The following is a 72,089-nucleotide window of genomic DNA, read 5'->3' as shown; positions in this document are numbered from 1 at the left end:
GGAGGAAGGAATTAAGGCTGGAGTCAGTGCATCAGGCCCAGAGAAAGGCTAGGGTCTGTAAAAAGCTGGCACCAGTAGCCCTGCTCCTGAGACCCTATACCACGTACTCCTGCCAAAGAGCAGGCCGTCTTAGAAAAGGAAGAAAATCCTGCCATCTGTAACAACATGGATGAATCTGGAAGGCATTATGCTAAGTGACATAAGCCAGAGACAGAAAGACAAACACTGTATTATCTCTATTATATGTGGAATCAGAAATAATCAAACTCATAGAAGCAGAGAGAGTAGAATGGAGGTTGCCAGAGGCTAGGAGAAGGTGGAAATGAGGGGGTGATGGTTACAAGGTGCAAAGTTTCAGTTATGCCATAGCTAATACTGTACCAGATACTTAAAATTTGCTAAGGAGATAGATCTTATATTAAATGTTCTTACCACAAAGTGATAATAACAATAACTGATAATAAGGGCAGACGAAAACTTTGGGAGGCAATGGATACAATTATGGCCCTGATGATGGTGATGGTTTCACATCTTCCTTTTAAATTTTTTTAAAATATTTTTTATTTTTGAGAGACAGAGTGCAAGAGGGGGAGGGGCAGAGAGAGAGGGAGACACGGAATCCAAAGCAGTCTCCAGGATCTGAGCTATCAGCACAGAGCCTGACTCGGGGCTTGAACCCACAAACTGTGAGATCATGACCTGAGCCGAAGTTGGGTGTTCAGCCGACTGAGCCACCCAGGTGCCCTTCACAGGTGTGCTTTCACATGTGTCCCCAAACAGTATAACTCATGGAGTCGTATATATAAAATATGCACAGCTTTGTACATGTCAATAAAATCTCCATAAACCAGTTTAAAAAATAAAAATGAAGTTGCCAGTAGATTTTAAAAAATCATAAGATTGGGCTGAGCTGTGTGCAGGCAGGGCTTCTCAAACTTGTGTCAACTATAGTAGAGTGTCCTTGCCAAAAATTCAGATTTCTAGACTCCAACCTAGACCCAATAAACCAGAATCGCCCAGAATGGGATCCAGGCATCTATCCTAACAAGCACCCCTGGAACACTTATTTCACACCAAAGGGTGAGAATCACTGACCAGGGCCAGCTGCTGGTGCACAGCCACCAACAAGCTCTCTGGGTTGCATCATCTACATTGAGCGTAGTGTCCCCGTCTATGCCATTGGACTGTTTAGCCCTGTGGTAATCTTGCACGGGCAAGGCACCCAGCAGGCACCAATTAAAGCATCTAGGTTGGTTGTCAGATGGTTCACTGCACACATCTCATATCTAACACACAAGAAAGGCTGACTGCTGGGCCAGCTGGTCAGGCCACTCCATCTGGGCCTTGTCCAGGAGGACTCTGGCTGGGGTCCTGGGAACAGCCCCAAGAGCCCACAGTCAGTGTCTTGCTCTCTTACAACCTCTACTAGGGGACATCCCTGCATTTCTGGTCTTCCCTCAAGCTTCACACCTTCCCGCTAAAGATTGTGAGCTCTATCAAAATGGACAAGGGACATTTTGAGACTCATTTTAAACAAGTTTCAAGTGGATGAAGATAGTCAAATGTGCAAAATTCCAGGTATAAGATAAATAAGTTCTGGGGATGTAATGTATAGCACGGTGACTATAGCTTATAGTGAAATATGGGTTTGTACATTTGAAAGTTGCTGAGAGAGTAGATCTTAAAAGTTCTCATCACAAGAACAATTATCTATAACTATGCATGATGATCACGCCAACTAGATTTACTATGGAGATCATTTTGTGATATATACAAATATCAAATCACTATGTTGTACACCTGAAACTAATACAATGCTATATGTCAATTATATCTTAATAAAGCCGGAAAAAAATTTCTCCCACCAGACAAAAAGGCTTATAAATTGCTTCAATATGGTAAGTAATTCTGCTGGTCCTTAATACCAATTACAGCAGGCAAATGGCAAACATTCCTCACTATTCAAGGTGCCTGCCCAACCCTTTCCATCCCTCCCTTAGGGAAAGGGGGAGAAATCCATTTGAAGCCAGGCTGTGGTCATCATGGGGATGGCTGTGTGTTGCTTTAGCAGCCTGCACTAAGTCCCCTCTCCTGGCAACCAAATAGGCCCTCTTTCAAAGCAGGTAGTTTGTAGTTTTCCTTTACATCTCTTTAGAAATTGTCAGAAATTAAAACTGACTTTGCAACTGGGGTGTGGGGGGGTGGAGCTGGAGTCTCTAATGGACCCAATCTCATCCCATGGGATGCTGTATTTACAAAGGAAAGTGTAGAGAAAGTAGGGAATGTCCTAGCACATTGCAGTCAAGGGACTTGACTGCAAGGGGGACTTGTTCTCCAGGGGACCCTCACGAAGCTCTGGATGCCTAGGTTCCTACCTTAGGACATCCTTCAGAGTTGACATCAATTCAGCAGGCCTCCCTAGAAGTAGATCTAAGCCTGTGCCCACTATCCACCCCCAACAGAGCCCTTCCCATAAGTCCATGCATTGCACTCATCAGCACCAAATCTTCCCCACAGGCCATGGAAGTGACCAACATAGACACTGACAAAAACGAGTACAGTGTGAGAGAAGAAAACCCATAGGCCCACCTCCCCAAAAGCTTTATTTTTCATTATTTTGTTTCATAGCACTTGCTTCTCACCAGGTGTTGTTTTTTGATGTTGTCGCTGTTGTTGTTTTTAATCTACGGTTTTTACTACCACTACCATGTAAGCTTTATGAGGGGAGGGACTATGATTGGCTTTGTTCATATTGTAAACACCACAAGACACAGAGGTGCTTAAAGTGTGGTCATTAAGTGAAAATACGAGTTCATTTAAACTAATCCAATCTTGATGGCCCCCCTACAAAGTGACATCAGGTGAAATTCAGTTGACACAAAGTACTTAATAAAGACTTGTGTGATAAGAAGTTTGTTGAAATTATTATTCTTTAAAAAGTCAAAATACCCATACATCCATTCATTTGTTTGTTCCAATAAATGAGATAAGTGACAGTCTAAAAAGTAAATGTAACAAGAAGCATGTGGTGGGCAAGTGGCCATGCTCAGAGGGAGGAAACACCAGGTTAGTGGAGATGTGTTGAATGTGGAGGGATCTTGAAGGAAGGTTATCTCCTAGGTCATTAATTGAGAAGAAGACATCTTCTCTTCTGAGAAGACCTCCCTGACTTTGTGGGTTGGGCTGAGCGCCCACACAGCCTTAAAGATGATGTCAGTCTTGGCACTTGCCATGAGTTATTTTAATACCTGTGTACTTGCCCATGAACCCATGAAAGACCACATTTTATTCATCTCTGAATCCTTGGGCTCTAACACTCAGGAGGTTCTCATTAAATGTTGGCTGAACAAATGAATTGGCAGGCTAGGCTAGGTGGGAGGAATGGAGGGGGCAAAAGCTCACGAGAAGGAGTGGTATAAGCAGACAAGGAGTGTGTGTCTCCCTGGGCAATTCCAGGTCAGAATGACAAGATGTATCTTAAGTCAGTGGTCTAGGCAAAGAGTTGTGTTAAGAAACCATCCCTCGAGCCTGAAGGTAACTTTGTTGCTGCACCTAGGACATTAAGTCATAAAGGCATTGCTGCTTTCTTACTAGTGTTATGAAAAATGGGTCCCAATTTCTTTTTTTTTATTATTTATTTTTAAGTAATCTCTATATCCAACATGGGGCTTAAACTCATGACCCCAAAATCAAGAGTCACATGCTCCATGGAATGAACCAGCCAGGTGCCCCAAGGGTCCCAATTCCTACAAGCTTCTTACTGGGGTTTTCCCTATACACTGAGAAACAAATGGGTTCTAGTGACAGGGAGGGAAAGCAGGACTGTACTTCGGATAATGAGATTCTGGGGTGCACGCATAAACTCTGGCCAAGTAAGAAATGCTACCAAAATGTCAGGTCAGGGATGGGATGGGCATGGCACCAGCCCTTTCTCCTTTCTCTTCCTCACAGGATTTCCAGAAGAAATGGACTCTTGCACTTTCTAACAATAATCTAAACCAGAGGCATCTGCTTTTATCTTTCTCAGCTGAAAGGCCTTTTAAGCTCCCCACTGTTTGTTTTGGTTTATTACTGAAAGGCTAAAACCATAAAAAAAATCATTGTTGTGGGTATTTTCCAGTTGAGATGAAATATTTAACAAGGGTAAGGTGGGGAGGAGGAAGTTTGCAGAAAATACCATTTTTTAAAGGTCAAAAAATGCATAAACCCATTACTTTAATATTTTTTGTTCCCATGAGAGACAGTGTTCAGAACCCTACCCCCCACTTTCCCTCAGATTTCAGTGCACAAATTCACACTCACGTCAGGTCCATCCCCAAAGCATAGCTATGATCCTCTTACAGCTCTGTTTAGAATTTCCATGGCTCCACACAGCCCAGAAATGAGACCCAGTCTCTGAGCCAGCACTAAAATCCCACCACAATCCGGCATGACCTAATTGTGCACACTCACTGAGGACAGGGTCCTTGAACCCTTTCTATGCTTCACCTGTGAAAAAGATGTATCCTTGCACATATTTTCAATGTGATTTTACCTGCCTGCATCACAGAAGCATGCCAGTCTGTTTGAAATAATCTCCCTGCCTCTCCCTTCTCATCCATGGTGACACATCAAAATCCTACCCACGCCTTCCATACTTAGTGCAATTTCACCTTCTCCAAAATGTCTCCCCAGTGCCCCCAAGTCAGAGCCCTCCTAGTGACACACAGCCATGCTGGACATCTTTTCAGGTCCCTTTCGGGCTGTGAGTTTCATGAGAGCTGAGGATTCAGTCTATAACATGTGTCTCCCCACCAAACACAATGCTTCCCCATAGCGTGTACTCTGTATGTATTTTTTTAATGACTGAATTCATGAAGACTGAACAAACTCTTTCCTCTCTGCAGCATTTGCTCTGCTATCTAGGTAAAAATTAAATCTTTAGAACATGCCAAAGCACTCTACATAATGGATGCATCTTCTGATTGGATTATAATTAAAATAAGACTTTTTTTTTTTTTTGGTAATAACATAGTTACCTTGATTGGCAGAAGGGAGATGGCAGATGTAATGGATAATTGACGAACAGTTTGAATGTTGCCACACCGTACACCCTATTATGTTTCCTGTTTCAAAAGAGAGCTTTAGAGGAACATCCCAAGAACCTAATGTTGAATTATCATTCCCAGGTGTAGCCAAATTATGCAACATGAGAAAGTCAAAACTTTCAAAGAGCTTTCAAAGACAGAGGAAGAGGGCACAGAGCAAGAATGCTATGGGGAAGAAAGAACAGGGCAGTTCCCTAGGACACCACAGAATGTCATGCAGGTGGGCTCTAAGCAGCCCAGGAGGCAGGGGCTCTGCACACATTCTAGACCTGGCTGGTCCAGTACAGAGGCCACCGGCCACATGTGGTTATGGAGCACCTGAAACGTGTGTTGCATGAGTTAAGATGTGTTATCATTGCAATAGAAATCCACAGCAGATTTTGAAGATTTAGTGTGGAAAGAAGAATGTAAACTATCTCATTAATGATTTTTTACATTGATTGCAGGCTGCAGTGATAAACTATTAGACATGTTGGGTTAAATAAAATATATATTAATTTCAACTGCTTCTTCTTACTTTTTTAATATGGCTGTTAGAAAATTTAAGATTCCATATGGGGATAGCATTTGTGGCTTACATTATACTTCTACTGGACAGCACAGTTCTAGACTAAGTTTCCTAGAGAGAGTAGGATGTCAGTCTTCTCACTCCCCAGAAGGAAAAAGAGCATCATACATACTCAAAAGCAAAAAAAAAAAAAAAAAAAAAAAAGCAGATGCCAGAGCCAGGCAGCTTTGTGATGGCATGAGAGTCATTTTCTGGCCAGATGTCCATATTCATTTTTCCAGAGCTCTGAGGCCTGGGACTGCTGTCCGAGTCTAAAGAGTAATAAATAAACAGTGTGACTATTACCACAGCCTCAGGATCGCTGACCATCTTAAGCCCCAAGCAGGAAAAGTGTTAAGAAGTATTTATCATATTTTGATGTGTGAACAGGAAAAAAAAAAAAGGAAGTTCTTTAAGCAGGAGCTGTCATGATTTAACTTGTATTTTTCTATCATTGCAGGGCTCATTCATATTAATGGTTTATTTGACCTGGTGTCTCTAAATGGACTAGTAAGTATGGCTTAACTGATTCATTACCAGCTTTGGGTACCATTTGCAGTGATGATTAGGCCTAATTTCTTACCCAAACAAACAAACAAAGTTTAAGATTAACATATAACCAAAGGAATCCCTGAAGACAAAAACTTTGACCATCACTTTGCTTCCTCATCCTAAGTAAACAGATTCTGCATACCAACCTAAGTGAGCCACGTACACTCCTGGGTAGAAAAACGGTAGAGTTGGGAGGTGGAGGAGGATAGCCTGAAGGTGAATATGCCTTGTATCAACAGAAATTTCTTTGCTGTAATTAACTTAGCCCTCACTTACATTACACTTACCCAAAATCTCAGGTGGTGTATTTGTTATCTATGGCTGTGTAACAAATTACCCCATAACTCAGCAGCCTGAAACAACACACATCTATTATCTCACAGTATCTGTGGGTCAGGAGTCCACATGTGGCTTAGCCACATCTTCCGTCTCACAGCTCTGTAGTCAAGGTCAACAGAGCAGTCATATAAAGTTTCAACCAGGGCAGGATCTGTTCCCAAGCTCACTCACATGGTAAATACTTTGCTGTATGTACCTATGTACATATGATAATGAGACAATTCTAACAAATATTGCTAGTACCTTTTCTAGTAACTGGACAAATGACTCACCCTGAATTTACATCTGCTCACCACTCCCCTTCCCTCGCTCCCTGCTCCCTCCTTCTCCCCACACAGGCCTTCAATCAAGGATAAATTTATTTTTATTTTATAAAAGACTGAGTCAGAAGCTTATGTAGAACCGGCCTCCGTGTATCACATGTGAGTTCTACAAAAAAAGAAAAAAAAATGCTTGTAATGCAATTCTTTGTGAGTTTTCACTTGAAATTGTACTAACAGATTAAAGACTAAAGAGGGAGCAGTCCCTTGCACAGAAGAATGTCAATGGCCTCTGGACACTAAGTCATCAATCTCTCCACAAACAGGTGTCCACCCTTTTGCCAACCAATTCATTCCACCCAAGAGATCGCCGGAAGAACAACTGGACTAAATGTGAAGCTGCAGCTTTTGAAATAACAAGGAAAGGCAAAGCCTCTTAGGACAAGATGTGTTTTATTTCTCCCATACTTTTCTGTTTGTTGAAGCTCATCAAATCCCTCCACCAGTCAAAGGACCACGGAGGTGGAGCTGGGGATTTGCGGCAGCATCATTCAGGACAGACATCCTGCAGATGAGTAATGTGGCAAGTACAGCAGAAGGAAGTCTGGGCCCCAGGATGAGCCACATATGGAAGTTTCTTCCCTAACCCACTGCCCCCACTCTGGCCCTTTTGCCCATCATGAGGGAACTTCCACCAACATTTTCACTCCCCTGCCAATGGCTGTAACATCACATTTTAGTTTTACTGAAAAACTCATTTCTGTTTTATTTATAAAACCTACTAATTATTTCTTTGACTAATTAGGTAATAGATCTGATGGTCACATATAACCTTTTACTGATGACTCAGTCACCAGTGACCTCAGGACCACTGAGTGTGTGTGTCTACTTGTTCCTGGTCAAAATGGCCTCAAATTTTTGTGCCTGTTTGCTCATGTACTACTTCCTATAGATTTGTGCCCTTCTCTCAGAACTGGGTTTTGGCAGTCATTTCCACATATGGTTAATCCACCTGACTAGAATTCTCTCCTGTATGCAACACACAGATATATATACTCTCACACACTTCTCATGAATGTAGTGTTTCCCATAAGATGTGGGCTTAGAGTGAAATACACAACAACAACAACAAAAGATAACTATGCAAAATGAGTTTAAAGGTTCTGATTAAAGATCTCACAGTCTCTCTCCTATGATTTTCCCATCTTTACCTTTATTATTAATTTGCATGGATTCTTACTTATAGTTAAATAGCTTTGCTCCTAATAGCAAAAATAGGTGAACTCCTATTAGGAGTTTTCCTAATAGGAAAAATGCTGAACTCTGGATGCGTGATTAAAGTTCAATTTATCCCTTAATTTTATGTGTATCTAATAGAGGTTGGTGTGTGTAGGTGTGCTGCTTTGTGTTTCCTCTGCACATCTCCCACTCCATCATCTGGGATAGGAACACTGAAGACATTACTGACTCATCACCCTCCCTTACTCCTCACATCTGATCAGTCACCAAGACCTTATGATTTCACTTAGACAATATTTCAGCTCCATCTCTCCTGGCATATTCTCTTGGCTACTGCTACATGTATTAGTTTGCTGGGCTGCTGTGATGTTTAATTTTATGTGTCAACTTGACAGTGTCATGGGGTGCCCAGATATTTGGTCGAGGACTATTCTGGGTGCGTCACTGAGCATGTTTTTGGAGGAGGCTAACATTTGAATTGGTAAACCAAGTAAAGTGGATTGTCTTCCCCAGTATGAGTGGCCCTAACCCAATCAGTTCAAGGCCTAAATAGAACAGAAAGGGCGACCTTTTCCCAAATACAATGGAAATCCTCCAGCCTAACTGATTGAGGTGAGACATCAGTTTTTCCCTGCCTTTGAACTTGAAATGAAACACCAGCTCTTCTTGGTTCTCAAGCCTACTGGCCTTGGACTAGAACTTCTACCATCTGCTCTCCTGGTTCTTAAGCCCTTGGATTTAAACTGGAATTACACTATTGGCTCTGCTGGGTTAAGAATGTCTTGGCCTCCATAATTATATGAATCAATTCCTTAAATAAGTTTAGTGAGTAGATAGATATAAACAAACAGACAGACAGACATATCCTGTCGGTTCTGTTTCAATGGAGAACTCTGACTAATATAGCTGCCATGACAAAATACCACAGAATAGGTGGCTTAAACAACAGAAGTTTATTTTCTCACAATTTTGGAGGCTGGAAGTCCAAGATCAAGGTATCAGCAGGTTTGGTTTCTCTTGATGGCCACCTTCTCATTGTGTCCTCTGGGCATGCCCATGCTTGGTGCATCTCTTGGGTCCTAACCTCTTCTTCTTATAAAGACATCAGGCAGATTGAATTGGAACCTATCCTAACAGCCTCATTTAACTTAAGTACTTATTTAAAGACCATATCTCCAAATACACATTCTGAGGTACTTGGAGTAGGGCCTCAACATAAGAAATTTGAAGAGACACAACTAAGTCCATAACGATATGGTTGTTGTCTTAGCTTACGGAAATAGTCTTCTATCATTTTTCCTTCTTCCACTGTTGCCACCTTCCATTCCATCTATTATTAGTTATACTTCTAAAATCCAAATCTGATCAGGCATTGTCTGTTTCATTTGGTCTCATACATCCTTAATGCTTCATTGCTTTTAGGACACAGTTGAAAGTCTCTAGCCAGAAACTACCACCATATTCTGGGTCTTGTCCCTAACTACTCTTTTGTAGCTTCATCTCTCAACATTCTTGCTCACTTGCCCAATATCCTATTTGTAGTCACTCAAAACAACTCTCTGAAGAGAACATTTTTTTTTCAACTATATCCTGTGAGATTTGCAGCCTCCCTGAATACATAGCTTCTGGCCATTGCTGCATAATCATCAGTGGATGTGAATCTTTTTTTCCAGACAGATTAACACTCCAATATTGCTTTTTGTCCAAATAATGAACTGTACTAATTAGTTAACCCGTTAAATATTTGTTGGGGACCTACTTTCAGTCTAGCCCTTTCCTAGGGACTAAACTTCTCTGTCTTGAGAGGTGGGAAGTATACATGATCTAAAAGAAATAATAATACAATTCATACTCTCTTGGCCTTCTCCCAAAGATGGCCAACAGAGATAACTCATTCAAATCTACTGATAAGGATTTGGTACAATCAAAGGTTTAAAATAAATTGAAAAATACTGTCTCATGGAATAGCAACTTTTCTTCCAGCATAACACACACAACCAACCAGTAATAGCCAGCTCTTGTAGTCCAAGTCTTGCCACCTAGAAGTAACATCTAGAAATAACATGACTGTGACAGTGTAAAGACTCAGACTGTTTATCAGGACAGTGATTTCAAAAGCTTAGTGTAGGTGGATTTATTGGACCAATAAGCCACCACTGCCATATTCTATAATAAAGTAATATAGATCCCAAAGAAACCTGGGGAGCTACATTTTGTGCATATGGTTATGTGAGTAGGGGTGATGTACTTGGGGGATACCCACTACCTGAAATCTACACACTGAAACTTCTAGTACAACTTCAACACCTTAAGTTAAATTAAGGCAGCAAAATGCCATAGTTAATTTCTCCTCCCCCATCAAAACAAGCCACAATATCACTATTGTTAATTGTCTGAACAAGCTGCTTACATGGAGAAATAATACCATCAGAAAAGAGATCCACAGTGCTTCCTTGGATTTCCTATTTTAATTTTTTTTTTAAGATGTTAAGGTCAGTTGAGTAACATCTCACCAAAAGGAAGCAGCCTTTTTTTGAGTGTTAACTAATTGACCAACCTAAACAGAGCAATTGCAAGTTAGGGGTTCTATGGGGAGAAGATATATGCAAGGAGATGTGAAGAAGTGCTATTAATTGGTTAAATATTGCCATTATAAGGTGCAAGGGAGAACTGATGAAGTCATGGTAGAAAAAAAAATCTTACTAATAATTTCCAAGCTGTCAGCACAGAGACCATAACTACCATATACAGAGAAAGTATGCACACATGATATATTAATTTCTGGGTGAACGACCAGACCACATAGCTCTGGGTGTTCTAAAATGTGAAGGCAATTGTCCTAGTATCGTTGAAGTGATAACTCATGTAATGTTGCCCTGTTAGGATGACGTTAATAGGGGCTGAAGTGGGAATAACATCTCCAGAGAGTCCCGCATGGTCCAAATGATGGTGGCGCCTGTGAATTTTTCTGGTCCATGGCTCAGCTACAGGGCCATGGTATTGAACCTTCTGTTTTGAATGCATCCAACCTTGAATATGAAATGATGGATCTCCTTAGATTTTAAGCCCCCGACACTTTATTCCATTAATAAATATTCATTTTCCTTTTCTCCCTCCAGTAGCATTTTCTCATCAATCATGGCTGAAGCCACAGCTGTGAAAGCCCTTTATCCGTTACTGTTCATCTCTACATGATTCTGTGCATCTTTCCAAAATTATGAAATTATCGAAAATTGGGTGCGAACCTTTTGTTTGGCGTGGTTTTTTAATCGCCGTTGAGTCTGTGTTTATTCCCAGAATGAAACCACTTTGTTATTTTTTTCTTCATTTTCTTCCAGTACATGTATAAATCACTCCATTGGATTCTACTGTCTTGTAAAAATAAAAACGATCCCCAAATGTTCAAGAATTACTCAGGGACTATTCAGTGTTCAATATGTCAAAGCAGCCAAGACAGACAGTCAGGAAGAAGATTAGAATCAATGAAGAAAAATCCATCCCGGGCACAAGTCGTCCTGCTGCCAGCACTGTGGGGGAAAGGCCTGCTCATTCGGCGCTCTCATTACTGGGAGAAAAAGTCTTCAAGCATGAAACCGGGGAGGAGGCCACCAGCCCTGCTGCCTGAGTTCTTCGGACACATCCATGGTTTATTTTGTCAAAATGGATATTCCTATGGAGTGGCTGTCTCCTGCGCAGTTTTAAAGATCTCCTTTACCTCTCTGCTGCCTCCAGATAGGGAACAGTCACGTGGGCGCCAGCAGGGGCTCTGCCATAACCCAAAAAGCTGGGATACTGAGATCTCCACTTATTCCCTGCTGGTCACAGACATCAGAGGCTCTCTGCCTGGGGCAGACTTTCTGCTCACTTCTGCTGCCCTTCTCATCCTTCCATCCAGTGTTGGATATCATCTGGTCTCCTCCCACCCCATTCAAGCTCATTCCACAACTGGGGGCCTTTAAAAGGTTAACATCTGCCTGGATTTTAAGGATGAAAGCTGGCCCAGGTGTTGATAGAGTTGATAATCATAGATTAAAGCTGAAAAAAATGGGATCGATGAGCACATCGCAACCCGGTATTTCATGAGCACCTTCTGTGGGCACGGCCCTGTGCCAGGCTGCACATTTGCAAAAGCAGCTTCTGGAAACCATAGGGTTACTAGAAGGGTGAAGGCAGGAAAGAAGAGAAGCAAAGCAATTGGGGCAGATTTGCTAAAGAAAGGAAACACTTGGAGAAATCTAGGAATATGCTAGAAAAGATGTCTGCTCCTAATGCATGTTAGACTCCCACAACTGCAAAAGGAATCTCAGCCTTAAATACTGACATTTCCTCATCTGGAGGGGAAGTAAACTCATTTCTTCTGGATGAAAGACAGGAACTGCTTGAACCCCACTCCCAATCAAAAACCCTAAATTCTGAGGCACCTGGGTGGCTCAGTGGTTAAGCGTTCAACCTCTGCTCAGGTCATGATCTCATGGTCCTGAATTCAAGCCCCACATCGAGCTCCACACCAATAGTACAGAAACTGCTTGGGATTCTCTCTTTCTCCCCCTTTCTCTCTGTTCCTACCCCCCCTCTTGGCATGAGCGCGCTCTGTCTCTCTCTCTCAAAATAATACATTAAAAAAAAAAACCTCTTTAGACCTGAGTGACAAGGGAGATGTATCATGTCAGCTTCCTCATTAACAAATTGGAAATGCAAGATGTAAGAGCAAGGAAGATAAAAAAACAAGCCCAAAGTTAGGCACCCAAGTGGTCATGTGACCAAGGCTAGAAGCCACATCTCTGGGTTTTCATTCCTAGACTCTTTCCCCACATATCTTAAGTGGGGATGATATGGGCAATGGGTTTCTCCTTCCTACTGAAGCTAAATGTTGAATACAGCTTCCATAAGCCTGAGAAATAGAGCCAGGATGGCTGCAGGACTTAGCCCGGAGAGCCCGTGGCATGTTATGGAAATACAAAGCTTTTAACTGAGACTGCCACAATTTTGTCTCAGGTGACACGAATACCTATTATGGCTTTGAGTACATGCCTTGCAGCTTTACCCTGATTTCTGCATTTGTAAAATAAGACAGAGAACCTACTGCTCTTACAAAGATGTTGGATGACCAAATTAATGATTAATTATGAGTACACAGAATTTCATGGAGATTACTCTTCAGTTAACATTATTACTCTCAAAAAACCTGTTGTTATAATTATGTGTCCAACAAGTAGGACTAAATATTGAAAGGTTTTTTTTAACTTAAAAGATGACAAATATAATCTGAAGAAAACAAATGTAGTAAAAGCTCATAAAGCATTGTGCAGTTATGCTTTACATGCACAAATCTCCAATACCAGATGCCCAGTGAGACAGCTGCTGACAGGCTTTCAGTTCTCCACAGCACGGCCAACAAATACAGACTGCTGGCACCCTCCCCAACCAGCTATGAAGACACCAGAAGAGAAAAAAAGAAGCTTGTGTATTTAAGGGGGGAGGGGGAGTACTCAAAAATTAAAGTGTGTGTGAAGTTTCTGGGGAGACAGAAGATTGGTAGTTGAGTTTGGGCAGTGGCCTAACAAGGGGCAAGCCAGGACTCACTTAGGAAATATCTGATTTACCACTCTGAGTCCCAGTATGGCCCCAGCATATCATTTTTGGGCTTGTTTTAACACAAGGCTTAATACAAGAGTGCAGTTGTTTCTATCTCCCCAGTTAGCGTACCAGAGCCGGCGCGGGGTGGGGAATGCCCTACAGTAGGGAGCATGGGGAAATTTTCTGGGAAAGAGTACAAGGGATGATTAAACATAAATATCGACACCAGAGCCTCCACATCTTCCTAAACTCACGAAGAGGAAAAATCTAGGACCTAAGGTTTGCTCCTCCATACTAGTCAAGACAGCTGGTGGTCCCGAGGGTATTAAAGACAAGCTCATAGAGAAAAGTGAAGTATCTGAAGACAATATACACCATAAAAAAAAAGACAACAAATGGACCAACCAATAGCAAAAGATAGAATACACACCAAAAGGAAAACAGTTCTTAAATCTACTTGGACTTTATTTTCTTATAACAATGAGCTGATTTTTTTTTTTTGAAGCTTTACTAAATGATCTATTCATTCTTCCACTGGTTTGTGATGATATGTCTGTCATATACCAAGTTCAGACATATACGTGGATTAAAAAAAAGTTGTGAATGGCAATAGTATTAAGTTAACAGAGAAAATGTAGTAGAACATATATTTACGTAAGATTGGACAGGTATTTACCTTATAGTGAGAAAGGCTTTGTTAAACAAAACTCAAAATACATAAACCATGAGGGGAAAGCTAAACAGAAAAAGATTCCTGTACCTCAAATGTTACTCTGTGCAGAGCCAATAATAAGAAAAGCCTGGAAGAAGATATTAATAAGGAATTACTGTTTAGATGTATGAAGAATTTCTATAAATCATCTAGAAAAGATAATAAACCCAATACAATATAGACAAAGGATAAGAATAGGCAACTCAGAGGGGATCCAAAGACTAATAACAGATGCTCATACCCAGTAGTTATCACTGAGTATCACTTTGCAAAACAAAACCTGATAAGTAGGAAAAACCAAATGTTGCAAATAGAAATATCCATGCACTGCTGGTGGCTTTCTGGAGAGCATCCGGACAAAACTTAGTGAAATTAAACATACACATAAACCATGGCCCCCAATCATGCCATCCTTGAGTGGACATCCCAGAGTAACCCTCTCACAGACATTTATGAGGATGGCCACATTATTTGTGACAGCAGGAAGTTGGAGGCAACCTAGATGCCCATGACCAGAGCATAGATACATGAAACGTGGTATAAGCCCACGGTGAAATACTCTGTCTGCAACAGCCAGAAATCGTCAACTAGTTTTGCATAGAATAACATGGGAGTAATAAGTAAAAAGAGAGGGATTTAATCAATGTTATTTATATGAATTAAATATACATAATAAAAGATTTTTTTAAGCTACACAGCTTATATAAATTAATGTGGAAGTTGAATTGGGAGGACATACACTAAATACACTGGAGAGAGTGTATTTAGGGAGGAGGAAGGGGAACTGGAGTTAGAAAGGAAAACAATTAAAATTAAATGCAACAGAAGAGGCAACTTTCCTGAATAACAGTACTACACTATTCACCTGTGCACATATTGCCTCATTGGTCCAGTAAAAACATGCAGAGTACCTTCCTGTGCCTTGTAAGAACGCTAGGATCCCATAGGTGGATGGCAGAAAGTTTCCTGCCCACAAGGTACTTCACATTTGTGAACTGAGGAACAGAAGCACCAGTTGTTTGTAAATGTACTCTGGGCTTCTATGATTCTAAGAGAAATGAAGACGATGGTGATTACAACCAGGACGACATATCAGAAGTGACATATCCTAAGATTAATCACTCCCAAACCTCACCAGCATATATACTTAAATGAATTTAGGCAAACTGGATTTTGAAGCTTGGTAGATGTCCTCTGCAAACAGACTCATGGGAACATGGAAATTCCCTGCAGGAGGACCTCTAGTTATCTGGTGCCCAGCAGCATTTCTCAAGCCCTGCTCTGTCCCCCACATGCACACGGCACTCAGACAGCAGCAGATGTAGAAGACATAAAATACCACATGATCAGTTAATTCTTCCCAGTGTTATCCCTCATTAGATTTCTCCCCTGGAGCCAAAATACAGCCCAGGCCACTAGTGCTGGGCTGGGTTCTGTTTCCTAGGAGTAGATCCGTCTCTAACCCAGGTGGCCAAAGGCAAAAGATGAATTCCTTCTAAAAAGGAAAAGGGCTAGTCGGTGTAAAAGGAGTGCTCCAATCAACCCCTTGCCACTTGGGGTCCTACCTTCAAAGCTAGTCAGGAGTAATGAGTTTTGATGACATCTTATCATGCAATCTGCATTTTCAGGACAAAGCGACAGCTTTGCAATGTCAGAAAGTGGCCCGGCCTGGAGTGTGTGTGCGTGCTGGTACTAGAGGTGGTGGGGGGTGGGGAATAGAGAGGAAGTTAGAATATCCTTGGGAGACAGCACCTAACCTCAAGTTTGGGGCTGAGATATCTCAGCCTTAAAGATCCTTCTCAGAACTTGAATTTGTCAGGAAGGGGGCTAATTTCCTTAAAGACTATGCCATTTGCTATTTTCACCTTTCATAGACATGAAATATCCTGGGTCCTTCATTTGTCCCACGCTCCTTCCTTCCTCCTTCTCACACATTTTCTGCTGCTTCTAGATAGGGGATACAATAAAAAACAAAAACAAAAACAGACCAATGGATACTGGTTGAGGCTGCAGGTGGGCAAGGATTTCCAGAAGAAAACATGGACATTTTCTCCGGGTCAGTACCCAGGCACTTAAAACCTTCAAAGATTCTGAAACATCACAATACCTTCCAGTGTTGGCAAGGGTATGAGGAAGAGAGCCCTGTCACAGCAAATGGCAATGCATTTCAAGCATTTTATATATGTCCACAACCTCTGGATCAGTAATTGCTCTTATGGGAAATTATAGACAGGGAATTATCAGAAATATGGGCAAAGACTGACATTTAGGAATACTTAATGCAACATTTTGTACATGACCCACATGCCATCTGAAGCCTCCCTGTCTTCTGAAAATTAAATAAAATCATCCCAAGACTCTATCTCGTAGCCTGTGGAAATTCCAGCGTCTTCCTCAAGATTTCTGATGATTCTCTGTGCATAATCTTCAAGTTCATGTAATGAGTGAACCCTAAATCTTCCCAGCATTAATCTAAATTCACAGCTTTATATGAACTGAGATCAGGGAATACATTCCCTTTCCTTGACATTCTCTCCAAAACAAACAGGTGGAATTTATATACGCTCAGTCTTCAGAGACGAATCAGGAAAATGGAGGGAACATATACCACAGGAATATAAAGATGTTAAGTTTTAAAACTAAAAAAAAAAAGAATGTTTTTTAATTCTCAAAAACTTTCTTCAGCGTTCCAATTCCCCTGTAACGTCACTCAACTTGCTGTCCTTTTTTTTGTTTGTTTGTTTTAATCTCTTTTCTCTCTCTCTGTCTCTCTCACTTCTCTGTTTACTCCAACCCCATATTTTACCTAACACCATAAACAGAGCAATGTAGCGCTCTCCTCTTTGCTATCTACAGATAGATCATGCCCTCATGGCCACACCAAAAAGCCTAAAGAGATATTTTTCTAAAGATGGTTAAGAATGATTTCCTTCCTAACAAGGATATGCAGAGACTCTTTGTCAGCTGATGTTATCATGCTTCATGTGATGTCTGGAACTGTGGCAATCATTTTGTAACCATGGGGAAAAAATGCAAGAGCCAAGAATGGAAGAGTACAAAGGGCCTGGGAGCTAAAAAATGTAACCCTAGAAGGAATTACTACCACAATTCTTTTCATAAGAAATAATAAGCATTTCTGTGTTTTATCACTATTTAAAACATTTTTAGACAAATGCATCAACTCAACTCTGACACGATGATCCCATAGGTTAAGGACTCAGTCCCACAAGACTGACTCCCCCCTTCAGACACCTGTTCAAGCCCTGGTTATCCTCTTGCTTCTGGCCACCTGGCTGTGGTCAGAAGTTACAGTGACCCCTCTTTAGGTTTGACTGATTTGCTAGAGTGGCTCATGGAAATGACAAAAACATTTCAACCTGGAAGCTCTCCAAATTTCTATTGGGATTTTATGGAGGATTCCTCATGTAGGTATGATTAATTATTAACTCTATTTCCAGCCCCTCTCCCTTCTCTGGACAAAGGCAGGGAGGGCTGAAAAGTCCAAGCTTTTAATCATGGCTTGGTTTTTTCTGGTGAGCAGCCCCCATCCAGGAGCCCACTAAGAGTCACCTCATTAGAACAAAAGACACTGCTATCATGCCAGAAATCCCAAGGAATTTAGAAACTCTGTGTCAGGATCCAAGATCAAAGACCAAATATTAACATAAGAGATGTCCCTAGCGCTGTTATTACTTAAGAAGTTACCAGGGTTGGGGGAGCTCTGTCCCAGGAACTGGAGCAGAGACCAATACATGTATTTTTTATTATCTCACAAGCATACCTTTACTTGCAGCCAAAGGCTTCTTAATAGATGCATTATACATCACACTCTTAATATTGATAAGCCTCAGGGTTCCCATCTTTACTAAGGGACTAACAATAGTAATTTATTATATTCAGTTCTTATAGAGATATATTGATCTGATGCCTCCATATAGTAAATAACCTCTACATGTTATACTTGTTATTCTTCCATTAATTAATTCATTCCCTGAATATTCTGTCCTAGATAGCATAATGACTACTAGAGGTTCTGAAATGAAAAAGGAAGATGCTTAAGATTTTTATCATTTAGCACCTTTAATAATCTGGCTTTCCCAGCTTCTGTTTTTGACAAATCCCACCAAAAAAACCTTTGCTATGAATCCACTATATTTACATGTTATTCACCTACGATACTAGACTCTTTCTTCATTCTTGTATGTTTGCTGCACTTTCTGCCCTGCTCCTTCCTCCCACTCTGCAGGACCGAAGGAACTTAACCTTCGTTTCCTTACACACCTGCAGAATATACTGTTTATTTTGGTTTCCTCTGTGATCCATAAAATGTGTATATGCTTCCATCAGCACATTTTATGAATACAGATGGGAATTTGATGGTATTAAGGCAAGGGTCCAAAAAAGAAAAAAAAAAATGAATCCTACTAATCAGGGTTTCTGTCCAATGGTAACCCAGGCAGAGAGAGTCTGAAGGAACTGTAGCCGTATGGGTAACAAAGTACTATTCTGCTGTTAGCTCAGAGAGTGTCCCAGGGCTGAATTCAGAGTTCGCTGTCCAGCGCTGAGCTCTCCTCAAAAGTGGGTTAGAGACGTGGGTTTGGTTCAAGCCTCCTAGTTCCACCCTCCCACTTTTGTGAAGTCTAAACTTGGGCCTCCTAGCATCATCTTAGCAGCCATGTAAAGACCAGACTAAGGAGAAAAAGGGATGGTTGGGCACCAAAGAAGTTGCCACTTCAGTTTGCAACTTCTATCGAATATGGCAGAATATAGTGACAGCGATACAAGCTAGATCTTTCTTAAGGACAGGATCTATCCTGGTCTGGCAGCAGGATTAGGTGCCTGGAACAATGATCAGGCATTTTAGCAACTTTTCCTTTCTCGGGATATTTCTGATGAAGGGAAAGGAGACTAAAGCTTCCTTTCCCAGTAGTATGTGTATGACTGCCTTTATATATTTATGTGTTTGCTGCTTGTAGTAAACTATGTTCCTATTCAACAATATTTACTGCCTTCCCTACACCTTCCTGCTTTACTGCCTGTGGCTCTCTTGGCCAGTGAAGTGTGTGCTTCTAACCAGATGACAATACTCGTGGTTGGAAGCTTCAAGAGTAGCACTTGCTTCACCAAACTCTATTTTCCCACTATCAAGGTAACCAGCAATGATCTAGAAAGTAGCTGCTCCATCATCCTGGGCCCTGGGGTGAGGAAGGGAAGGACACAGAGCAGAGCCTCAGCCACCCATCAGCAGGTAAGTGGTGTGAGTGAGCAGTACAACAGCTGTTCTCAAAGTGACTAAGAAGTTCCAGATGTCTATTACAGCAGCACAACCTGGCCAGTGCTGGTGGCCCCGGGAGTCCCTCCAGGATTGAAAATATCACCTTGTCATCAGCCTAAAACAAAGCCCAGAACATATGCATGCTCAATGGACTTGCTGAACAAGCTGATGAATGTTTTTAATCAAAACTATCATTTTCTTCAGTGAGCGGCAATATAGCACAGCAAAGGAGATTAGACTTCAGAGTCTCAGAGACTCACTTTAAATCCCATTTTTGCCACATACCCGTTGTGAACCGTTAGGCAGCCCAACTTTCTAAGTCTTAATCTCCTCTTTTAAGAAGAAGTTTGTTTGAAATGCCTTCCTTCAAGGGCTTCCTGTGAGTGTTAAATGAGATAACATCTATAAAGAACCTGGTATGTTGTCAGGACATCATAGATGCTTAATACCTTAAGTTTATTGTAAAAGTTATTGGCCAATTGGCCATTTTGGTTTTGTTGTTTTTATTCAAAAATGGTACACTCAGTAGCAGTGGAGGTAACAATACATTACAGATACCTCTGCAAGATAATCAATAGTACTGAATAATTGACTGGTTGGGCAGGAATGAGAAAAAATAAGGAAGAGGAAAAATAGAGGTTAATTACCAGATTTGTGAAGGAGATGGGTGGGCACTGCTATCTGATCTAGATAGAGCAGACAGAACAGGTCCTATGTGACTGGGCTTGGTTGGCAGGAGAGGTGTATGGGTTGTAAATTCAATTTTAGGTTTCCTGGGTTCCAGAGGGCTATGAGTCATCCACATAGAGTTGTTAAGTTGATAACTAAATCCACAGGTCTGAAATGTAGGAAACATATAGGACTACACATATGTTTGTTAATTAAATGAATAGTTACATGCAGGCCAAGAGAGGTAAGTTACCACTAAATAACTTCTGCGGTAAGCATAATTCATATTTCATGTGTACATTTTTGCATAACCAATTGTCCATGGATAAAGGGATTAGCCTACTTTGCACCTGATTTGCATATGTCCTATTCTGAGAGGAAGAATTTTTTATTATTGTGAAATTTCAGGTTTACATTGAAGGAGACCCATGGCCATTTAACCAAATACAAAGATAGTTACTAAAGATAAACTATTTGGGGAAGTATGAAAGAACTAGCCTCATGAAGCAAAATTTTCAGGTGCTAATCCTTTGGTAGTGATGTTTGTGAGTTTTCAGAAGCATCTTAATCAGTACTAGTTATTAACCACAGATGGAGATGGTAGTTAGAAGATAAAGTGACTTTCCCCAAATCATTAATTCAACAACTATCTTGTTTTATTTTTTTTTGTCAACTCTAAGAAAGGCACTGCCCTGGTCATATTGTGAGACGATAAATTAAAACCAGAGGTAGTTCTTCACTTTCATGGCTTCAAATGGGCTGATGATAAAGAGGATTACTACTACTGGGTGGTCCAGGTTAGGCTCCATGGTTGGGGGAGTGGGGAACAGTCACTTCCAACTGAGCAGGCCAGGTGGGTCCATGTGGAGCCTGTGATTTTTGAGCTGCTTCTTAAAACTTAAACATCTGTATATGCGGGGAAAACGGTTTGAAGAAGGCATTGTAAAGGGGAGAATGACAGGAGCAAAGGTATGGAGGTGGGGAAGAGTCAGGTACTTATGCAGAAGAGTAAAAAACTCAATTTGATTATGATTCAATATTAAGTAGTGAGCAAGGGGACAGAAAATGTAGATGAGGGCCAGATGGTAAGGAATTCTGACTACTAGGCTAAGGAATGTGATCTTTATTCGATATTAGATCCTAGGACTCCATTGTAAGAACTTGAGCAGAAGAGAGACTGACTCTTAGAAGGAACTTCCAAAGAATGATATCCGGGGACTTTCCTGGGGATAATTTTTCTCATCGTAAAGTCAGAGAAATAGTATTTACTGCACAAGGATGGTTTTAAATGAGATAACCTATATAATGTGTTGGTTGGTAATAGGTTCCCTTCCTATCCTCTTTCCTGAAAGTGACCTGATAATATCCACCTGCTCCTCATTAAGACCCCAAGGGCAGCAACTGCAACAACACAGAGATATTAACAAGGCCAGGTGCTATAAAGGCAGCTGGAGACCCACAAGCAGGGATTTAGCAGATAAAGTAAAGGCAAGCAATAAAAGGAGAAAAGGGGGAAGAAATGTTTGCCACAGGCTGTTGAAAAGAAATAAATTGGAAACCTGTTATGCATGTATCTGGGACACTGCTGTTACCTCGGGAAGGGAGGGGGGGGCTTACAGAGGGAGCTCTGGTGGGTCCTAGAGCACCCAGGAAACCGGCCCCCCAGGCTGTGTGTGTGCATGCATCTGTGTGTGTGTAGATGCTGCAGCCCATCCCAGCTGTACTGGCTGGCAGAAGGGAGCTAGAGCTAATCACCAGGATTGTTTCATTCAGGAAAATTGCTCTCATCAAGTTGCAATTGTGACATCATAGCAGAGCAGTGTCTGCAGGCAAACTGACATATGCAAAGTTCCAACAGGAAAATCTGAGGAGACACAGCAGGAGCCCTCAGGGCACCACTAACAAGAAATGTATAGAATGGAAACAGCTGAAGATGGGCGTTGCTGCTACAGGGTTAAGTTCTTACCTGTACAGAAAGCCCCCCGAAGTAACCTCGGAGTGTGATCCAACTACCTACCTGCCCACTGAAGTATCATCAAGTCAGCAGTGCCCATGGAACAATGTGTCCACTATTCAAGAATAGAACAAGAGAGACAGCACTTAACGTTTGCTCTCCAAGGAGACCAGAGTGTAGACAGAGAGAGACAATATGTCCTCTATGAGCTATGAAGTCTCCATGAAATATGCAGACAGATACTAAGGGATGGCGATGCTCCGAGGGGCCATATATAATCAATCTGCTATAATCAGGGAGTTTCCTGGAAGAGGCATACGTGAGCTGAAGCTCAAAGAATAACAGGAAAACAACAGGGAAGCCAGCTAGGGTTGATAACATGAAGGGGACAACATAAGGGTAGGTAATTAACAATGGCAAAACTAACTCAAAGACAATGACTCTGCTCCTCCTGCTTAATGCCTTCACATGTGTGACCTGCAAAACATCTACAGAGAAGTTTTAAAGTCATGACTCACTGCCCTTCTTCCTAGCACATCTCCTCCAGAGCAGACACCCACCCTTCTGGAGGACCCTGTGAGGCAAACCTTGTGCCTGACTCTTGAAAAGCATCCAGCTTAGGTGTCTCCTAAGCAGCCATGAATCATCCCAGCTCCATACCAGAGATCCTGGACAAAGAATTTTAGTTTTTCTAAAGAGCTGTATATGACGATGCAAGCTCCAGAGGGTAAGGATGTTATTAAACGAATAAATGAATGACAGGATAGGTAAACCTTCCAAAAGAACTTAAGCTGGGGCCCCATACATATCCTAGTGAGAAGTGTTCGTAAACTGTTTACACATAAAAATATCTGTTGAATTACTGAGTTAAATAAGGCAAGAATCAGTTACTGAATGAGTAACTAAATGAAGGCAAGCATATGCTACTTTTAAAACTATCAGAGTTTTGATCCCTGAGGGAAGTCTTCCTGAAGGCAGGTGCTGGGCAAGCTTTACAAGAGCTTAAGTTTCTAGTTCCCCTCTCAGGGCACTTAACCCCATTCATACCCCCACCCCAACTGCCTGTGTACACACAACCCACTTTATACCAGGTTGCATGAAACCTAGTAACTCACCTAGTGAGCTTTTACATACATCAAAGCCAGCCCATTTTATAGATGAGAAAAATGATACTGATCCAGATCAAATCTGAGTTGCAATAAATTTAGGATTCTAGGATTCTCCTACCATAGGTTTTATTCTGAGACCCTGGGAAGATGGCGACTATTTTCTTATCACCAAAACATACTGACTGTGCCCATTCTTCACAATGACCCCAGTCAAATCCCCAGGGAGTAGCTTTCAACTCAACCAACCAGCCCACCAGCATACTTGGACAAGCTCAAGGTTTTTGTGGCATTTCATTTATTTAAGCTATATAAAGTATACACTTTGATGTGGGCCCTAGTGGTAGATAGTTATTCTCCTCCATTCATAAACCAGGGCTTAAAATGCTGAAGAAACACTCTTCCTTTAGTGTCCTTAACTTTCCACTGAGAGTTTTGTTTAGCTCATAAATCTCAAGCCTCAGTCTTGGTCTTCTGGATATGAGCAGACTCTTTCCCTGGAAACTTATATCCTGTCTGAGAAATAAGCACAGCCCTATGCTAGGGAGCAACATAAAAATGAGCTCATCCCAGCAGAGAAAGATTGGCCTATTAGACATTCATCTCAGACTTAGCCACAGGCAGAGCAGGAGGCAAGCAGAATGCCAACTGCTATTGAAGTCAATGATGAGACATGGTGGCCATGTCCAAGAGGTGACTCTGGTAAGGCAGAGGGTGGCAGGAGGGCTGGGAGGTGGGCTGGCTGCCTGGAGCACTCAGGCATAATTTCCTTTACCTTCATGCTGTCACTCACAGTCCTTTATATAGCACCAATGTCATGCCACATCAGCTGCACCTGTGCCCCTGTGATGACTTTCAAACTCAGATAAATCCCATCAACAGACTTCAAGATGATGGGCACAATGGAACACCCTAGTGATTGATCTGTTTGTTTCCATCCTACGGCTGTGGACCTATTAAATAAACACTGGTGTTTTTGAAGGAAAAGCAGGAGAAATGACTATTGGGTGGCTTTTATATTTCTTGTTCTGTTTGGATGTTGCTGTTGTTGTTTGCTCTTTGGATTTTTTTTTTTTTTTTTTTTTTTTGGTGTGAATGATTCTTTTCAGACAAATAAATCTGGACATAAGCAGCAGGACTTTATTTGCCAGCTCGAATTCCTTAGTGAATATACTCCACAGCTGGCACGATGTCAATGATTAGCTGATTTCCCTGCATTTTGATTGAGCAAAATTCTGCTCAGTGGCCAAGTTATACATGAGAAGTAGAGGGGCCACATGATCTTCCCCAGAGACCTTGCCCCTGAATGCTCCCAAGGCCAGTCCTCTCATGTCAGGCTAGTAGAGAGAATCTAGAATGACGCACACTTTTTTCCTCATTTTGCACAAAGTAAACTAGGGTTTGAGGGCAATATTATGCCTTGCTATTGCATAATCCACTGCATTTTGGGTTGATTTCCAAAGGAAATAATTTTTTTATTAAGTGTTTTAAGTTTATTTATTTATTTTTGGGGGAGGAGCAGAGAGGGAGAGAGAGGGAGAATCCCAAGCAGGCTCCACACCATCAGCACAGAGACCTATGCAGGGCTCAGACTCACAAACTGCAAGATCATGACCTGAGCTGAAATCAAGAGTCAGACGCTTAACCAAATGAGCTACCCAGGCACACGATCAAAAGGAAATTATTTATAAAAAAAAGTTTATAGTATTTCAAATATATAGTTAGAAGCATTAAGAAACTCTAGACCATAAAAATCCACCCTCCTCAAATCTTTTTAAGTGTTTTTTTTTCTAGTTTTTAAAATCCTGACCAAAAAAAAAAAAATCTATTCAGAATCTGAGAGCCCCTTTCCTTATCTGTTCACCCAAGAGAGTTCCTTAATTAGTATGTTACTATTTCTTTACCTGTAAAATGCAAATGATGTCGCTAAGGATATCATAAAAGGAGTGACTCCAAAGCTATTTCAAGAATCACTTCAGGGGTGCCTGGGTGGCTCAGTCAGCTGAGCGTCCGACTTCAGCTCAGGTCATGATCTCGCGGTCTGTGAGTTTGAGCCCTGCGTCAGGCTCTGTGCTGACAGCTCAGAGCCTGGAGCCTGCTTCGGATTCTGTGCCTCCCTCTCTCTCTGACCCTCCCCCATTCATGCTCTGTCTCTCTCTGTCTCAAAAATAAATAAACACTAAAAAAAAAAAAAAAAGAATCACTTCTTCATTACAGCCTCCCAAGAACACTGTGCCTTGGAGAACCATGATATCAACACTGGGTATGTGAGAACCTGGAGTACCACAAGTCAACTCTGTCTTCTGCATCCTCCCCACCAGGCCCTGAACGGAATGACCTGGGAAACAATGGGGAAGGAACCTGCATGTCCTTGCAGCAATTAGTAGATTCTCAAAGGTAAGGTGGTGACTCCCAGATTCTGCTCATCAGTTCTCCTACGATCAGTCTAAAATGAAGGCATAAGAATTTGGAACATAAGTCAGTCTGTGCATTGTGAGAAAACTCCTTCCAGTTTTCTAAGTTTCGTTGAGAAATGTGTGAATAAGGGCAAGTGACAGCACGACACCCGCCTACACTGCTCCCTATCTATAGTTGTGCAACTCGAGGTGTGGTCTGTGCACCAGGGCCAGTGTGTAAGCTTCCTGTCAATGATCTGCAAGGAGATCAATACAGACATTAGAAGTAAACGTGTCACTACCTGTGTAGCAATTTGGCATTGTCAAAACTTCCAAGGAAGGAATCTACAGGCTCATCTATTTTGAACAGTGTGCAGATTGATCTGGAAGTTGTCCAACTTGGATGGCAAATCACATTGGTCACCTGTACTAGGATATACCTATTCATGACTGACTGGAAGTCAAAAATGCTATATACAGACAATAGGTACATAGGTAGGTAAGTAGGAAAAATGAACAGGCCCTTTGCCATAGACAGTCTGAGAAGCACAACACTATCATATTCACCAAACTTATAAATTTCTCATTCATTGTCTTTTCTGATAGGTTGATTGTAAGCTTCATGAGGGCAGAAACTGTGCCTGCCTTCTTCAGTGCTCCACCACCAAAACCTAGCACAATTCCTGGTTTGTTGAATGAATGAATGAATGAATGAATGAATGTTTAGGATTCTGTCTCCCTCCAGTTTGGCAGCTATTAAATATCAAGAGAAAATGACCACAGTGTATTTGTCAAGTCAAGTCACAAGCTCTCACTCTCCCCACTTAGCCAGTCTTCAATGTTAGGATAAGGAGACAGGAGACTCCAGAATATATCTCCAAATATATAAACCACATCTCTAGAGATATATAATTCCCTCTATAGCTTCCATTTCATCACCACCTCTTCAGGAGCACAGCTGAAAAAGTAGAGTATAAGTGACATTTCTTATTATAAAGTACTTATTGTTTGGAAGTTGTCCATGTCCCATAAACATGCCATGGGGTCTTGGTAGGCTCCAGAGAGTAAATGAGGCTAAAGTTCAAGGGCTGCTGACATTACCAAAAAAACCCACAAAAGTCATGGTCTCATTTCCCCAGAGGATACAGGAGAGACATACCACATTCAGCATATTGTAATATTTTGATTTAAAATATATTTTGTTGACAAGTAGTAAAAAGAGAAGCATTAGGTTAGAATCCACAGTGGCTCCCACCTGAGGTCACACAGGCCCCTCAGGGGAACTGGGAAAGGGGGTGGATGTTCCAGTTATCTGTTGCTGCATAGCAAAGCCCTCCTAATTAAAATGACATAAAAAAAAAAAAAACCAACCATGTTGTTATTATGCTCATAGATTTTGAGGAATCAGGAATTCAGATAGGGTATGGTTGTCTCTGCTCCACAACACTTGAGATTCTAGCTAGAAAGATTAAAATAGCTAAGAAGTTCTCAAATAACTGAAGACCAGAATCGTGGAGATGTTTTCACTCATAGGTTTGGTACCTGATCCAGCATGACTCAAAAGCTGGACTTGGCTGGGGCTGTCGGCCAAAGCAACTCTATGGATACATGGTCTCTGTCTAGTGACTGGGCTTCCTCACAGCATGGCAGATGTCCCAGGCCTCCAAGATTAAGACTTCCTGAAAACAAAGGGGAAACTACCTTGCCTTTTAGGACCAAACTTCAGAGGTCACATGATGTCACTGTGGCTGAACTGTATTGGCACAAACAGGCGCAGGCACACCCAGCTTCAAGGGGACGTATGTAGACCCCACCTCCTGATGGGAGAAATGTCAAAGAATGAACAGCCATATTTTAAAACTTCTCCAGTGTAGAAAACTTCTGAGACTTTAGTGATTAACAGGCAGGGATGCTGAAGGTACTACCGAGCATGTGAGTTTTGCACCTCAAAGAACTAACCTTCCCAGGATGTCAGGATGCCTGTCCCTACAAACTCCAGATCCTTAGATTTAGAAAGCTAGAGGGGCACCTGGGTGGCTCAGTCCCTTAAGTGTCCAACTTCGGCTCAGGTCATAACCTCACAGTTTGAGCCCCATGCCCAGCTCTGTGCTGACAGCTCAGAGCCTGGAGCCTGCTTTGGATTCTGTGTGTGTGTGTCTCTCTCTCTGCCCCTCCCCTGCTCATGCTCTCTCTCTTGCTCTCTCTCTCTCCCTTTCAAAAATAAACATTAAAAAAAATTTTTAAGAAAGCTAGAGAGAATCCATTTCACCCAAGACCACCATCTCTCAACCTGTTTTGCCCAAGAGGAAACTGAAGCCTGGGGTTGATCGGTTGAATTTAGACTCCAGACCTCCTTCTTCTTCCAAGTTAGGTAGTCTTAAACCCTCTCTGAGGTGACGTACTTTCTCCAAGTAAATCCATGTTAAAATTCCTAGTGTATAAAATCATTAAAAGATATTAAAACTGGTAGTGAATATATGATGAGTAACAAGATATTTACATGGTTTCTTTTTTAAATTTTTTTTAACGTTTATTTATTTTTGAGACAGAGAGAGACAGAGCATGAACAGGGGAGGAGCAGAGAGAGAGGGAGACACAGAATCTGAAACAGGGTCCAGGCCCTGAGCTGCCAGCACAGAGCCCAATGTGGGGCCCGAACTCATGGACCGTGAGATCATGACCTGAGCTGAAGTCAGACGCTTAACCGACCAAGCCACCCAGGCGCCCCAAGATATTTACATGGTTTCAAAGTAGCCAAACACACATCATTTACTAATAGACAAAAAGAGGAACTTTACAATGGAAAAATCTGGTGGACACCACCCTAACCCAGTGATCAAAGTGACAAATGAGCATCACTTGACTCCTGAGAGGAGGCGCTGAGAAGACATAACATCACTTCTATGACATTCCTGCACAAAATAAACAAACTACATCTAATGATGATTGAGGAACATTCTACAAATAATTGGGCTGTTTTTCAAAATGTGAAAGATCATGAAAGACAGTCTCCTTCCTTGCAAGTAATGTTTTAAAGAGACTATATTGATACACACACACACATACACACACACACACACACACACACACACACACACAAAGGAGAATGATAAAGTAAATGGATATAGTATAAACAGTTGGAAAATTTGAAAATGTTCCTGTACTCTTCTTGCAACTTTTATGTAAGTTCTGTATACGCTTGAAATTATATCAAAATAAAAAGTTACACAATCAGCAACAATAAAACACATGTTTGTAAATCTCGAGGTGGCGTTCTTCCAGGCTACTGCAATGAATTCCATTCCTTAGCTCCCCAGGCAGTAATGGTTTAAACAAACCACAATGTCCTGAGCTCTGCCCTCACACACTTACACAGTAGCTCTCTTTGGTCACTGAGGCTTCAGGGAAGATATCAACCACAGTACTTCAGGACACAAATGGGCCCGACTTATTGATCTCTTAGGTCATGTCTTACTTAGGTTACAGGTAAAATTGCTTTAATGAAGAGACCCCAAATCCAGAGGCTTAAATAAAATAGAACTTCACTTCTCTCTCATCAAACAGTCCAGAAAGGTTGGGCAGCTCTGCCATCCTCAATTTGAAGCCTCCGTCTCTGTCCAAAGGAGCAGCTTCAATTGCCATTTCCCAGCCAGAGGGGAGAGGAAAAGAAAGAGTGAAAGACACACAGCTTCATTATACTCAGTCTGGAAGTTTGCATACATCACTTCCATTATCACTTTCTTGGCCAAAATTTAATTACATGCCACAGCTAGACTGTAGGGAGGCTGAGTAATCAGCCTCTAACTGGGTGGATGTGGGCCATGTTCCCAGCTAAAACTCAGGGTGGGGGCAATGTTGTATTATTAAGAGGAAGAGAGTAAGAAAAGATAATGGTCGGTAATTAGAGACTCTGCCCAGGGAACAGAGATTGGAGGGCTTCTACAGGACTAGCAGAGCATCTCACTGATATTTCCAACAGGGGTATGGGTTTCTGGGGGAGGTGGGAAATTCATTGAAGACATTGGTCTCCCAAAATAGGCACTGTCCTGGTTGGTGACCATTTGAATAAATTATTTAAGTAGCTATAACATTTCCAGAGACCCAAGGTGTTCTATTCTGGAGACAAAGACCAGTCAAGACTTTCTCTGCCATGGAGAGTTAAGATCGCCATGGTCAAATTATTTTCATTTTGTCGATAAAATAAAAGGTCTTTACAAAAACAAAGTTGCTCTCTTTCATGCCTGGATTCACATCCGCATGCACACAAATGTGCACACTCAACACAAGGTTGTTCCAAGATACTCAGAGTCCTCTCTTTGGGATACTCTTCATTGGTTAGGAGCACTAGGAATATTTATACTGCCTACTCTCACTTACTTTATATGATTACTAAATGGTTTCTGTAAAATAACAGGCGAATTGCTCAACATTGCTTTTTAAGGGACTATGTCTTGACTTGTCAAATTTATGAGTGGCTAAATTGCTTTATGCACATCTGAAAAAATTACTTATCCCAGAACAGGCAAGCTAACACATTTGTATTCAAGTTGATTAGAGCTTTGTTTCATTTCTGAGGATTTTTTTTCTCAACATAACATTCCAGAATGTGACTTTTTATTCCCTCCTTTTTTCTCCTATCTCTGTAGGATGCAGGCATATCCACGGGCAGACTACAATGGGCTCTGCCTTTTCTATCCAGCTTCACTGTACCCTAAGGAGGCTGAGACGAAGCTAACAAGAGTATAGGAGGGTACTGTCTGCTTTACTAGAATCCCCAGTTGGGGGCCACCCAGTTGGTTCACTCGTTTGAGCTTCCAACTTCAGCTCAGGTCATGGTCTCATGGTTCCTGAGTTCAAGCCCCATATCAGCCTAGCTGCTGTCAGCACAGAGCCTGCTTCAGATCCTCTGTCCCCCTCTCTCTGTGCCCCTCCCCCACTTGTGATCCCTCTCTCTCTCTCTCTCTCTTAAAAAATTTTTAAAAAATTAATTAAAAAAATCTCCAGTTGGCCATTTGAACCTGAAGATGTGTGGATCACCAAGGCATATTAGTCATAGAGCCTGATGAAAAGACAGGGACATTTATGCACCGGGAAACCAAATATCTGAAAGCCTCCAAAGTGCCACAAAGAGGCTTTGAAAGTCACCGTGGTTCCCCACAGACCAAATTTGTGACTCTTCTTATGCCCCAGATCTGGAAATAGTGACCCCTTCTCCCTGCTGGTAACTTGTCCCAATGTCTAGCTAGGACCACCTACCTCCCTGTGACTGCCTCTTCAGCCATTCCTTCTGCATTGATCCAGTCACAGCCCCAGACCAAGGACTTTCAGAAAGGCTATCAACCCTGGCCTGTGCCACAGACTTCTCCATGTCAAGAGCAGGGGCATCCCTAGATCTAACTGCCAGCTGCATGGCCTTAGCATACCCGCCCACTCTGCTTTTCTTTCTTTTTTTTTTTAAGTTTATTTATTTTGAGAGAGAATGCATGCATGTGCATGAGCTGGGGAGGGGCAAAGAGAGAGGGAGAGAATTCCAAGCAGGCTCCACATTGTCAGTGCAGAGCCCAATGCAAGGGCTCAATCTCATGACATAGGAGATCACGACCTGAGCTGAAATCAAGAGTCAGACGCTTAACCAACTGAGCCACCCAGGCGCCCTCCGCTGCTTTTCAATGCCCCATCTTCAACCAGGGATTGTCAGGGAAGCAACAGAGGGCAGTCAAATGAAGAGGTAGCATCATGTAGAGGTTACAAGTGTGGTGTTGGAGTAGGATTGCCTGGGTTTGCATCCTGGTTCTGCCTCTTTCTAATCCTGTGACCTACGCCAAGGATGCCTCTCTGCCACAGTTTTCTTCTTATTAAAATCTGATTGATAATATTACCTCCTTCACAAGATAGTGTACATTTAAATTACTTAATATATGCAAATCACTTAGAGTCATGCCTGACATAATTAAGCCTTGATAAGCATTAGCTATCACCGTCATTATTATTGTTACTATTATTATGGAATCTGACAATTAGAAGATCATTAATGACCTTGTCCAAAGCAATTTCAGTAAACCAGTGGGAACATATAGGTCAGTGTGATGTGGACAGATGAATGCATGGCAGGTGAGAAAGTAGAAACATGGTATTTGGTCATAAGGAGAACAGATAAAAGATAACTAAGGAAGGGCCAAAAAGGAATCAATTCATTCTTTCACCACAAAATACTCTGACAGAAAAATTGTTACAAGGCTTTGGTGATTCTGATGAAATCATATAAATTTAAATCAATCTATTAAGAGCAATGAAAATATTAATCGTAACTTAACAATATGCATATCTCACTTTATTCTCTTTTTTTTCAAATCCAAGTTATTTAACATATAGTGTAATAATGGTTTTGGGAGTGGAATTTAGTGATTCATCATTTACATAGCATACCCAGGGCTCATTGCAACGAATGTGCTCCTTATTGCCCATCATCCATTTAGCCCATCAGCCTACCCAATACTCCTCCATCACTTTATTCTTAAGTCTGAGGATACAGGGGAGTCTCCTTGGTGCCATTTACACAAGGGAATCAAGTCTTAGGTGATATGCCCTGTCCCAAGCCACGCACCCATCCTGGGTAACCCTCTCTTTCCTCTCTAGATTATTAATATTGCAGAAATGCTTATGTCTGTTACCCCACTGCTCACAAACCTCAGAGAATCTCTAGTAATGAGAGCAGGTGCATTTTCTGAGTTTGGAAGAAAAGAGCAGCAGCAATTTGCCAACAGTCTGCTTGCCCAAGCTTTTTTAACTCAGGGGGGGTCCCGTAACAGAATCTCCCACATTATTCCTTCTTGCTGACCCAGGGTCACAAGAGCAGGAGTATTTCCTCACAGTCTGCCCCCCCCCATGTAGAACCCCACCATCCTCCTCCTCTGTTCACTTTGTTCTTTTTCCACTGGGCCCCCACACCTGAGCTGATGGCGAAAGACCCTCCTTTGCACTCCAGAAGGCTGAGCACCTGGGCACTCGCTCAGGATCTCACCACCACCACCCTATAAGGGGTTTGCACCTCTGTGTTGGACTCTGAACTGGGGAACGTTCTGCCTCCTTGCAGACCTCTAACTTCCTGTGGCAACAGGCCTCACACCTGTCTCCGGATTTCTTGCTCCCTGCTCTGCTTCCTCTGGTGATCTGTACAAAGCCCTATTGACTTAACAGTGCGTGTTCCCTTTGGCATTTCTCCTCCTTGCAACTCCCTGGGGTCTCTCTGTCTAAATGTAAGAGGTTCTGTGCTGATAGACAATACTGGCCAAGACAAACTTGGCAGCAATTGGTGTTTACAAGGTCACTCTGGGGACCCATCCAGCCAAGCAGGGCTGGGGCAGGGGATGCCGGCTGCCCCAAGAGGCCCTCCCATCTCTAAGTGTGTGTCTGACGCTTGCTCACCCAGGACTTTGGCTTATCAAGCATGATACATTGCAGAGCACTTCAGTCTCCTTACTCTTTCTCCATCCATGACAGAGCTGCCCTTTAAAAGCTCTCCTTGGATATTTGAAGCATTTTAAATGTTTTGTTGTAAAGAGTTTTGGCTCTCTGCTTTACATTTCTCTGGACACAAGCAGCAGCTTTAAAACTACATTTAAATACATTGGGGAGTAGGAAGGGGTTGTAAAATTCAGAGCTTCCATTAAAGAAATCCTCTAAATGTAATTTCCTTTATTAGGAAAAGGGAGATGTCACAGAATTAAGAGGGTAGATGCATTAGATGACTATTGCTGCTATAACAAATTATGACAAACTTAAAAAAACACAATCCTATTATCTCAGAAGTCTGAGGCATGTCTCAGGAGGCTAGAACAAAGAAGTAGGCAGGGCCTCATTCCTTTAGGAAGGCTCTGGGAGAGAATCTTGCCTTTTCTAGCTTCTAGAGGTTGCTCATAGTCCTTGACTCGTGGCATGGTCCATCCTCATAGCCAGCAATGGCACACTGAGTTCTTCTGATATTGAATTTCTGTGAGCTTCTCCACAGGCACATTTCCTTCCAACTCACTCTCTTCCACCTTTAAGGACCCTTCTGATTATCTTGGGCCCACCAGGATAATTCTCTATTTTAAGATAAGGTGATTAGCAACATTAATTCCATCTGCAACCTTAATTTCTTTTTGCCATGTAATGTATGTTCACAGATTCTAAGGATTTGGATATGGACATCCTTGGGGAAAGGAGGGAAGGCTTCTGCCTAACACAATAGGTATAATTGGAGATATGCTGGGCTTACAGTTTTAGTGAGCTTGGCATTGAACCTGATATTGGGAAGACAATTGCACGGTAGTCTGAACGATCCCCACCTCCTCCCAGCCACCCACATCCAAAAAAGGTCTGCTGAGGTTCTAGCCACATATGCTAATCAAGACTCAGGTCCCAGGGATACAAGCCAGAGAGCAGTGTCCTTTTGATGTGGAGAGAGTTCTGGTGACTAACCATTATAGAATTCATGGAAGTGCAATCTCTCTGAGCTGCTCTCCCTCAAACAACTACTCGCTTAATGAATCCTCTCCATGTCTTGGATAAATCACACTGGCTGACGGCACCACGCACTGAAGGCTCTCTGCTAGTTGGCTAATTTCTGATATATACGAACACTGTCAGTTCCACCAATGGAGCTGGATGCTCAGCCATGTCAACTGCGATGGCACCCCAACCTATTTATGCCAGCCTATGGTCTGGTAATAATGTAATGTAACTAAATGTCACATAAACCAGTGAAAGATACACACAAACAGCATTGTTTTATGCATACCAACTGGAATGCTGTAGAAAGACTCGATAAAGATGAGTGACTTCCACAGCAACCACAAAAAAAGAGGCAGGCAAATTAGTTGGTAAAACAACTATAAAAGATAGGGAATAAAATCATAAAAGTTTCGGAGGATTTTGCCAAAAAAAAACAGAGACAGAGCCAACAGTGGGAAACTAGAGACCGTGCAGAAACAAACGCAGCGGGAGCTCAGTGGGGGAAGCCCCTGGAGCTCTAAACAGGCAGTGAAAGGGGTCCTAGCCTTGCTCTTATTGGCTGCAGAATGGGTGAGTGAGGTCTGACTGATGTGCAAATCTCATGTAGGCACCGGAAGATTCGTTTAAGGAAGGCTTGCAAAGTGTGCACAGATAAGAGGATTATTTCTAAAAGGCAAAGCAAGGTGAGGGGCACCTCCGCTTCTCAGTCACAACAGTGGCTGGTCCTTCAAATCCTCTCTGCCTTCCTGCCTGGAAGTAAAAGGAATTATTGGAAACTCCACTCTGTCTGCAAAGCCTGTGTGTGATCCCAGGCTGACAGATGGGGCCATTGAAATAATGTTTCTCTGAGAAAGTACTTCCAGAAAATCCCAGCTCTTTGCTTGGTAACCTCACCCCTTTGAAGACAGTTATTAATTTGGGGAATATCAAAGAGCGTCTGGTGACACATCTTCTGACCTCGTCCTCCTTCTTGCTCATGAGCATGTCCCAAGAAGAAAATAAATACTTTCTTTAGTCATAGCCTTAAAGCCTTTAATGGGCCTTGTGCCCATATACACAAAGAAGTCAGACCCAAATGAATTCAAGACAGTGGAGGAAGATGAACCCAGAGCCCTAGGGTCACATTTTCCCTGCCTTTCCTTTCTCTGTGGGTTTCTCTCAGTCAGAATGCACTCTGCCATCTGTGAGCCTGGGGTCCACGGCTGCTCTAGAAGGAAGAGTTGGGTCACTGGATAAGCTTGAATTCTGGTACATATGTTCAGATGCCAAGCAAAATGTATTGAATCCATACAGATTCTACAGAATCCAAAACATATAGAATCTAGCCCTTTCCAGCCCCAGTCCTAAGGGAACAAGACAAATGTAATTTCATGGAGATGGGTCCAGATACAGATATTTTCATGTAATTTCAAAAACAGAAAATAAAGCAGTACACTTATAATTAAAGCATGATGATTGAAGATCAAATGGAGAAGGAACTAGTGTAAATGATATAAACATTCCATATACTGAACAATGATATTTGAATTTAGTAAATGATATTTGAAATTAGTAAATCATTTCTAGGTTACCACTGGGAGAATTAGAGATAGAAATACTGAAAAGAAGATGCACGACAGGGACGGAGCATGTACTGACTGAATTTGCATGGAAATAGTAAACGGTCCAGCAAAATGTGCATTAAACTTTTACAAATGTGTCCACGTAGAGAAGGAGGTGGAAGGTGGTTGAGAAGAGAGTATGTTACTCCTGGCTTTGCCTGACCTCTGTACTGTACCCACTGAAACTAAAAACTGGAAAATTGGAAATAAGTGTTTATGCACTTAGAAAGTAAAATATTATGAAACTATTCAAAATGTCACTGTTGTGGAAGACTAATGGCATGGAAGATGTTCCTAATATGTGGCCAAACTTTTATGGCCATTGTGGCCATTGGCAAGAATCTGAAAACGATTTGAAGTTCACACATGGGCAAAATAAACCTGACCACATTCAAATAAATTGTTTGATTCATGTTGGTTTATAAGTTATAAAATGTCTTAAAAACTTGTTGGAAACAATCAAGTTAAAATAAAAGTATAAAAATTGTAGCAAAGTACCCACATTGTTGATCCCCTAGTGATAACATTCTAGTGTACAGTCTTTCGGATATTTATCTACAGGTTTATAAATTTTCACTATATATATATATATATATATATACACACATACACACACACACACACACACACATATATATACACACACACATATATATATACATATGTATACATACACATATACATACACATATACATATACATACATATATATACATATATATATACACACACACACATACATATAGACACACACATATGATTCCATTAAACAAAATAGAATAATACAATTCCTACTATTCCACAAAAACAGTAAGAATGCTTCAAAAATATTTGTGTCGTTCTTGCACAAGGACCTTGGTAATTTTTTCTGTACCCTTCTAGGTTTATAACATGAACTGCCATATAGTGAAGATAGTGTTTAAAATATTATCAAAATTATAAAAACTTTTGAATTTAAAATGAGTTCAAAGACAATTAGCTTAAAAAGCCCAAAAGGCTTTATTGAGTTAACAATAAGTTTAAAAAATGAAATTAATTTTAAAGCATTGATTTTTTTTTCCTAAAAGAGTAAGACATTTAAATTGTTTTTTAATTCAGTGTTTCAACTCAAGAAATAGAAATTAACTCAATTTAGCTTTTCTATAGTGTTTGCAAATAGGTCTTAATATTCATATGGCCCAAACAGCACAGCATGTCAATTCCTGGTTGGTAGCTTTTCCCCAAAAAGCTGAATTCAGCAGTCAGCAGGCTTGCCTTGGACAACATTGCTTGGGAGATCGGTGGTAAGGGAGGAGTGCCATTTAGTGTTTGAAAGACCTAAAGCATCATTGAAAGCGATGGTTGTATGCATACATCCCTTTAAAAGGATGGCGTTGAAGTGTTAGGCTGACCTTTGGCCTAGGTTAACCCAGTTTTGGAAAAGCGTCAATCACCAGCTCTATTGCCACCCCCTGGAAGGCTGCCCTCCTGGCTTCAGTATCTACTCTCTTGTGTGCTTCCTCTTGATGCACAAGGGGAACTGGGTCCAGTGGCCCCTCTGGGACTGACAGATCATGACCTTCTGTGAGAAGCGGAAGGGCCATGCTCCTAAATGAGACAACAGAGTGGGGAACCCAGGCTTCTGACTGGGTAATGCGATTCGCAGAAGCATTTATTAAACCTCCCTGATGTGTAAGGCAATGCACTGTAAAGCACATCCATTAGTGAATCGGGTTTTTGTGTTCTAAGCCTAGGGCCCTCTAGGTAATAATGAGATGATCTTAGGTAATTGATCTAACCTCAAAGTGACTCAGTACCTTAAATGCAAAGTGGGGACAATAAATACTACCTGGGTAATATACTTTTTTTTTTTTAATGCTATCTTGACCCAGTTTTGAGGCCCAGGCTAGAGGCTAGTCAGTTCCCATTCTTTTATTTTTTTTTTAATGTTTATTTATTTGAGAGAGAGGGACAGAGAAAGGAAGAGCAAGTGGAGAAGGGGTAGAGAAACAGAGAGAAAGAGAGAATCCCTAGCAGGCTCTGTACCATCAGCCCAGAGCCTGAGGTAGAGCTCAATCTCTGGAACCATGAGTTCATGGTCTGAGCTGAAATCAAGAGTTGGAGGCTGAACTGACTTAGCCACCCAGGTGCCCCATCAGTTCCTTTTCTTGAGAAGTCAGTTGAGTCCACACCCCAACCACCTCCCTTATCAAGTACTCATACTCCTGACCCTTATAACTCACCTGATTCCAGGCTGAGCAACAGGGCCAGGTAACAGACAACCCTTTAATAGCCCTTATGACCCAGATCCTGTTGAAAGATTTTAAATTAGGCAATTCTAAATCTGCTTGCCTCTCCTTGCTCTTTCCTTCCTGTAAAAATCACAAGGTGCTTGCCCACCATTCCCTTCCCTCCCTCTCCTTGGTGACAGACCCTCATGCTTCCCCTGACTGGTCTTGCATGGCATGCTGTATTCCGCCCAGGGAATCATCAGCACAACAAAACTGCAAAATTCTTTCTGGTTTCTCTCCTTTGATGTGTGTCTGGACTCACCATAATTCGCCCAAGGCAATATGGTTAAAAGAGCCTGCCCTGTGTAACTCACACAGTGATTTGGAGACACATTAAGATAATGGATATGAAAGCACTTGAACAGGTGGAGGGATTACAGGCATGTAATATGGCCTGAAGTGCTCTCTTCAGTGGTGGAGAGAAGCATAATGTCAGGTGACAGATGAACGCTTCGGTAGACATCATTAGTGCTCATCAGTATTGTATTCTCTCCTCACTGGGCACACTAGACACCATATCTCCTAGCTCTCTTGCACCTGAACAAATCCAAGTGACTATTTCTGGCCAAAGGTTATGAGTGGAAATGACATGTTTCGTTTCCAAACTGAGGCAGGGGAAAACCTTGCAAGATATTCTAACTCTGTTTCCATTCAGCATTGAGTATGGGAACCATGCATAAAGATTGCAGAACCACAAGATCTAATAGCCTAGATCACTGACTCAGTACATGCTTGGGAGCCCCTGAAGGTTAAGACGACCTCTAGCAAATTTTACTTGAGTGAGAAATAGATTTAGACTATATTCTGCTGGAATTTGGGGTATTTTATAGATATTTAAAAACTAGGGGTGTCTGGGTGGCTCAGTCAGTTAAGCATCCAACTTCAGCTCAGGTCATGATCTGGCAGTTTGTGAGTTTGAGCTCCGCATCGGGCTCTGTGCTGACAGCTCGGAGCCTGGAGCCTGCTTTGGATTCTGTGTCTCCCTCTCTCTCTGCCCCTCTCCTGCTCATGCTCTGTCTTTCTCTGTCTTGAAAATAAAAATAAAACATTTAAAAACTAATACACACACACACACACACACACACTAAGAATAGCCATATGGCTATAAATTTAACAACTTAAATAAGAAACTTTTTTAAAAACACAATTTACCAAAAGAGCAGAAAAAAGAAATGGGAAATCTGAATAGCAATAGGTCTATTAAAACAATTGAACTTTAATTTTTTTTTAAATTTTTTTAATGTTTATTTTTGAGAGAGACAGAGCATGAATGGGGGAGGGAGAGAGAGAGAGGGAGACACAGAATCTGAAGCAGGCTCCAGGCTCAGAGCTGTCAGCATAAAGCCCAATGTGGGGCTCAAACTCATGAACCATGAGATCATGACCTGAGCTGAAGTCCAGTGCTTCACCAACTTAGCCACCCAGGTGCCCCTGAACAACCGAACTTTTAATTAAAAACCTCTTAATAACAAAAACTCGAAGCACGGTGTCTTCACTGGTGAAGCCTATCAAACATTTAAGAAAAAAATAATACCATTCCTACACCAAGACCCTTTCTCTAAAGAGAAAAATGTAAGAATATTTTCCAATTCTTTTTCATGTTATTTGGCTCTTCCTCACTGCTAGCTCATTTGTTTTCAATTTTTCTTGTTTTCTTGTTTTTTTTTTTAATTTTTAATTCCAGTGTAGTTTGCATACGGTGTTATCCTATTTCAGGTGTACAATATAGTGATTCAGCAGGTTCCATACATTAATTAGTCAGCACTTATCAAGATACGTGTACTTTTAATCCCCTTTCCTCTTTCACCAATTCCCCTACCCACCTTCCCTCTGGTAACCATCAGTTTGTTCTCTATAGTTCATAGTCTATTGTGGGTTTTTTTTGGGGGGGGGGGGAGGAGCTTGTTTTTTTTTTCCTTTGTTTTTTTTTCCCAAATTCTACATATGAATGAAATCATATGGCATTTGTCTTTTTCTGGTTGGCTTATTTCCCTTATTAGCATCATACTCTCTAGATCCATCCATGTTGTTGCAAATGGAAAGACCACATTCTTTTTTATAGCTGAGTAATAGTTCTTTTATATAAGTATATATATCCCACTTCTTCAGCCATTTACCTATTGATGGAAATCTGGACTTTTACCACAGTTTGGCTATTATAAATAATGCTGCAATAAGCTTAGGGGTGCATGTATCCTTTTGAATTAGTGTTTCATATTCTTTGGGTAAATACCCAGTAGTGAAATTATTGGATCATATAGTACTTCCATTTTCAACTTTTTGAGGAATCTCCATACTGTCTTCCACAGGGGCCGCACCAGTTTGCATTCCCACCAACAGTTCATAAGGGTTCCTTTTTCTCCACATCCTCACCAACATTTGTTGTTTCTTGAGTTTTTCATTTTAGTCATTTTGACAGGTGTGAGATAATATCTTATTGTAGTTGTGATTTGCATGTCCCTGATGATGAGTGATGTTGAACACTTTTTGTGTGTCTGTTGGCCATCTGTACATCTTCTTTGGAGAAATGTCTGTTCATGTCCTCTGCCCATTTTTTAATTAGATTATTTGTTTTTGTGGTATTGAGTCTATAAGTTCTTTATAGATTTTGGATACTAACCATTTATCAGATATGTCATTGCAAATATCTTCTCCCATTCAGTATTCTGTCTTTTAGTTTTGTTGGTTGTTTCCTTTCCTGTGCTGAAGAATTTTTTAACTTTAATTTATTTATTTTTGAGAGAGACAGCCAGGGAGGGGCAGAGAGAGAGAGAGAAACAGAAAGAGAAATCCAAGCAGGCCCCATATTCAGCAAAGAGCCCAATGTGGGGCTTAATCTCACAACCACAAAATCACAACCTGAGATGATATCAATAGTTGGACACTTAACTGACTGAGCCACCCAGGTACTCCAGGATATTTTATTTTGATGAAGTCCAAATAGTTTATTTTTTGTTTTTGTTTCCCTTGCCTCAGGAGAAATGTCTAGAAAGATGTTGCAATGACTGATGCCAAAATTACTGCCTGTGATCTTTTCTAGGATTATTATGGTTTCAGGTCTCACATTTACATCCTTAATCCATTTTGAGTTTATTTTTATATATGGTGTAAGAAAGTAGTTCAATTTCATTCTTTTGCATATAGCTGTCCAGTTTTCCCAACACTATTTGTTGAAGACACTGTCTTTTTCCCATTAGATATTCTTTCCTCCTTTGTTAAGGATTAATTGACCATATAATTGTGAGTTTATTTCTGGGCTTCCTATTTTGTCCTATTGATGTATGTATCTATTGTTGTGCCAGTACCATACTGTTTTGATCACTACAACTTTGTAATGTAACTTAAAGTCTGGAATTGTGGTGACTCTAGTTTTGTTTTTCTTTTTCAAGATTGCTTTAGCTATTCAGAGACTTTTGTGGTTCCATACAAATTTTAGGATTTTTTTTTTGTCTAGTTCTGTGAAAAATACTGTTGCTATTTTGATAGAGATTCCATTAAATCTGTAGATTGCTTTGGGTAGTAAGACATTAAACAATATTTGTTCTTACCATATGAGCATGAAATATCTTTCCATTTCTTTGTGTCATCTTCAGTTTCTTTCATCAGTTCATCATAGTTTTCATAGTACAGGTCTTTTACCTCTTTGGTTAAGTTTATCCCTAGGTATTTTCCTCTCTTTTGTGAAATTATCAATGGGATTGTTTTATCAGTTTCTCTTTCTGCTGCTTCATTATTAGTGAATAGAAGTGCAACAGATTTCCTACATATTGACTTTATATGCTGCAACCTTACTGAATTCATTTATCCATTCTAGCAGGTTTTTGGTGGAGTCTCTAGGGTTTTCTATACACAGTATCATATCATCTGCAAATAGTGAAAGTTTTACTTCCTCCTTGACATATTTTGCAATTTATTTTATGAGGCTGGTATTATCCTGATACCAAAACAACTAGACAAAGATAGTATAAGAACACTGGGGTGCCTGGGTGGCTCAGTGTGTTGAGCATCTGACTTTCGCTCAGGTCATGATCTCCCAGTTCGTGGGCTTGAGCCCCACATTAGGCTCTGTGCTGACAGCTCAGACCCTGGATCCTGCTTCAGATTCTGTGTCTCCCTCTCTGTCTGCTCCTCCCCCTCTCATGCTCTGTCTCTCTCTCCTTCAAAAATAAATAAACAAAACATTTTTAAATGAAAAATTAAAAAAGAAAAAAAACTGAAGACTTTCATGAATATAGAGGCAAAATTCCTTAACAAAATATTGGCATATCAAATATAGAAATGTATAAGAAGAATAATATACCAAGACAAAGTGGGACCTATTCAAGCATTAGAAAATTAGCATAAAATTTCAAAACCAATCAATATGGTTTACCATATTAAAAAAAATAGTGGAGAAAAAAAACATATGATCCTATCAATAGATATAACAAAATCATTTGACAAAATTTAACATCTATTCTCTTCCTTTAACTTAGTAAAGAGTATCTATGAAAAATCTACAGTTAACATAATGTTTAATGGTAACAACAAATATATTTAACTATTTCCCCTTAGGGACAAAAAGAAGGCAAGGATGTTTTCTCTCACTACTACGATTTAGCACTGTACTCAAAGGTCTAAGCCAGCTGAATAAGGATAGAAAAAAAGGCATACAGATTGAGAGAAAGAATAAAAATGCTTTTATTCAAAGATAAAGAAATTTTATATGAAGAAATTCTAATACATCTAGAGAAAAATCTTTTTATTTATTTATTTTAAGAGAGAGAGAGAAAGAAGGAACATGAATGGGGGAGAGGGGCAGAAGGAGAGAGAGAATCTTAAGCAGGCTCCACGTTCAGTGCTGGGCAATGTGAGGCTCAATCTCACCATCATGGGATCATGATCTGAGCCAAAATCAAGAGTTGGAGACTCACCCAACAGAGCCACCCAGGCACCCATTAGAGAAAACCTTAGAGCTAATAATGAGTTGAACTGAGTTTCAGGAAACAAGATACAAAAATCAATTATATACTAAGAAAAAAAATTAAATATTGAATTGAAAATAATACTATTTAGAATAGCATCCAAAATTGAATACTTAGGAATAAATCTAACAAAACATATGCAAATTTTATTTATTTAATACTGTAAAACTTTGCTGAGAACAAAATGGGGGCACCTGGGTGGCTCAGTCTGTTAAGCATCCAGCTCTTAATTTTGGTTCAGGTCATGATCTCACAATCCTTGAGAGCCCCACCTGAGGCTCTCTCTCAAAATAAATAAATAAACCTTAAAAAAATACTTAAAAAAGAAGAGAAATGGAAGAATTATAGAACTTGGTTTCAAGATCTATAAAGTCCTAGTAAGACACAAGTATAAGCAAATAGATCAATGGGAACATATTCAGAGTCTCAAAATAGACCTGTACACATATGATCAATGGGTTTTCAGAGGCCAAGATATTTCAATGGGGAAAAGATAGTCTTTTCAACAAAAAGTGCTGGAAAACAGGGTATCTATATAAAATAAAGCCTGACCATTACTTCATACCATACATAAAAATTAACTTAAAATAATTATAGGCTTAAATGTGACAAGTAAAAACTCTAAAAGTTTAGAAGAATGCACAGGAAAAATCTTTGTGACCTTTGGATAGGCAAATATTTCTTAGATTGAAGAGAAAAACACAAGTCATAAAAGAAAACACTGCTATACTGGACCTCATCAAAATTTAAAAATTGATTCCCTGAAAGGCAGTAAATAAAAGGATGACCGTCTGTGATATTACATTTGAATACATGTATCTGAAAAATGATTTGTATCTTACAACCCAACCCTATGAAGACACATCCAATTTTTAAAATGGACAAAATAGTTAAACAGAAAGATTAGGAAAAACGTTATATAAGCACCTTACAATATGCCCCAAACCATTAGTCTTTAGGAAATGCAAATAAAAACTATTACATGAAATGGGATGGCCAGAATTTTAAAAATACTGGCAATTCCTAGTGTCCGTCAGAATGTGGAGTAACTGGAACTCTCATATAGGAGTATACCACTTTGGTAAATAATGGATTAGTTTCCTAAAAGTTCAGCATAGCTTTACCATGTTGACCAGCAATTCTACTCCTAGATATTTACCCAAGAGAAATGAAAACATATATTCACAAAAAAAATGTATTCAAAAATGTTCTTACAGCTTTATTCATAATAGCCCCAAACTGGCATCCACCCCAATATCCATCAACAGGTGAATGGATAAACAAATTGTGTTATAGCTATACAATAAATACTACCTTCTTATAAAAAGCACTAACTACTGATACATGCATCAAAAAGGATATATCTGGGGGCATCTGGGGGCATCTGGGTGGCTCAGTTGGGTAAGTATCCTACTTCGGCTTAGGTCATGATATCATGGCTCATGAGTTCGAGCCCCACATTGGGCTCTATGCTGACAGCTCGGAGCCTGGAGCCTGCTTCAGATTCTATGTCTCTCTGTCTCTCCCTGCCCCTCCCCCGCTCATGCTCTGTCTCTCTCTCTCCTTCAAAATAAATAAACATTAAAAACAAATTTTTTAAAAAGCATATATCTCAAAAACATTATTCTAAGAAGGAAAAAAAATGCAGAGCACGTACTGTATGATTCCACCTATGCAACTTCTACAACATGCAAATCAAATCTACAATCACATAAAAATCAATGATTACCTGGGCCAAATATCAAATATGTGGTCATAGGGATGAGCTACAAAAGATAGAAAGGAACTTTCTGGAATGATAGAAATATCTATCCTTATAGTGCTTGTGGTTACATGAATGTCCATATTTACCCAAGCTCAATGAACTGGACACTTATAATAGTTAAATCTTCATTATGTAAATCGCATCTCAGCAAAGTTTACTTAATTTTAATTTTTTTTAATTTTTTTAATGTTTATTTATTTTTGAGAGAGAGAGACAGAGAGAGACAGAGCTGGGGAGGAACAGAGAGAGAGGGAGACACAGAATCCGAAACAGGCTCCAGGCTCTGAACTGTCAGCACAGGGCCCGACGCGGGGCTCGAACTCACAAACCGTGAGATCATGACCTGAGCCGAAGCTGGGTGCTCAACCGACTGAGCCACCCAGGCACCCCTTACTTAATTTTTAAAAAAGGTAATCAGTGGAAGGTACAGGAGGTTTGTCAATATGAAAACAAACAGGACCTGAAATGTACTTTGAACCCACATTTCATGATAGCAATACAGAAAAAAAGGACTCTAATCATGTTCAGATGCCTGTATCCATCTCTGAGTAATGTGATTATAGAAGGAAGTTAGCATGCATGCCCTAGCTGTCCCTTTAAAAGAATGATCTGAAATAGGAATATCAAAGGATGTCTGTGAAACAAAAACTTAAACATCTTCTTTTCCTTAATCAACACAGACTTTCCAGAAGCAACAAAGAACTTGAAGAAAGATGCATCTTCCTTCACTGGCACCACCCAATCCCTTCAATAAAAAAAATCAAAAGAAATCAAAAGGAGAGGATAAAGACCTGCATTAGAATCACATCTCCTCTACCTACCAACCTTGTGATTTTGTCAAGTTACTTAGCCTTTTCCAGACTTGCTTTTCTCATCTGTTAAACGAGGACCAGAAAGTATAAATGACAGCTTCTTTGCAAATATTAATGGAATACCATATGGAAAATGCTTAGCAATGCCTGAAATATAATATACCTGCAGTAAATAGTAGTTAGGAGAAAAAAGAAAGGTAGCTCTTATTGTGTGACTTATGTTTTATATCAACATGTGTTCCCTAGAATTCCTGGTGTTTCCACAATGCCTCTAAAAGAAACATAACTTCTGCTGTTAGAATATATTCAAATTCTTTAAGAATGAAATAATATACAAATGTTTCATATACTGTGTTATAGCTTTTCCCTTTGTTTGTTATTTGTTTCTTCTGTAGGAAAACTGATGGAAATGCAAAAGGAATGTATAGATGATTAATTTCAAAAACCTAGGGAAGCCTGAGGTTTAAATTCAATTTAAATTCAGTCTAGATTTACTTTCTTCTGCAAACTTTGGAAGGAAATGATGTCACCACTTGGAGTATGAGAAAGTAGGATGCTCTTATCTGAACTGTGGATGATGAGACAGGAGCAAATCCACATCTGTAGGTCTTATACAATGGCTGTCCATCCTCAGAGCTGAAATCCTACCCATCATTCAGGCTTATTCAACAATTTATTTACAGTTTCTAAATTTATTGAAATCTGTTCAACTGTTTTCAGGCAACAAACAGATGGAGTTTAGGATTGGTGAATTCAAATCATCAAGCTCACAAACTGGGAGAAGATGGACTGGGTCTAAGAACAGACTGCATTGTTGAAGACAAAATGAAAGGGTAACCTTTATACACCAGCACTTCACTGCTAGGAAGTTCCAAACTGATGAAAACAGTTGGCTGTCCATCTGGAAAAGGTATTTAAAAATTAACTGAAATTCAGAGTGCTATTTTAAGGTAGCAATTGCTTTCTATAGATGCCCATTCTGTTCCAATGAAAATATGACATTGGAATCTGTTAAAAGATAAACTGAGGCATATTAAAAATTTTAAGGGTTTATCCAAGCAAAAACCGATTCGAATTGAGTAGCATCAAATCGAAAGTGGTGGAAAGCGCCCCCGCCCCCAGACAAGAACTCTGGGTGAGACTTTTATAAAGAATAAAGAAAAGGCAGAAGCAAAGTAAGGAAATTATTGATTGACTACTGATTAAAGCCTACTTGGCTGTGTGTGATTCATTGTCCATAGGTTCCAGTTTTATAACCTTGATGTATTTACAGGTTTAGAATTTGATGTGTTTACATAGGCTGCCATGGCATTACAGCCACATCAGTCTAATGGCCTCCTTGTTTAATTAATTTAAATCTCAATAACCTCAATGCTGAGATATCTTCTGCAACTCTAAAAGATACCATTGAGTCATTTTAAAATTTAGAAAGTTTGAAGGTGGTAACTAATGTCGGCAATCTATGAGGACTTCAGACTATGAAAATGCCAGATGTTAGGCCATAAGATGTATATGACTGAATTTAACAAATTTTTCTTTTTGCACAATTCAAAGCTTTTAATAAAGTGTTCTAATCAATAGTAAAATGCCTGACCAAAGCTATTAGCCTCAGCATTAGAAGGCTGAAAGGTAATACTATCCCAATTATATCATAACTGCTAAGACGGCATGGCAACAATTAGCCTGGAAATATGGCTAAATTACTTAAGTCTTATCCTGAATAAACCAGGGTTCAGATGTACCAGTGTCCAGAATTAAAATCACAATACCATATTAGAAGTCTACAGCTGGTTGATAAATCCTTTTGGGAATCTTGTTCAGCCCCAAAAATATGCAAGTTCATAATCTTGGCCAGAGACTTACATGTCACTGGAGCAAACATCAGAGTAGTGTAATCTCTCCCTTGACTACAAGCTATCCCTTTATTCATTAGCCAGATGCTAACTTTAAGAAAGGTGAGGCAGACACAGAGCTCACCAAGACATCCAGGTTCCTCTACACATCACAGCCTCCCTTGCAGTTGGGTTGGGGCCACATAACTGGGTTATGAATAACAGAATAGGAGTGAATGTGATAAACCACTTCCTGGCTTGACTATTTAAATCCTCTCATCATGGGATCCAGACTTTTCTTTCCTTTCTGAGGCAGTGAAAGAAGTCACCATGTAGCTACTAGATAGGAGCAACCTAGGGCTCAGAACTCACTGTTTGCAAGAGAGACACAGGAGAAATGCCCCAGACATACTGGGTGTCATGTCAGAGAGCTACAAACATTCTCCTTTCTGGTACTATGGTTAAGCCAGTGGGATTTGGGATTTACTTCTTACTGCCACAAAGACTACCATACATATCCTGACGACCATAAAGCCAATAAAAAGGACCTTTCTGTTTTGACTATAACACAACAGAAAATACCCTTGGTTTCATTCATGCCTGATAGGTCCCTGAGAGATTTCTATTTCAAAAGATAACTTTGCTTGATATTCAACCAAGAAGAGGGCTCAGATGCGTAAAAGAGTCATCTCAGCCACTTTCCAAAATTAAGAATCACATAAGCCTCCATTTGTGCAGCAACATCAGCTTTTCATAATGCTTTCACTCACGTACAACCTTCTCAACAGCCCGACAACTCTCCTTTGTTTTAAGTGTATAAAATCCCAACCTCATGACTGAACAAAGTGAGTAACAGCAGGATTTTAAGTGCGGAGTCCAGCCACCCAGCTAGGCAGAGCACAGATGAGACAGGCCGCTGCCTTTAGTCCTCTGTAATCAAGAAATGCTCCCAGCTTTCAGCCTTGTTGCAGATTTTTACAAGCTCCTCTCTTAATAACCTTTCTCCATTGCATTCCTGACTTATTACCTCCCTGGCTCCCAGCACTCTTATTTATATGCAGACTCATTCCAGCTTTGCATCCCAATGTTTATGCTGTGTTTATGGTGTTGTCTCCTAACTAGAGTCCATTATCTGCTGAAACAAGAAGGGATGTTCGGGAATAAAACACAGCTTGCCCGTGGCTACCAGACCAGCAGAGCCCATCGCAGGGGGCAAAGATGTATCTCTGCTGATAGGGAGTAACCTGCTGCTTTCCCATGAGCTTCCCCTTGGGTGGCTCCAAGAGGAGGAGGAGGAGGAGGAGGAGAGGGCTGAGAGCATGTGACCTACTTCAGGGAACAAGCCAGCTGTCTTTCAAAGCCTCACTCCCAGGAAGCTCTGCCCCCGAGGTAGATGAGCCCCTGCTCAGCTACTGATAGACTCCACGTCAGCAAGGTTGCATTTGTAGTCAAATTGACTTAAACAGGAAAAAGGAAGACTATATATGATGGTGGCTGGAAGATACTTGGCCCTAACCAACGACTGAGAGGATTTAATGAAGCTCAACGCCAGGTTCAGAAGCTGTCTCTCTGCTTCCTGCCTGGCCCACCGCCTGGCCCCTTTGGAATAACAAGGAGAGGTTCCTGGCTTAGGCGGCGTGTAGGAGGGCCTGGGAGGACAGGCGGAGCACAGGTGAGCCACTCTCACCAAAAGTCACAGGCCAGGTTCAGCCCTCATCCCTTCTGCCCACTAGTAACGGCCATAGTGGAAGGTGGTGAAATGTATGTTAATGTAGGTGAGATGCACAGCGTGCTGGCTCTGAATTCAGACAATTATGATTTCAAACTCTGGCTCAGTACCTGAGAGCTGGGTGACCTTGGCTAAGTGACTTAACCTCTCTATGACTTGATTTTCTCATGAAGAAAATGGGAAATAAGAATACCTCTGCTGAGTTGTTTTAAGGATTAAGAATCGTGTATGCAAGCATTCATGTATGTATAGAGGGCCTGGTGTGGCATAAACACTGGCATATGATTGGCCCTCTGGTAAATGGTAGCTTTTCCTAATTGTTTTTATAATTATGATTATTAAATGGAAAACTACTTGTGCTCTTGCTCTCATCCACCTCTCACCATCTCTATGAAACCATATGTGTAATGCCAATCCCTCTTCATATGGAACAGAAACAGGCACAGTGCCCTGGGCCTACTTAGTAGATACATATATTTGTTGAACGGAATTGAATTGAACTGAACTGTGCCCAAAATTTTACCTCCATAGGCGACTTCCTTGGTTTGCTTCTTTGGCTTTGATATTCCTCTAAAAATTAAGCTTGGCTTACTCCTGCCTAGAGCTCCTGAGTGTTTTGGCTGCAGTTATAAAGTGTTTGTGATTTTTAGTGTATGAAACATTTCATATTTAGTCATGTGCTTTCACATAATTATATTAATACTATGGTGCAATTAAAAAAAAAACAAGAACAAAACTGTTGGATCACATTTCTGTCTATAGGCTGCACGTTTTGGATTTGTCTTCTGCAAAAAAGTGGGAGAGACCCACAAAAAGTCTTTAGAATTCTAGGTGACAGTTTAATTTTGCAGAATATCAGGGTCATGTCTTCTGAGTTCATCACAGAGTCTTGAGATGGGAAGGGAACTTAGAGGTCATCTGTCCCTGCCCCCACCCCAGGCCACGTCTGCCGACTCACATTGAAACTGTGAACAGCACCGGCTCCGCAGGCACTGGCACTGACCCCAGTGCACACTGCCAGGCCCTGGGGCAGCAGGTGCCCACAACTAAGGAGGGGCATATAGGCCAATAAAGATTGTGTTGACCACTGCACACCATGGAGCCTTGCCTGGTCTTTTCCATCTTACAAAATTCAACAGGAAGATGCGAGGCTTATTGAAGGACACATTCTTAAGGCCCACAGCTCTAGAGTGTGAGCCCATTTGTATGGGTCCATATGCACATCTCTAGACCTGGATCAAGCTAACTCATTATCACAGGGATGACACACAGGGGCACAATGCATTTCACATACAACCTTCTATTCCTTTATTCCTAGAGGTCACTTATTAAGTTTTTTAAGAATGCCTGCCTTGGCTATGAACCTAGACTTCACTTAGTGCATACTTCCTTCATGAAAATGTATATCCAGGCCTTCATTTGTCATGTTTCTTTTACATCCTTGGCAGTGAGGAGGTGCAGGTGGAGGAAAACCTGCAAATTCAGGTAGTCTATGATCCGGTCCAGGCAGTGATGGGTGAGTGCCTGGGCCTCGGTCGTGTCCCTGCAGGTGAAGGTGCCACAGAGCTGGGCTTTGGTGGGGATAGCGCCTTCCTTCTCTGCATGCCTAAAGCTCTATTTTACATTTTAAATCACTGTTGTGTCATAGGGTTACATTCTGATAGCAGCCAAGTAGTTAAGTTCAGATTCTTTTCCTCTGAACAGTAAATAGTTTACTTTTCAAATAGCATAATTTTTGAAGTTTTTATTCCTCACCATCACTGTGTTAAGAAAGCTGTCAAGTTTTGTAATTTCATGGAGAAGTGTGAAGTGGCCTTTGTAAGCTCCAGAGGAACCCTCTGAGGCCTGACATTCTAAACGTGATGGCTCTATTTACATATATATTGTCCTTCCAAGGGAAGGCTGGAGGTCCGGATTTGGGATTACTGTCTTAGACAGCTTCTGCTTTGTCATAGGGGCCTTGTCTCTCTTATATTCATGTATACATTCATTCATTCACTCGCTCATTTATTTATTCATTGAAAAGAGTTTATCATTTTATCTTTGATATCTGGGAAGGCTGGGGCTTCTGTTCTGCTATTAAGGAGGGCAATAGGAGTCAGGAGTCAGAGCCGCCTAGAAGAGAGCCCAAGCACCCACAGAGATAAGCAACGTGTATTCTGAGAGATTTTGATCCCACCCAAAGAGCTTTCAGTCAAATCAAGAAATTGTATCTGCTGTTCGCCTGTGTTTGTTTGTCTTAAACTATGAATATCTGAGCCCCTTCCAGAGGCCTTCTCAAGAAAACCAACTTTCAGGGCGCCTGGATGGCTCAGTCGGTTTAGCATCCAACTTCAGCTCAGGTCATGATCTCATGGTTCATGGGTTCGAGCCCTGCATCAGGCTCTGTGCTGACAGCTAGGAGCCAGGAGCCTGCTTCCGATTCTGTGTCTCCCTCTCTCCCTCTCTCCCTCCTGGCTCATGCTCACTCTCTCTCTCCAAAATAAATAAACTTAAAAAAAAAACCCAAAAAACAGAAAACCACTTTGCATTTATCCTTGAACTGGGTTTTGGTTTTGCCTTCTACCTCTGCTCTCCTTGGCTTGACTTCTCTGCACCTGGTTCATTAGGTCTTGCCTAAAAGGTCAAGGAAGCTCCAGGCGGTCCTCACTCCAGAAATGGAGCTGAGAAGGCAACCGGATTTCAGGGAGTACCAGCCCTGGGAAGAAAAAGTAACACCTGTGTCCAGTATGTACCTCAGCTGGCAATAACTCCAGCAGCATCTGCTTCAGTGACATTTAACACAGTGGTCCAAGCTGTAACAATGTTATGCACTCTGGGCTAGGAGCACGCTTACATCAACCCACAAGATGCTCATAAGCACCCTGAGAGGCAGCTTCAGCGTCCCCTTTTCACAGATGGAAAAACCGAGAGTGCCAAGATTATATAGACTGCCCAAGTCCCTCCTAATTAGCAAGTGGCTGAGTTAGCAATTCGAAATAACCACTGGCTAACACTGCCTGCTACAAGCAGTGCCCATGTTAGAAAGGTCAAAGAATGAGGTCAAGGACATGACTGGAATTTTTAAGCTTTTGTAATTTTCCCATATTTGTTACTTATTTCCTCCTTATACTTCCCTGTAGCGTTAGAAAGAGTAAAACAATCTGGAAGAGATGGTGCCTCCACATTGAAGAATCCTAAGGGATATACTGGGGATAAGGACAGTAAAAAAAAAAAAAAAAGAAAGGAAACAAAGGTAGACTAAGTTGATGGGCCCTACTTCAAGGAAGAAAGTAGCATGAGGCATGGAATGATAAGAATTTCTACGATGTAACAAAGTCTCTAGGTTTCCCTACTAATGCCTGAAAGTTTTACTAATGCCGAGCCTTACTATGTAAAGAGTAAGAAGCCTAAACCAAACTATAAATTATGGATTTATTCATTGCTTTCTGTCACTTGACCTACTTAGTTCTCCTTAATCAGGAATATATACATAGTCATGCACCTAAGAATGGGCACACAAATTAAGATAAGGAAAGATGATTAGGAAAGTGTCTGGCTGGTATTTATTCAACCCCTTTATTCAGTGAATGAATAGATACTGAGTCCCACTGCTGTGCTAGATGCCAGAATCAGCAATGAGAGAACAGAGAGGTATAAATCACAATGTTCTTGCCCTTGAGGAAGGTGTCTGGTATCTAGGCAGAAAAAGTATACCAATGCAATTCTCACAGATGGGAGCAGAGAAAGCCAGAATGCCAGCGCATTCCATGGAGGAAAAACTAGGGACAGGTGATCAAAGCCTGCCATCTCTCCATGATAATGAGAAAGCAGCATGGAGGGTCAGTTCAAGACAGACCACAGGTCCGCAGATGGGGTAAGATTTATATTCCCAAAACAATCAGGTCATATATGTACTGGGCAATTGTGTTAACTTTTATGTCTTTTTATTTTAAATAACATAAAATGACAATGGAGAGCTGAGGCCTGGCCAAGACTTTACTAGCATGATAATATTTTATGTTTAATATCAAAGGCTGGGAAAGAATATATCAAGGATTGGGGGGAGGGAAGGGAATTCCAAGTGGAGGAAAGAGTACAGCAAAGAAGGTGAGGGAGAGCAAGGCAATTTATCCTCCTGAAACTCAGGGGTGGGCCTTCCTTCCACTCAGGGTCCCTTCAAATAAAGAAAGATTCTATCAGGAAGTGGCATCTCCAGGTGTGTCCCCTCCAATAATACTGACTATAAAATACATGTTATTTTTCCTTTGCATAAGACTGTACACCAACCACCGAGTTCCCAAAGGTGGAATTTAAATAATTTATTTTTAGAGTATTTGTGGAGCTCTTATAATCCTGGCCCTATGTGGGTAAGCACTGTTGGGGGGAAAAATCTGGGTAGGGGTGTCAGAGCTGATGTTCTACTTCATACGGCATCGAGCTAATGGTCCAGTAATGTAGGCAGAAGACACTTAGATTTCTGAAAACAAGGCAGTGGGTAATGGATGTGAAGTAGTTAAGACAAGCCAGGTCTTTAAGAGAGCCAAAGTTGGAGGTATTGAAAGCACTCTTTCTTTGCCAAATAAATTAGATGACTTGGCAGATGAGGCACAGAAGAGTGTCAGGCATTTAAGGGAGACAACGTGTTGTGTGGCAATGAAACATCTGCAGTGTGGAATAAATTTGGGGATGAGAATTATGAAGTATATATTAGGGACTCCTGGAAAAAAAAAGCGATTATAGCCCGATTCTAAAGGAACTTAAAAGCTAGGCGAAGATCAACTTTTAGTAGACAATGGGGAGCCACTGAATTTTCTTGAGCCAGGCAGCAGCTTAAGATTAATCCTTCAGGGAGCATAGAATAAACTGGTATGCCCAGATCAGAGAGGAGAATGTCCGGTTGAACCACCATCATCTAAGCATGAGTTGATGAGAACTGGACCAGAGTCCTGGTTGTTGACACAGGGACAAACAGAGAGGTGATTAGTGGCTATGATTTACAGGGTGCATGAAATACTGAATGAAATAAAAAGGATGAAGAAACGTATAATGTTATGGAAAAGGTACTGAGGTGAAATGAATGTCCTTAACAATTGTTTATAATACTAAGCATGACTTAAAAGAGTTCTGGGGAGTGCTATTTAGAAGAACTGGAGAAACCACTCACAAGTTACACACATAACTCCACAGGATAACTGTTGTCTTGCTACCAAAACCACTTGGGGATGGGGGTGGAGGGTAACACTGACTACGTCCCGTTCCTCGAACCACCCAGTTATCTCTGTCCCTCCATACCTGCCAGGCCAGAAGGCCAAAGAAAAGCTGAGCAATCTGTGGGATGCCATTCAATGTATGGTTCATTCAGGGCAGCCAGGAAAGTGTGAGACAACATACCTGCTCATCCCAAACTTGTCCCTAAACAGGAAGGGAAAAGATCTCAGTGCTCTCCAGGGCTCTATATGAAAGCAGGTAGGAAATACTTTGAAAAGGGGGGAGTAGAGGGTTAGGGCAAAGGAGCATTGCGGTTCACACTGCTTCCTGTTGTTTCATTTTCCTCATCTTGGCTATTTGGAGCTCTGCTGAAGCCCTCAGGGATGGCATAGGATGCCAATGCTCCAGGAGGAATGCACTGGGAAACCAGAGCACATTTCTGAGAAAAGTAGGTCCTACTCTCCATAACTCTTCAGCTGCCACCTTCCCAAAGGCCAGCGTCCCAAAACAACCACGGAAGAATGTTATTGCTCCCAGGAAGACTGCAGGAGGCCCTGCCCTTTGAAGTTGAGCACAGCGATTTGTGCTGAGCCAGCCACCCGCCCTCGTGGAGTTAAACTCTTGTCCCTATTTTCAGCAGGAGCAGCATGCCTCTGTCTTGCATGGAGCCAGTCAACTGCAGACCCAGAGCCCTTCAGTAGCTTCCTGACTCCTTCCAAGTCATGGAGACTTATTGACTTCAGAGTGATTCCGTAAAACTATTCTGAAGTCAATGAACCTAAGGGTCTAAATAGTCAAATAATAGAGAAGGTTCTGTAAGTGGTTCTTTGCCATGTGCTTCAAGAGATAATAAGACATCAGTCTTCAGATGGTTTCCCAATGACCTAGCACGGTATGTCTGCAGTATCTCCATCATACATGAGCGGCAGCCTCTCTGAAGACTAGACTGGAAAGCAAAGGTTAAGAAGATCACATCAGGAGCCAAACATTCTTGGAAGCTGATGCTTCTCTACAGACTATTGGTATTCAAATCCCACCAAGTGTGTGCCCTATTTTAACTGGACCACCTCAGTTAATGAATGCATCTGTTAACTTATTTAGGAGTGGGTTTTCTTTGAACTATGACAGATTCAATTTCCCCCGAGGTGTACCATTCCAAGATCAATGAAGACCTGTGACTTATATTTATATGCAATTCAGTGGGAGAGAAAGGGATTTGTGAATTCTTGCACCTAGGGATATAATATTAGCTACCTTCAACTCATTAATTAATTATTGCCATTAAATGAATGCTTACTTCTTGCAGGATACTAATCTAAGTACCAGGGAATTAAATAGACAGATAGATGGGTAGACAGATAGATAGATACACACACACACACACAACCAATCTTGGTCTTCAACAGGTGCAAATAATCCTGCAATCTTACAAGAGATAAGGATCAGACAAGGAAAGTGTAAGTGTGACACAAGAGCAATAGGAAAAGCAATGTGCAATAATGACAATAATGATAGCAATAATAATTTCAAAAATGCATATATAGCAGTCTGAGTAAGTGAGCACTCTTTGAAGTATCGTAGGTATGACAATCCAATTAATCCCCTCAACAGCCCTGTTGGGTTGTATTGTTGGGCAACACATATTTCCATTTTCCAGATAAGAAAACTTAGCTCACAGAAGTTAATTAATTTATGTAAGGTCATAGAGATAGGGCTCGGTTCGATCTAAGCCTATACAGTTTAGTGCCAAGTGCCATGCCCTGAAACACTGTGCTACCAGATTTCAGAGTCAGTCAACTGTAGCATGGTGCAGAATGTTCAGGAAGGCTTCTTGTGGGAACTAGGTTGTAAGCTGGCCTTGAAAGATGAGCTAGAATTCAGAAGTGTGAAAAGGAAAGGAACAGAGCATTCTAAGTAAGATGAACAAACTGAGCCAAGCTTGAGAGGCAGGAATAGCTGTGGAGGAGAGAAACGGCACAGTGATTAAGTGTGTGGTCCTTGGAGCCAGAGTCTGCTGCTTCAAACCCTGGCAGCCCCCCTTACTAGCTCTGTGACTTTGGACAAGTTCCCTAGCCTCTCTGTTGTGTCCTAGGATTCTTATGGTAAAGTGAACATAAAAATAGTGCGGAAGAGTAGATTGGTAAATATTTGTACACCCACTTAGAACAGTCCCTGACACATAATAAGTGTTACACGAGGCATTTCTGAGTCACGGGCACTGAGAGCCAGGCTTAGCTAAAAGGATAAGTGATATTTAACTGCTTGTCAGCCTGTGTCTTCCCCTTATCACTCTCCCCTTTTCAGACCACCTCCTCGACACCCCAGCATAATTTTTGCCTGGGTATAGAATTAAAGGAAAGCTCCTGGCCAAACCCTGTTATAAAGGACACCAGTGCAATTGCCGTCAAAATAACCACAAACATTTACCCAGAGCCTGTAAGTGAAAAGCACTTTTAGATGTACTCAATAATTTAGGGAGAAAAAAAAGGAAGAAAAAATTGCAGTTTGAATGCCTCCAGGTGGAACCAGTTGCACTGAAAGCCCACGGCTATGCCGGGCCCATGGCTGGCTGCAGTGCAGTGCACATGGGGCTGACTCCAATGCCCAGAGCAGCCACGGGAGTGAGGGAAGGAGTCAAGGAGGTCAGGAGCCCTTACTAGCTCATTAGTGCTATCTGGATTTAAAAAAGAGATTCCCAAATCCCAGGAGGTGGCTCACTGCTTGGAACAAAACCCAATGCATTAACATCCTGGTATTCCAAAACGATCCCCGAAGCCCCGCAGTTACGCTGATGGAATGTGATTTATACAGAGGCAAGTGCTGCCAAGGCCCAGACTGGGGAGGCAGCCGAGCAAGGGAACCGCTGAGAATGCTATGAATTTCTCTATTTGCGAACCTCCCAATTAAATAGAAGTGCACCTCAGGGGTCGTGGGTGCCCAAGACCAGGCCTCTGCCAGTGTGTGTCTGTGGACTGCAGGCCTAGTCACTACATCGGACCTCTGCATCTCGGCTGGGCTCCCGAAAGTGCCACAGTGGCCATCTGCAAAAGCCTACTCTCTGAGCTTGCTGCCTTCAGCCTGATGTTTACCCCAAGAGATGGTTCTAGACCCAGCTCAAAAGCTGCTTTGGTTTCTTTTGGGAGGATAGAGGTGAGGGGATGGGATAGGAACATGCAGGTGAAATAGAGACACAATTCACACAACAAAAAATGCCCATATGCACAACTTCTAGAATTCTCTCCAGCTCGGGAATATTATGAGTTAGGCTCTCCCTTACAGTCTTCCACGGCACTGATGGCTACCACTGTAGCCTGGAGGGTGACAAAGCAGAAATGGGTCAGGAGCACACTCTCTGGAGTCAGACAGGCCATGGTTTGCATTCATAGCCCTACCAAATTAGAAAACTGTTCATGCATATTCCCAAGTGGCATATTCCCGAGTGCCCTACCTGAGGGTGTGTTCAATTAGCAAATGACCACTATTTTCAACTTGAGAGCCAGTCAGTGTATCAGCCTGGACAGGCCAATTGCTGCGCAAACCACGTCTACCTCTCAGAGGCTTAGCTCAGTGCAGGTTATTTCTCACTCTTGTCACAGTCAGATGTGGGGGCCCTGCTCCACATGGTCACTGAGGGATCCAGGCTTCTCAGATAAGGCAGCTCCCGCCAATTCCTAGGACCTCAGCATTTTACACTGGCAGACAAGGTAAAAATGGGGCAGCTAGGAGCCAAATTTGGAAGTGACACACATCACTCCCACCCACATTCCATTGTCACATGGAGTGCATTTCTATGAAGGGACGGTAGGAAAGTAGCGTCTATTTCTGTGTACAGGAGGAAAGGGAATTAATGGAGCTTGCTAAACACTTCTGCTGTCTGCAGAATCAGGGAGGCTTCCTGGAGGAGTGATACCCGAGCTCCCTGAGGATGTGCATTCTTGCAGCCTCCCCTGTCTCTGGCTGGAAGTAACCTCAGAGGTCATTTCAGCCACTATCTCCCAGTCCAGCAAAGCACAGAGCTGGGTGCATGGTAATTGCTTGGACAACATTTGGTGTTTGATCTGAAATGGGATCTAGAGGAACGCAGCAGACAGAGGGGCTGAGGGTGGATGCTGGGCCCAGGGTCCAGAGCCAGAGCGTCGATACCACCTGAGTGCGAGTCAGAGGGACCCCGGGAGGGTCCCCACAAATTAACTCCACTAGTGGGTGGGCAGAGGGTCAACCAGAGAATCTGTCTGGCTGTTTGCAGCTGTTATATATGTTTGCAAAACCTCCCAGACCGTGTAAATACCTAGACAGCTTCTGCTGAACACCATGTGTTTTTGACAGCCATTTGATTTGCTTTCACTGAAAAACATCCGGAATATATAATCCAAAATAAATATATATAAATACTCATTTATAATTAGGCCGCTGTTACTCCCTCATATATGGAGTGAAAAGATTTCCAATCTTGCAGTTAAAAAACCCCAATAAATCATTTTCAATGATAAACTGCGTGTGTCATTCTTGTAGTTAGAGTCTTAGGGTTACAATGGCTATCAGAGGTCACTTGATCCTTTTCCTATTTTCCCAGAAAGATCCCAGCTTGTTTTTAGGACCTCATAAAAGGAGAAAGCACAGAACATCAGTGCCTGAAAAGCCCTGGGCTGTTCCACTCTGCTAAGGCTCACCAAGAGAGACTGCTTGCCCACACAGAGCTGTCGACAAGAATGGGAGTCCCCTGTTTCTCACCTGGTCCTAACTCCCTCTGCACTTCCCCTGCTTGAGACTACCAGCCCCAGAGTTAGTACACTCAGGCTGCCAGAACAAAATGTCACAGACTGGGGGGCTTCAATGATGGAAATGTATTTTCTCACAGTTCTGGAGGCTAAAAGTCCAACCTCGAGGGCCAGCGGGACTGGTCTCATGTGTTTGTCTCCTCAACTTGCTTACGACACCTCACTGTGTCATCACACAGCCTCTTCTCTGCGCACACGCGGAGGGAGAGAGCTCTGGGTTCTCTTTTCTTATATGGACACAAGTCCAATCAGATTAGGGCCCCACCCCAGTGACCTCAGGAAACCTTAATTCCCTCCTTACAGGACCTATCTCCAAAGCAGTCACATTGGGTGATAAGGCTTTGCCAGCTGAGCTTTGGAGGGACACAGTTCAGTCCATAACAGCCCCCCACTCCAAGGGACCAGCCTGAACCCTGACTCGGTTGTGCAGAGCAGTGTGGAGTTGGTCCCACTAGTCTCGCGCTCCTCTGCCCCATGGCTCAGTCAGTAGCTGAGATCTGCGTGTTTCCTCCCAGGGATCGCCCCTTCAGATGGTCCTCGGTCCCTTCCTCCCTCCTCAGAGATCTAATCCTACACCCCTGGCTGTCCAGAAACAGTCCTTCCTGAGGATCTGCAAAGTAACTTTGGTGAGAGCCTGCTTCCTTTGTCTTCCACCCACTGTCAGGCTGTTTCAGAATGTCAGCCTTCCCTGGACCACACGCTGTCTGTAGTCAGGTAGGATGATACAAATTAGATTCCTGAGTCATAATCTTTCTCATTCGTGGGGGTCGTTCATTCATCCAGCAGATTTGGGCTGGTTTGGGGGGACTCTCCTGCCTGCGTGAGTTGCATGGCTATTGTTTTAGCTGTATTCAGAGACAGGGGGACCGGACATGACCCCTGACCTTCCTGAGGAGCATGAGGCCATCTCACAGGACATGTAGAAATCACAGTAGAATCTCCTTAGTTTGAGATCAATCCTGGGGCTGTGGGGTGGAAGGCAAGGAAGGAAGGAGCCCGGAACAGGACACCAGGACTCTGGTTCCTGCTCTACCATCTATTCTGTGTGCCTTGGGGTGAATGACAGCCCCTGTGTGAGCCTCTGTCTCCTGACCTATTGTCTGGGAATGTGAACTAAATGTTATCTCCAGGCTCCCTCCTATCTGCATGCCGTGCTGTGCCAATCCTTTCTTTTTTTCTTCCTGGTCTGGGCCATGCAGGAATATCTATTACAGAGGGCTTCCTGGACTCCACTAAGATTCCTTGGGAGTGTCCTAATCAGCCTCACTCCCCTAGATTTCCCTGGATACAACTGTGGCCCACGCACCTTCATGTCAGGGACCCGTCTCATTTTCCAGGTCCAAGAAGATGAATGCTCAGCAGGTGCACCAAGGGAATGGAGTATTTCTTCGAGGAAGTTAATAAGATTGTATATTTTAGCCTTGGGGCACTGGAGAAGGGAAAGAAAAATTCCCTGAAACAACATGTCTCTTGTTTAATAAAGTTTTATTATTATTATATATGAGTGTGTGAGAATGAGAAATCCATATCAGTTCTTTGCCGTCACAGCTTTATTGGTGCTGAGCTTAAAAAATCAGTTTGGTGACTAACAGAATAAAGAACTGACTGACCAGTGATTTTCAATATGTGGCTCTTTCAAGAAGCAATCTAATAGAGTAAGAGCTTATTGAAAAGTGTAGATGATGTGGAAATGAGTTACACAGAGGGGTGGCCTGTCCTGGTGTGCACCTTGGGAAGGACAGGCATATATGACAGGTGACAGGGGCCTCTTTGATTGCTGGCTACACTAGCTCAGTTAACACTCCTGCTTTAGGAAGTAAAATTAAGCTTATGGCTTAATTTTTCTCTGACTCCTATCTCCCAGTCCTTGTTTGGAACCTCCTTAAACTGAGAGCATCTTACTACCACAGGAAACTCTTTTGTTCAGGCAGGCAGGCCTCGGGCTTCTGTGTGTGTGTGTGTGTGTGTGTGTGTGTGTGTGTGTGTGTGTACATGCCTATGTGCATCTGTGTGTACCTGTGTGTACATTGAGCCCAGGTGTCTGTCCCCAGGGCTTATGGTCTCAGCCTGGGCTCTCCCTGGAGGATAGCAGACCCTGCTTCTCGTTGGAGCTCATTGAGGGATAGAACAACCATGACCTACCCTAGGGACTCTACAACTCCCTACATCCAGGACTATACCAAGGGTTTTCCCTGGCCTAAGGACAGTGCTTAACACCTCTTTAGTAAAAACCAAAATCTGTTTTTGGAGCCCTCACCCTGGGGTGGGCCTCTTTCCCCTTAATCTCCTGAGCTTCCTTGGTACTATCCACAGCCACTAACTTTTGAATCCCTGAACCAAAGTATTTTAAATTTGGCTTTTCTGAGCAGAGCAGAAGATAGGATTTTCTTTCCGTGTTCAAGTAGTACTTTGTGGCCAGGTGGCAGAGCTGAGCCAAACTCAGCAGCCATGTTCCAGGAGTCCACGATGGCAGCAGGGCTGGGCTGGTGAGGTGGAGGTGATATGATGCAGTGCGTCTGTCTGCTGGGGCCGCCATAACAAACTACCCCAGGATGGGCAGCGTAAACAGCAAGAGTTTATTTTGGGTGGCTTCTTCCAAGGCCTCTGTCCTTGACTTGTAGGTGGCTACCTTTCTCCCTGTGCCTTCACATCACCTTCCCTCTGCCCTTATCTGTATCCTAATTTCCTCTTCTTCCAAGGATTCTAGTCAGATTGGAGTAAGGTACATCCTAATGAATTAATTTTAACTTAATTACCTCTCTAAAGACTGCATCCAAGTACAGTCACACTCTGGGGTACTGGGGTTAGGACATCAATACATGAATTTGGGAGAGACACAATTCAGCTCATAAAACATGTGACAAAGGAACAGAAGCTGTGTGAGATAAGCACCAGGGATTGAGAAGCAGAATGTGTCTTTGCTGTTGTCAGCATTCTCCCTGAGCTGGAGCGCAGCCGCCCCCCCCCCCCCGCCCAGTTCTCAGGTGCTCAGGGTCCCCAGCATCATTGGGGTCCCTCCCTCTACACCTTTTATTGCAGCATGAGAGGTACAATGATTGATGAGACATATAAGGTGGGCCCACACAAGCCACAGGGGAATAAGCCTCTAATAATGGAATTATAAATATTAACCACAGAAAATAGATACTGTTTTTAATAAAGGAGATATCCATGTACAAGAAGAGATCATGCATGGGAAGCAGCCACTCTTCCTGCCTCAACCCAAGTCTGGGACATAACTTGTTTAGTCCCTGCATATCTGAATCAGCTTCCTGTGGCCCTGCTGTCCTTCTTTCTCCAGCAGGAAAGAATGAGAAACTGGTACCCCCAAAGCATCAAAAGAGCAAGTAGAGTCAACAGAGAGCTGTTTGGATCTGAACAGCTATTTTTCCTGGTTGGACATTAAAAACCTAGGTTCTATCTCCTAGAGAAAGAGTGGGTATTGGATTAGTGACATTCTGGGAGGGGCACTGAGCCTCTGGCAGGGAGATGTAGACCAGAATTACTTTGGGGAACGACATGCAGGGATGCATCATGGTTCTGCAGAGTTAAGTGTCTGTCCCAGACCTCAGAGCTACTCTGTTGAGCTGAGGCTTTAGGTAGAGGGGAGGATTGACCCTCTAATGGGTCAGATGGTGCTCCTTTCATCTAGAGCTTTTATCCAGCCAGGGAGCCATCTGAAGTCTAGGCTGAGTTTCCTGTGGGGCACCAATGAGGAGAGCAACACAGCAGTGGAGGTGGCCTTATCCATCTCTCTTTCCTGCTCCCTCCATCCTCTGTCTTCAGGCTATGTGTCCTGGGGATAACTATTAACAGCTCCAAGTCTTCTAATTTTTTTGCATTGAGTTTTCATTACACTTTAAACATCACCACGGATGGAATTAATGAGCAGAGGCCTGCTGGATATTCAGCCAGAATTCTCAGAACCCCAATGGTCTTGACTCTGAGAGCTCAGGACCACTTGTCACTTAAGTGATCCATAATTTTGTTTCTGATTAGTTCTGAGTAGTACCCTCAGTTGCTCTGGGAACCCCTTAGCCTTCTGTCTGACCATGAGCATGTTTGACTCTCTGCTCTTTGTCTTATGGACTTGATTCAAGTCCAGAGGGTCCCTCAGAGGTGGGAGTTTATGACTCCAAAGGACATGAGCAGCTAAGAAGGCCACCCTTTTTACAGGACTATGTTCACAGGAAGAAAAGCCACACTCTCTGCATAGATAAGCAGAAAAATCCTTTGGCTCTGAAAACTTTCCTCCTGTGTTCTCAGTGCCTGGAATTATATTACTGGAACTTGAGTCCTTTGTAAAATGCAAAGACATCTAGGAAGTGAAAAACTTACATTATCAATAAGAATTTGAGGTCTGAGGGTATGACTTAAATGCCTTTATTTATATATTACTTTTTTTTTTCCTGCCCAGGACTCTCAGAAGGTTAAGTCATTCCATATAATCAAGGAGTTCAGATTGCTGAAGATTTACCTCTTATAAGTCTAATTTCAACAATATAAACTAGTTTGGATAGAGATCCCATCTAAAATGTTTCAGGCTGTGCTACCTTCTTAAATACAACCTACCAAATGCATAAAACACTTTCTTGATAGTTCAAGGTCATCATTATGAACTCCCATCACTGCCCCCTGTGCTGATTCTCTCCGGCTTCATCGCAGGGTCCTGGGCTGTTGCAATGGTGGTCCTTTCCTTTCCTTTTAAGTTTTCTGTCTTCTCTCTCTCATATAAGCCATTTTTTCTCTCTTTCTGCTCAAGCTGAAGTGTTGCCTTAGGCATTTGTTCTCTTTTCTAACCTATCCTTTTAATCACCTGGGGGGAGGAAATAAGATACCCAAGCTTTGGAGAGATCTATGAGTAAAAGAAGAGTAGACAGGCTTTGAATAAGAATTTTTCCCATAGACTAGGGCAAGAACTTTATTACAGGATTTACTAATTCTTACTACACAGATACTTTGGCTTTTTCTCTGATTTTCAGCTATTATCTGGATAAGTGAAGTGACCAGATACCCTGCTGCATGATAGGGGAAGTACGTTTCTTTAGAAAGTTAGGGATAGAGATGCCTGCCTTGAGCATAAGGGAATGAGCACCTTTTATAGATGCCACTGCTCACACTTGCTTCTGTCTCATCAGCAAGCCTGTCCCTCTGCAACAAGTTTCCTCAAAGTAAATTATTGTCCAAACTGGCATACTTTTGAGAACAAAAGAATGCACTATCAATATTTATTTCAAGACAACAGGACTACCCTAGGCAAATCAAGACCTAGGGTCTCCTAATTTCTAGGACAAACTCTAGCAATATCAGCTGGCATAGAGAAATAAAAATGTAGTGGATTTACTGCAGGGCTGTATGTTCATCATGGCCACAGTCACAGACTTTTCTTGAGCAACTTCCCCATTGCGATTTAAATTTACAGGTCATAGACTCTGGCCAATGGCATAGAATGTCTGACATCTTAACAAAGCTAAGACAAAGATTTAATTATTCCTTTTGGACTTAATATGCTAATCCTTCTGCTTCCAAATACTACTAAGTTTCTTGGGTTGGCAAATTAAATGTGTTTCTGGATTATTTTTCTTGAAATATCTTTTATAATGAGTTTATGGAACAGTGGTTTGTTTGGGCTGAAATATTACAATCATTAGATCAGATGGTGTGTGTAAAGTTCTTAGTCTAGTATCTGGAACATAGGAAGTACTCAGTTAATATTAACTAAAGCAAACACGTGTACTTGTGAGTACACACACACACACACACACACACACACACACATATAATTCTGCTTTTAAACTAAAGCACAATATGGAAATGTGTGTCAGTACTTAAAATATCCTTTGGCCTAGATATCCAGCTTCTAAGAATTTGTCCTAAGGAGAAACATGTTTATCACAATGTTGTTTACAATACTGAAAAATTGGAATAACCCAAATCTATCAATAGAGCATTAGTTAAAAGAATAACAAGGCATTTATACAATAGAATATGATATACAGCTCTTAAAAATAATGAAGAAGAATTTTATTTATTGATGTGAAAATGTCAATGATATATTATCAAATAAAAATGCAACTTACAAAGCAGTATTTATGGTGTGATTTTTTTTGGTCAAAAAATAAAAAGAAGGCAGAAAAGACATCAAAAAAATCTAAAAATATATACTGAAGTTATATGCCTTTTTAAATCTTTTTTTAGTTATTACCTCTGAACTATGGGATAACTGGTCATCTCAGTTTTCTTCTCTTGAATGTTTAGAATTTTGTTTCTTATATATACATATACAAATACATATACATATACACATTTATGAAGGAAAATTCAGAACTTTCAAGGAAGAAGAAAATTAAGATGACCAGGTATCACATAATCATACATATTACATACAGCTATATATGCATATATATGTGTGTATATAACTTTCATAATCAGAATAAAGTAATATGACTATTTGAAAATAACCCTCAGCTCAGATCCCAGTCCCTCTGAGCGGTGCCCCCAATCTCTCCAGTGTTCAGTGGTACTGCTCCTCTGTGCCCTCATAATTCCCTGTATATATAATTTTCCTTGCATTTATCTGCCTTATAGTTTACTTATTATATACATCAGCCTCATCAACAAGACCATGTAAATTTGAGGGCAAGCCATTTACCTGACTCATCTTTGACTTTCCCTTATATGCCACCTAGCTTATAATTTACGCTCAGTCTATGTTTGTTTAATGAACCAATGCATATGTGAATGGGCCCCGTGGCTTCTAGAACTAACCCAGTCTTCAAAGTCTCATAGGAACAAAAGTAGAAGTAATATTCCACCAGCCTTCATAATCTGGCTGCATCACGTGAGACCTTCAGTCTGGGATCCCCTGAAGGGGTTCCCCCTGCCAGGGATGCAGCAAGCGTTCAGTATGTGTTTGTTGAAAGAGAGAATAAAATATTGAATGGGTGACAATGAACAGAAGTGATTATAACAGCACCAGCTCCATCCTCTACAGAGGATCTAGGAACGGTGGGCACCAGGACCTGAACATCGCCCCAAAATTGGAAGACAGAGGTGTGGTGGAAGCTTAGAGATCATTTAATCCATCTTCCTCATTTCACAGGTGAGGAGACATGGCCCAAAGAGGAGAATGATCTCCCTGAAGACACAGGACAGGTTAGCAGATGGAATCTGAGCTAGAACTCAGAGCACTCCCCACCTGGCTTGGGGCCGCTTCCCTGCAAAGCTGCCTCTTCCCTCAGCCACAGCCTCAGGTTTCTGTTATTTCTGCTACTTTTCTAGCTGGACAAATAGAAGGCAAAATCAGGATGTGCGCTATTCATCTCTGTGGTTTGTTTGTTTTTTTCCTTCTTGCATCCACTCTATATGCTGTTTGAACCAGACCCCTTCCCAGAGCAATGCCCCTCTGCCAGCTACCCGCATGCATCTGGAGACCTGGCCGCCCTGGGTGCTGAATCTCACCTACCAGGGTTTTGTTCTGTCGAACAAAAGCAAATCCTGTATCAGGCAACAAATAACTTTCCAATTCTTGAATAATTGAAAGGCTGGGCCCCAAACCGCAGCAGGCTAGGCACTGATTAGAAATGCAGAACTGAGGAGTCGGCAGCCAGCATCGCCCCTGGGAGCCTGGGACACTCCCCAGGGAAACCGCCTCCCTTGGGTCTGTTATCAGGGCCGAGGCGTGTGTGGGACAGACAGAAGAATTCTGCAAGCCTCAGCTTCTTCATATCCCCTCTGTCCCTGCCACCAAACTAACCTATGTGGTAAAAGCAATGGAAAACCTGGATCACTTAATGGCATGCATCCCCAAGCTGTGATAACTGATCAAAGGAATTGAAAGTAGGAATCCAACAACTATCTTCACACTCTTTCCAGATGGGCTACTGGGGAGGATGAGGCCATTTCTCAGCTCACACCTCATTCCTGAGAAAATGTGGGCCTCCTTTTCATTTCTAGGATCTTCTCTTCCAGGTCAGATGAGGAAAACAAAATGCAGGTCACACTGACCTCACTTTGCAGCCTTTACGTCTTATAACCACCCCATAGGAGAATACAGAGAGTTCCTTTATATGTGGGAGAATCTGGGAGAACAAGGAGGGGACCCAGGACTTCTGGCCACCAGCCTGCGCTTGTGTTACCCTCGGGGCCAGCCGCCTCTAGTCTTAAATGCCTCCTGCCCATGTTCAATGCTACAGCCACAACCGTCTCTGCAAACTTCAAATATGATCATATCATTCCCCTGTTCAAATCTAAACTTTGTCAACTGTTTCCTGTCACTTTGGGGACAGAGACCAAAGTCCTGAAGAGGGCTTTCCAGGGCTTCCCGTTCCAGTCTGTCTGCCTCCATGCCCTCATCAAGCACTGTGTTTCCTGCCACGGTCACACCCTCAGCCACAGCCACCTTGGCCTTCCTTGTGTCCTTGGAGGTGCCGTGCTCTGTGGCTCTAAGCCTTCACATGTGTGTCCACCAGGCCTGGAACATTCTCTGCTAATGAGCTTTTTTCCTCACCGCTCAAGGCTTTGATCCCTAAGGATCACTAATCCCCGAGGCGGTGAGTTCTCTGAGGTATTCATCCCCATTGTGCCCTCTACTTCCCCTCATGATCTCCCTCATGATCACACTCCCATGGCCATTTTTCCCATCATGCAGTGAACTTCAGACTCCCGCAGGATCACAACTCTCCAGTTCATATCTATGAACCAACATCTCTTAGGACGTCTGGCTCAGAGGAGGGCTTGGTAAATATTCGTTGCATGAACAACTAAACAAATGACTGAGTAAAAAGCAAAAACCAGAAACAGAATCAAAATCAGACCATGAAAAAATCCTTACTATCTTTTCCTTCCCTCTTTGTTATTTTTTTAATGAATATTTATTTAGTATCTGCTATGTGCCAGGACCTGCTCTAGGCACAGAGAAAAAAATATAAAACAGTGAAGACAGGCAAAAATCCCTCCACTCATGGAGTGGCTTTTGCTTTAATTAAAGGAGACAGTTTAGAAGAAAATAAAATGTATAGTTTGTTATATGGTGCTTGGCACCATTATCAGGGCAGTATGGAGGAAGCAAGAGATATTCACCCATCAATCTGACTACAGCTAGCTAAAACCAAATCTCATGCTACCTCAGAGGTCCCCGCAGCCTGTAGTCCTCTAAATTTCTTTTCTTTTTTCTCGAATTCCCCTAATGGTGTACATTTAATTAGCTTTCTATTTTAATGCTATTTTAGCTCATTCTGAAATGATATATGGGTCAGGCATCATTTTGTTCCCATGAAATGATCTCTCAATAAATTCCTAAATGGAGAATTATTTAATCAAAATGTACATTTTTTAAGATCTCATGAAGTGTTTCCATTTTAAATAATTTTAGAAACTTCTAAGGCCATTTTAGCAAAAGTAAGTGTACCACTTTCATCATAATCATTGACAGGCCTGAGAACTATTGTTTTTTGTTTGTTTACTGTTGTTATTTTAGTAGACGTGAAAATGGCATTTCAAGGTTACATTCATTTGTACTTCTTTGATTCTCCCGTTTTTATTTTTAAAATCTGATTACCTGAATACAAAGCAGTGCTTCCTCTCTTTGCGGAAACGTATGACTGTTTTTACAAAACCTGAGGTCTCTGTATTTTTGATAAAAGATCAGTGAATGCATTAAAGACCAAGTCCAGGAAATAGATTCCACAAAATGATCAGACTGTTCCATTAGCATGACTGGATCATGAAAACTACCAGACCTGAAATATGGAAAAGACTGATAGGTCCACCATGCTGGCATCTTGTCAAATACCAAATACTTAAAGTATCAAATACTTAGGACAAATAAGCAATAATCACATACAGTACTAAAGACTAAAGTTACTAGACTAAAGACCAACCATACCTTTTGACCAATTGAAGAGCGGCCTTCAATGGTAATGTTTTTTTGTCTTTCATCTGCCTTTGCTGAGTAAAGATTTGGGGGTTTACATCCTGGAGGCTTGATTATTCAGATCATTTCTGTGTGGCTGAATCAATTAGTAAGTCAAGGCGTTTTTTTAGTTACCATTTCATTTTAAAAATTATACTTAAGGGCTACTTAGATCACTTAGGACCTTATCTCATTCTTATGATTATCATCGATGCATAGTTTTTAAACTTGAACATAGACTCGATCCCAGTCAAATGGCTTCTAATTTTCACTTTCAAAGATAGTAATTGGAAATTTCAACTGCTAATTTACATTTACTGTCAAATCTGAGACATTCTATACAATTTATGTTTTTCTTATTGTCTGCCATATTTTCTTCTTTTTCTATCAGCTAGATATTGTGTCTTTTGGTTTCAACTGGATTTCATGTATTTATATTCCTTTCTTTAGAAAAGTGTGGCATATGGGGTGCCTGGGTGGTTCATTCGGTTAAGTGTTCAACTTTGGCTCAGGTCATGATCTCACAGTTCATGAGTTCTAGCCCCACATTGGGCTCTGCACTGTCAGTGCAGAGCCTGCTTGGGATATTCTCTCTTTCTCTCTCTCTCTCTCTCTCTCTCTCTCTCTTCTCCACCTCCTCCTCCTCCTCCTCTTCTTCCTCCTTCTCCTCCTCCCTCCTCCTCCTCCTCCTCCTCCTCCTCCTTCCCCCACTTGTGCTTTCTCTCTCAAAATAAATAAACTTTAACAAAGAAATTAAAAAATTAAAGAGTGTGGCATAATTTACATTTAATGACATTGACCATTTTCAATGTGCAGTTCTATGAGCTTGACACATCTAGTTACAAATAATGTGACAGCTACCAGAATCAAGATGTAGAAACACTTCATGACCTTCAAAAATGTCCTTATACCCCTTTGCAATTAACCTCTTCCTCTGTTTTCTACCCCTGGCAACTACTGATCTGTTTTGCCTTTTCCAGAATATCAAGTAAATGGAAGCATATAGTACACAGCCTTTTGAGTCTGGCTTCTTTCATTTAGCAGAATGCATTAGAGATTCATCCAGGGTGTTGCAGGTATCAGTACTTTATTCCTTTTTATTGCCAAACAGTATTCCTTTACATGGATGTGCCACAGTTTGTGTATCCATTTGTTACTTAAAGCACATAGGAGTTGTTTCACTACAGGCAACTTGTGAATAAAGCTGCTATAAACATTCAGGTACAGGTCTTTATATGATCATAAGTTTTCATTTCCTTTGGGTACACAAATATCGAGGAGTGGCAATTCTGGGTATACGATAACTGATATGAAACTGCCAAATTACTCTACATTTTACATTCTTGCCGGCAATTATATGAGAGTTCCAGTCACTTTATAGGCTTATTAGTTCTTGCATTGTCTGATATTCTTATTTTAGCCTTTGTGTTAGGTGTGTACCAGTATCACACTGTGATTTCAATTCCCATTTTTCTGATGGCTAACGAAGATGGGCAACGTTCCACAGGCTTACTAGCTATCCATACTTTGTGGTAGAGTGTCCCTTCACATATTTCCATGTTTAATTGGGTTGGATGTTCCCTCATTATTGAATTTGCAGAGCAATTTATATATTCTGGATACGAGACCTTTGTATTTATTTGGCCAATATTTGCTCTCAGTCCATGGTGTGTCTTTTCATTTTCTTAACAGTATCATTTGCAAAGCAGAAGTTTTTAATTGTGAAGAAGTCCAATTTATATTCCTTTTAACTGTGTGTGTGTGTGTGTGTGTGTGTGTGTGTGTGTGTGTGTTTTCCTATCTCTTTGTATACCTCGTACCATCAGTGACCACTGTTCAGCAGGTACGTTTTGGCCTATTTTTACTAAGCACATCCAGCTGCCACCATATCTCCTTAGCATGAAAGGAACAAGCGTAAAGACATGGAATGAATATTGAACGAAGAGTCAAGATGTCTAGACTCCTGGTTATGTCATTAGTTTGCTATTGACCTTGAGTTTACTATTTAAATTCTTTAGGCTCCATTTCTTCATCTGCACATTAAAATAAAACCCACCTCACTCATTTCAGAAATGGTGAGGATAAAGTGAGATGAAAGATACGAAAGTGCTTGCAGTGTTGCCAAAAGGACTGCACATGCACAAGACGGCCCTAAGGTAACATTATTTTTCCCCTAATAATTTCCCATCAACTTTGGAAGACACACTCGGACCCCACATTACAAAGGCACTTCTATAACTACAAATATAAATCTCTAGTGTCCTTCATGTCCCCAGTGCTTCTCTTTCACTCTGGCACATCCTTCGGCAACTTTGAAATTTCTTTTCATGCTTTATATCAAATCTCTTTTTTTATTACATATATTAAACACTCGATAATCTTCAGATTTCATTTCTGAAATTTATAATGTTTAAGTTTCCAGAAATAAATCAAATAGAAGCCAGCAATAGAATTGATTAAGATTCTTTCCTTTGGACATCTGGCAGAAACATCTTCTTTCATGAAACAGTGGTGTTATTCAACAATGGAGCGTGATTTTTTTTTCTTCTCTTTCTCAAGAAAAGGAACTGAAGTACAGCAGAATATTAGACATTCTCTAGGAAATGTGTGGTCCTTCTAGTAAAACTAGATAAAGAAAAGGATATTTCTGTGGGCAGGAATATTTGTGGCTAGGAATTACAGCTGTGAGGATCTAAAAATTGAAACCATCTAGGAAAGGAATCAATTTTTAAAAAGATTTAGTCTGTATAACCATTGAGAGTTGATAATCTGTCATATTCATGAAGTTTTTAATATGTTTGTTTAACATTTTGGATTTCTTTTAAAAAAATAAAAAGGCTTCTTTATAAGTTATGGAACTAATTTTAGTAAAATGGCTCTTAGCCTATTTTGGGAAATAGGTAAATCTTACACTGTACTCCTATAATAGCCAAATATCTCAAATCCAGGATAATTGTTTTCAAATGAAGGTCAAATAATGTCACTGTTCTGGTCAATGGCTTTGCCATCTCACTCAGAGTGGTGGCCAA

The 72,089-nt window shown here is 41.5% G+C and overlaps 1 long non-coding RNA gene and 1 other non-coding gene across 3 annotated transcripts; one reads left to right on the top strand and one right to left on the bottom strand.

The window, feature by feature from the left end:
• Positions 1-22,121: 22,121 nt before the first annotated feature.
• LOC122237069 lies at positions 22,122-50,254 on the top strand. 2 transcript variants are annotated; one of them, XR_006215276.1, is made up of 4 exons: positions 22,122-22,938; positions 25,535-25,714; positions 46,339-46,528; positions 48,573-50,254. It is a non-coding gene; the product is annotated as an uncharacterized LOC122237069 (long non-coding RNA). The 2 variants fall into 2 exon arrangements; XR_006215277.1 differs by lacking the exons at positions 46,339-46,528; positions 48,573-50,254 and adding an exon at positions 45,487-45,805.
• Positions 36,613-36,717, bottom strand: LOC122237508. The gene has a single exon (XR_006216112.1). It is a non-coding gene; the product is annotated as a U6 spliceosomal RNA (small nuclear RNA).
• Positions 50,255-72,089: the final 21,835 nt, after the last annotated feature.

This window comes from Panthera tigris, chromosome A3, assembly GCF_018350195.1.
Source record: "Panthera tigris isolate Pti1 chromosome A3, P.tigris_Pti1_mat1.1, whole genome shotgun sequence".
NCBI classification, from domain to species: domain Eukaryota; kingdom Metazoa; phylum Chordata; class Mammalia; order Carnivora; family Felidae; genus Panthera; species Panthera tigris.
Note: the sequence above shows the minus strand (reverse complement) of the source record. Positions and strands in the feature narration are given on the sequence as shown.